At 39.1% G+C, this 72,089-nt stretch overlaps 2 protein-coding genes across 2 annotated transcripts in view; both read right to left on the reverse strand.

Annotated features, from left to right (window-relative positions):
• Positions 1-10,263: 10,263 nt before the first annotated feature.
• Positions 10,264-15,161, reverse strand: LOC116522703 (goannatyrotoxin-Vere1-like). Its single transcript, XM_032237719.1, has 3 exons — positions 14,743-15,161; positions 12,045-12,119; positions 10,264-10,689 (listed from the first exon to the last, which is right to left on the reverse strand). The coding sequence occupies exons 1-3, from the start codon at positions 14,928-14,930 to the stop codon at positions 10,665-10,667; spliced, it is 288 nt and encodes a 95-aa protein (XP_032093610.1). The 5' UTR covers positions 14,931-15,161; the 3' UTR covers positions 10,264-10,664.
• Positions 15,162-71,205: 56,044 nt separating this feature from the next.
• Positions 71,206-72,089, reverse strand: part of TMEM101 (transmembrane protein 101) — an 8,966-nt gene continuing 8,082 nt past the window's right edge. The window contains exon 4 of the mRNA XM_032237771.1: positions 71,206-72,089. This exon is cut by the window's right edge and continues 744 nt beyond it. The gene's annotated coding sequence lies outside the window, so the exon portion shown is untranslated.

The raw sequence follows: 72,089 nt of genomic DNA on the forward strand, positions 1-72,089 counted from the left end.
CCTAAGGGAATTGTAAGAAAGATTTTCTTTCTTTCTGACTGTAGAGGGGAATGATAGAATATTTGTATAATTACTATATTATTATTATAATCAGGTATAGAGATGTACAAATTTAAAAATAGGGAGGGCATCATTTATATTTCCCCTAACTAACCTAGGGAAAATGCAACTAATTTTCATTTCCCTCCAGTATGACCACATAATAGCAACAATACACATTATAATAGTAAACAACACCACTGGTTTTTATCCCAAGATAGGATTCATTCCATAAAATGAAACTGAGGGCAAGTTACTGCCCATAAAATTACAGTGCCAAGCATGTAACTCCTTTAAGGTCAAGAAATTTAGGCTTTTCAAATGTCCTTCATGGTTGAAAGTAAATATCCACCTTTGGAGGGAAGGGATCTTTTACTTGATCTAGAATGGTTGGGGTTTTTTCCACCTTATGTTAGAAAATCTTGATTCCAAGAAAGTTTTGAAAAAGTGTGATGGGGATGAACAGGACAAATTGAAGACCCAAACACTTCTGAATCCCTCAGCCTTTCCTTGAGGCCATTCCTAGAAGGAACTAGACAGGCTGCTTAGCAGGCCATCTGGTTGCCATTTTGTCTGTCTGTCTGTCTGTCTGTCTGTCTGTCTGTCTGTCTGTCTACCTACCCATCCATCTATCATCTATACATACATACATACATACATACATACATACATACATACATACATACATACATACATACATCATACATCATACATCCATCATCTATCTATCTATCTATCTATCTATCTATCTATCTATCTATCTATCTATCTATCTCTATCTCTATCTCTATCTCTATCTCTATCTCTATCTCTATCTATCTATCTATCTATCTATATATATATATATATATATATATAGATAGATAGATAGATAGATAGATAGATAGATAGATAGATATCTTTCTATCATCCATCTTTCTATCATCTCAACACTTACCATCTTATCTAAACAATATATAATAAAAGCATAAGAAATATTAAAACATAGTTAAAAGTCAGATAAAACAGAATTAAGAACAAGGTTAAAATAAAAAAGTTGAAAGTCAAAAGAGGCGGAAGGAGCACCCTCAACCCACCAACCACTCTTAGGGTTGCATATCATTCTTAAGCCACCATGCTCATTAGGAGGGGGTGTAATTCCTGGTGTGGACACTAACAGACAATTGTTTCCCAGTTGTTTGAGGAAAGGGAGGTGAAAAAAGTTGTCTGCTGAACAAGGGAAACGAAACATAAATGCATGGCACAACATAGGAGAACAGACACATCAGGACTAGATTCAGCAGTCCATCTGCATTTAAAAGACATAGGCCCCTCTTTTGAAGACAACAAAGTCCATATTTTGGATAGAGAGGACTCCTAGTTTGAAAGAGGGGTCAAAGAGGCCATCTATGTCAAAATTGAACAGCAGTCTCTCAACAAAGGGGGAAGAATATGACCTAGTCCATCTCCAGTCTGCAATACAGTACTTTCAGCAGTTCCAAAAAGGCTCCACATCAATTTGCACCACTCAGGTGACCCTGATGACATAGATAAATCTCCAGGTGGCCTTAATGACCTGCTAAAAGCATGCAAATGACCAGTTGTCTGCAAGGAGTATAAATCCTTCCATTCCCCACCATACAGTCAGAGTGAAGAAGCTTCTTGGAGGAGAAGAAAAACAACAAAGTCAGGTTGCCTCTTGAAAAAGCACCTTTGGGACAACCATGACCTGGATGACTGAGAATCTCCATAGACAAAAATATTTGTATTTCTATTCCTTTATTCTGCCTGTATATTTGAGGTTGACATGCCAAAGTTTCTTTCAAAGAGAAAATAAAGCCTGTAAAAACTTGAAGGTGGTAAAAAGAACAAAATAATTTCAGCTGGAGCAAAAAAAAAAATTAAAATAAATATTACATACTGATATTTCATAAATAAATTCTCATATGAGGTAAGCAGAGTTTCTGTGACTTCATGGACTTCCTGATTTATAGAATGCAATTTTTAAAAAGATGCATACATGTATAAAATGCAGGCATATTTAGCATATGGACATAATTTACATGTTTGCTAAAATATTGTACAAAAGAAATCTTACATTAAAAGAAAACCCATGTGGAAATCTATCAGGATAATTAGGTATTTTTGCAATATTCATATATAACTTCAACTTGAAATTTATTGAACTATAAAAGTCTGCAAAAATTTCTTTATACATGAAATTTGTTTTAGCAACAACATGAAAAAACAGAGAAAAGAGAGATGAGCCAGGGAAGAAGATTTTAGATGTTCTCCATGTTACAAGGGATACATTTTAAGCTTTTGTGTAATCATAGTCTGTAGTTAGTTCATACTAATTAGAGCATGAACGAGGGAAGGCTGATCAAGAAAAGAATGGATTGGTTGAATTTGATCGATGGAGTTGAGATATTGCTGGAATTCAGTGTAAAACTTTATCATTTCATCTCTGAGGAATCTTTGCCATAGAACAGAGGTGCAAAAGGTGCCTCAGTTTCAAGATGATTGAGAAACACAGCCAGGCATAAAGTCAAGGTAATTGCAGTAAACCATCTTGAATGAACACCTGAATCCAAAAGAAGGAAGACAGAAAACAACATAGGCACTATTCCTCAGAAATCAAGTTCAGAGAGGTTTCTGTGGAATTTACTACTAGATAAGTGTGAAGCCATGCCATGCCTTTATAGATCTATTAACAGGGGAACAAAAGTTATGTTCAGTTTGCTTGTGTACACACATACCAGTGGTGGGTTTCAAAAAAATTTGGAACCTCTTCTGTAGGTGTGGCCTGCTTTCTGGGTCCACTGGTGGAACCTCTTCTAACCTGTTCGGTAGATTTGACGAACCGGTTCTACCGAATAGATGCGAATTGGTAGGAACCCACCTCTGACACATACACACACAAACACAATGTCACCAACTTTCAACTAAATTTTAAAGATTTTCAATGACAAGTCTTGTTCTTATTATAAGTTTAGTAGAAATTCCTATAGTCAAAATTTAGTTTTAACTGTTGACTATCATCAACAACAATAACAACAGCAAAATATTTCTTTAATGCTATGTTTAGGATGTGATGATTAGATGGAAATATCCACGTAGGTTTCTTGGCTGCAGTACAGAAATGATTTTGCACTGACTTGTGAGATGCTTTTCAATTGCTCATACTATCTTATAGACCAGTGATGGCTAACCTTTTTCCAATCATGTGCCAAAAGCGGGGGGAGAGCGGGCATGGCCACACCCATATTGTTATGCATGCAACCATGCACGCACGCGTGCATGATCCCCACCCTCCCCCCTGCTTTTGATGTGTGATGGGCCTGTTTTTCTCCCTCCCCAGGCTCCAGAAGCTTTCTAGGAGCCTGGGGAGGGTGAAAATTGCCCTCAATCCTCCCCAGAGGTCCTCCAGAGGCTTCAGGAGGCTTTCACCTCCAGAGGGTGAAAAATGGCCCTACGGGCAACCCAGAAGTTGGGGAATGGATTTCCGGTTTGCCCATAGGGTCGTTTTTCACCCTCCGGAGCCTTCAGGAGGCTTCTCTGAAGCCTCTGGAGGGCCAAAAAAACAGCACAGCATGCAAACCGGAAATCCGTTCCCAAACTTCCGGTTTGTGTATTGGTTTTTTTTAATGAAAAACAGCCGAAAAAGAAGGCTGAAGTCAGCTGGCCAGTGCGCGCATGTGCACTGGAGCTGACAGGGCAATGCCTTGCATGCCCTAACAAATGGCTCCACGTGCTACCTGTTGCATGCATGCCATAGGTTCGCCATCACAGTTATAGACCTTGCATTTTCTATCAATTACCCATACAATTACTAACCAGATTCTCTTTATTTTCCTTTCCACCCCTAGATGAAATCAACTTTAACCCTACTGCAGTTACTAGGCAATGATGTACACACACAACTGGTTTCAAACTTTCTGCAAATATTTGTCATAGTATAGTCCACCTGAATTTTTCTGCAACAAACTCAAATTATATCTATATATCTTTATTCAAATGCAGTTCATGTCTATCTATTATATAAGAATAGTGGGTTGGAGGAATGTAGTTTTTAAATCAATCCCAAGCCTCCTTAAAATACCAAAAGCAACATAGTCAAGTATTGTGCCTATCAGCTCCCAAATTTAGTAGGAACAAATGCCTGGTAAGATGCATTGTTAATGCCATTAATTGGTATCTGCTTTTGTTCTTCTTACAGCAATCTTCTCCAGAACTAGTCAGCATAATAGTTTTTATTCAATCAGAACAAAGTGGACTACATCTCTATCTATATACTCATCCATGAAAGGTTGCATTGTAAAGAGCTGCTGGTGATAATATCAGAGTTATTCTTCAGAAAATTCACTGTTCTAGAAAGCCAAGGATCTTTCTCCCAATGTTTACATTGAGCTTCTGGCAAATTTCATGCAGCAAATGAGGCTCAAGCCTTCCATCCTTCCGAAGTCAGTAAAATGAGGACCCAGATTGTTGGGGGCAATATGCTGACTCTGTAAACCGTTGAGAGAGAGCTGTAGAAAGCACTGTGAAGCGGGAAACACTACATAAGTCTAAGTACTATTGCTAAATGCTGGTCAGGATGGCTTATTTCTGGGCCCAACTCTGAGGCATCTTTATATTCCTAGTCTCCCCCTTGCTGCCCTCTTTCCAATCTCTGTATAGGTCATGGAAAACCCTATGCAGTTGATGTTCTCCTCCCATTTCCTTGAAACCACTACACAAATAAGAGTAAATTTAAAATAAGTAAAAGTGGATTTTAAGAGAGTGAAAAAAGCAAAAAAAAGAGTGATTCAGACAACCTGCACTTAAAGGGGCATTATCTTCCCAACATGTTAATGAGAACATATTTGTAAAAGCAAAGAATACAGAATCACTCCCTTCAAATATTGTGAACTACAATTCTCAGCAGCACTAGGTAGGATGATCAGCCATGAAGAATGTGAATTCTTCACAAAATCATGCATATAAGTAGCAGGATTTTGTTGCAGGTCTATCTTTGAATTTGAAATGGTAAGTACTTAAATCACAAAAGGACCACATGTTGAATACACCACAATTGCTGGAATTGTAGCAAAAAAGGTTTAAAACAGTGGAATGTCTGACTATCATCAAGAGGACAGACAAACAGTAACAGCATTTATCAGACATTGTGATGAAAATGGTAGGGAGGCATATGACTTCAAAGCATAATAAATTAAATTTGATTCTCCTCAATTTCAGATTGTTAAGATAAGTAAAAGCAGAAGTCCCTACTTTCTCTTTCCTATAGGTACAGAAGAGACCAAGTTCTTTCTCCCTTTTTCTTTTCCAGTTCTTGACATGAATTAATTTGTACCTATAATTTGAATATGACCTAACTAACTGCGAGCGTAGCCTTTTGATATAACGATAGGCTGCTAAAATACATGAGATATTCTCTGTCAAATTATCAGACTTTCCAAGGGAGATATAATGGTTCAGATTAGAGATTCCAATTACCCCAGTCAAATAATGCTGTCAATCTAATTCTGTCAAGAATCAGAGATGCAAAAAATCTTTGTTGCTGTCCTCTTTCTGATTATACCATATCCCTTTCACACTTCTCTCATTTATCCAACAACTCTGACCCACTCTGCTTCAGACCATGCCTTTGTATCTGTTTTCATACACTACACAATAGACTAACTCACTTACTTGACATTTTATGGCTAAATATCCTATGTGTCAGGATAGTGTTTGCAGGATAGTGTCTGGAATGTTGTATCGAAAAGCTTTCCCAAATACATTAACTCTTGTCCGGACCACCAAGCATGTGAAAAGAATGAGCAAGTTTTTGGACTCATCAAAATAAAATATTTCTAGGTAAAAACAGTTTTGCACTGCAAGTAGTACTGTATATTTCCTGTGTGCTAAAAACAGATAAGAGTTGTTGGTTTTTTAAAAAATTTTAGTGGATCTTGATGCAAACTGAATAAAATCACAACTATTTGGTACATAAACATCTTTATTATTGGGCAGCCTAAAGATTATAATTTGGGATTTGTATGATGCCAATTAATATTTGTTTATTTGGGTTCTTTTGCAAATTTGCAAGTTGTGTCCACGATCAAGTGAAGCTTCAGCAGACAAATTTAGAGAATATGAACAGATAGCATCATATTCACCTCACGTTTGTGACGTGGAAAAGGGAGACCAAAGAGTTTTCCAGTTTCTTCTCTCACAAAATATGAAAATAATTATACTAAGATAAGCTTAGGGACAAAGGACTACCCTATCGCAAGTGAGTATATAAGGTGGAACCTTGTTCTCTCAGTTCCTACCCACTGATTTTTCTGGATGATTCATCTTTTGCAATGAGAGGTCAAAGCTCTCCACTGTGCCAAAATATCATCTCTGCTCCTTCTCTTGACAACTCATGAATGTCAGCAGAGGTGAAAACAGAAGGCGGGGAAATCGATCTTTGAGATACTAGTTCTCCCAGCACTAAAAAGACCCCCTTACAAAGTTATGGCTGAAAAACTAGTTTCTTTGTTTATACCTAAATGGGAAAGGAAGTGCTCTTCACCTCTCCCAACTTCTTTGACAAAACCATGGGTAGTTTTATGGAAGAGCTGCTCCTTTTCATGGTACACCTCTATCCCTTCCCCTAGTGCTTAGCTGATGCAGCACATATTCTGGGAGAGAACAATGTTTATATAAATGTCCAGCAGTCTTCAGAAGTGATCTTTGTTTGCAACTTGGAGCTGTGTTTTTATTTCTATATGGCTGCATTAAACTGCCTTGTTGCAGCTACCACTAGGTGGAACTCCAATATGCATGAGGTCTCAAAAGTATTCCAAGCTTAATTTGCCTGGAACAAGTGTTTTTATTTGATCAGGGTTGTTGCCCTTTAAACCAGCTATTTGGCATCTAAGCTTTGAGACATGAATTGTGTGGATTTAGGAAAATCTCACTGAGAAAGAAATAAAGGAAAGTAACAAGATGTCAATAGTTCTCTTTGCCTTTGTAATATAGTATTTTTTCTATCCCCTCATCAGGACTCTTTAGAAATTCTTTTAGTGCTATTTTTAAGTTTTATATTGTTGTGAGTTTGCAGAATGTATTGCTTTTTCTGCTTTAATCTACACCATGGGCATTTTTACAAGAATTCATGGCATACCCCCCAAATCAGCTTGACTTCTACAATTGCTGCCACCATCTGTGTTTACCAGCTGAGCTGTTTCATTTCTGACTTAATTATACAGTATCCAAAACTGCAGGAAAAATAGGTGGAAAATGCTTTGCAAAACCTGCAGGCAGAGTATCATCCTCTTGATGGTACTTGTGTTACTCTGCCTCTCACTTCATCACGAAGCAAAGAGAAGGAGGCCCTCAAACAGCCAGAACATAAAACCTTGGGCTATGTCGTATATAATAGATCCAGAAGTCAATGGATAATCTTCAGGGGGATATAGAAACTCTTGGTCTGTTAACCATATGTGATCAGTATCATGATGGAATCAGAGCATGAATCACACATCCAGCCTATACTTGATACCCATTGATTTAGCTGTCCCGTATCCTGGGACAGACTCCAACACAATAGCAACCATCCCCTTTGCCACTAAGTGATCCATGCTGAAAATACCGGAGTGTGGCAATGGCACAAGACAAAATATTAAATGGAAGAGCCATGCTAGCCATATATGCGGCAATACCACATCAAGATGTGTGTCCACGTGTATGTGTGTGGTTGTGTGTAAATAAATGTTACCTTATGTGTTATTGACACATAGATGGCTAGCAAGGTTCATCCCATGTATGGTCTATCTCATAAAAAACCTGATTCTGTGTGGCATACAATAAAGGTGTAAAAGTAAGCATATAAAAAAGAATCATTCTTTTTAAAAAAAATCCCAAGGCTAAGAGAGAATACCAACAATAAAGACAATAATGGGGCCACTACAATATCTCCCCAGTCTCCTGTGATCCCCAGCTCTGATAACCCAGAAAACCTACTGGGGTGGAGCAAACCTTATTTCACCATAGCTCCCTCGTTCTGGCATGCCCTGTATATGGAAGGAAAGTGGGGCCATTGATAGTACACAAGCTTGTAGCAGATGTGAAATCGGGAATCAAGTAAGAATTCAATCACAGAAATTATTTTTTTTTAAAATGGGAACACATAGACAGCCAGCACATTATGGCATTCTTACAAAAAGAAAAGGGGGGGGGGAAGTACAAGGATGTGGGTTCCTAATCCTTGTGCAGTCAACTGGTAAATTGAGTGTTCCAAAATACCCAGGGGAAAATGTAATGTGGGGAGACAAAACACCAGAGAGAGAGATGCCATTGCAGACTTCATGAGTGACCGGGGCAGAGGAATGCCTGAGAGAAGGAGATGGCCCTGGAGTGGCAGAATCAAAATGAAGTAGCAGAAGTTACAGGGTAAATTGTGTCCAGGTTCCTCCCCTTGAGCATCAATGCTCCACACACCGACTACATACTATGAAATAAGGTGAGATCAAAGGGGGAAACCAGAGTTCTTAAACTGTTCTTGAGGTGCCCCAGCAGTACAGGTGTAAGTAGGGCATACAGATGCATCACCCAGGAACGTTTGTGGGGGCACCCTTGTATTAAAGAAATGAAGTTATTTGACTATAGCCTCAAAGAAGTGGCAGGCTTCCTTTTGCAGGATTTGTAGAAAGACTAGTCAGCCATTTGTGATTATTAGGGGGCTCGAGAATAAAACATATAAAGAATGGTTGCTGGAACTGGTAACTTCTAATGATTGTAAGCCGCCCTGAGTCCCCTCAGGGAAAAGGGCGGCCTATAAATCCAAATAAACTAAACTAAACTAATGTCTAAACTTATGAAAAGAAGGACTAGGGGAGACATGATAGCAGTGTTCCAATATCTCAGAGACTGCCCCAAAGAAGAGGGAGTCAAACTATTCTCCAAGGCACCTGAGGGCAGAACAAGAAACAATGGGTGGAAACTAATCAAGGAGAGATGCAATTTAGAACCGAGGAGAAATTTCCTGACAGTTTGAACAATGAATCAGTGGAACAGCTTGCCTCCAGAAGTTGTGAATGCCCCAACACTGGAAGTCTTTAAAAAGAGATTGGATAACCATTTGTCTGAAGTTGTGTAGGGTTTCTTGCCTAAGCAGGGGGTTAGACTAGAAAACCTCCAAGGTCCCTTCCAACTTGTTAAATTATTATTATCTGTTGAGATTATTTTAATCTGAATTCGTGCATTGAGCAGCGGGTGGCACTCAGTGGCCACTGTTTTTCATGGCTCTTTCTGTAAATTTCTCCTGCTTCTATTGCTGTCTTTCAAATCACAGCAACCACCTGACTTCCTTCTAAGGTAACAAGTAAGGAAGCTATGCAGAATTTACATAGCTTAGAGCTATCCTTAGACAATAACAGAATAGAGGGAAATTCTATTTTAATCACAAAACAATTAAAAATGCAGGCACCAGCAATGAAGAGATCTTACAGTCCCCTGGATTTATAATTTATAAATTAAGATATAGGTAGTCCTCAACTTATTACTAATCTTTTAATGATAGCACGGCAGTGTCAGAAAAAATGATTTATGACATGTCCTCACACTTATGGCCATTGCACCATCATCCTACAGTGCAGTCACATGCTCACAATCAGGGCAGTTGGCAACCAGCTTATATGCATCATGGGTTGCAAAATTCTGCCATCACATAATCATAATTTGCAATCTTCCCAGCTATTTTCTGATAAAAAAATGTAAATTGAGGAAGCTGGATTTGCTTAACAATCAAGTTAAGCAAATCCAGTGATTCACTTAATGGCTGTGATTTTTTTTAAAAAAAAACATACAATCTGGTCCAGTCATGTGATGATTTACTTTATGACTATTCTAATTTACAAAGGAAATTCTGGTCCCAATTGTGATCATAAGTCAAAGACTTCCATAAGACTACTGTTGGATGGTACCAAAATAAGAGGGAAACCCCTACTAAGATGGTGTAAATCTCTCTCAGGTATGAACTGAGGCAAGTTGAAAAATATCCTGAGGGGATTGGTAGAAAAAAATGGGCAAATTTTGTGCTGTGTTTAATTTGTTGCAAAGACTCCAAATATGCCATTTGAAATGATGAAAAGAAGGAACACCTAGCAAAATTCTTCTCCAATACATTTGCTTTTTTATTGTTGATGAAGAAAAGTCATTGAATATGCATACATTTATATATACACACACACACACACATACACACTACACATACACACAAACATTCATACATCATTATATATACACACATCTATGGTTGTAAAAAATAAAGAATGGACATAGTGTGATTTTTCATGGATGAATCAATGCAGACATTGTTTCAAAAAAAAGCCGAGGCCACTACTGAACACAAGTATACACCAGACCTGTCCCCAGCACAATAGATTTCTTGCAGAGTCCCCTTAATGCTTGCAAGAACCATTTTCATTTTTTTTTATTTTGGGGGGGAGGGGCAGAAGGAATCCCCAAAAGAATGATTTTCCAAGATTCAACATTTGATAGAAAACAGAAATGGGGAAAGAACAGGCTTTTTAAAAATGTTAAATGACACAACAGGAGTGGAATATTTAAAAAGACGCAGCTGATCTTCCATTTACTGAAAAGTGGGTAAGTCTTCACCACATATACGAATCATCAAACCTATGAAAAAGAAAGACAAAACTAAAGTAAACCTTTTCTTTAAACCTTACTTCAAAGGAAGACTATCTCTACACTACACTATTGAATTTATGGTTTGCTAGTGATGTAATTATAAATTGATTCTTGACCTTGTAGAGGTTTGGAGGGATTCTAAATCTGAATAAACATTCATCCATGCAGATGAAACAAACAAATGGGTATAAATGCCATTTTTGCTGGGATTAGTTTGCATGGATCAATAGCAGCCTTATCTTATCTTATCTTATCTTATCTTATCTTATCTTATCTTATCTTATCTTATCTTATCTTATCTTATTTATTTATTTATTTATTTATTTATTTATTTATTTATTTATTTATTATTTATTTATTTATTTATTATTTATTTATTTATTTATTTATTTATGTCAGAAGCATCACAATTAAAATAAGGCATATGACATAACGTTTAAAATATAAAATAAAAATAAAAATATGTACAAATTAAACAGATCTTGCCCAGAAACTAGTAACTGTGTTATTCAATGCAATGCTAACATAGAAGTCATAAATTGTGATCCCCATAACACTAAAAGAGGACCAGATTGAGAAAGGCTGCAGTACAGAATAGCTTTCGCCTTTCATTAAAGAGTGGCTGATGCATAACATTTGACATATATACTGGTGGTTAGTAGTATGTATGTGTGTGGCACAGTGGTTACAGTGCAGGTTAACTGCAATTTGGCAGTTCAAATCTCACCAAGGTCAAGGTTGACTCAGCCTTCCATCCTTCTGAGGTGGATAAAATGAGGACCTAGACTGTTGGGGGCAATATAATGACTCTCTAAATGGCTTAGGGAGAGCTGTAAAGCATTGTAAAGCGGCATATAAGTCCACTATTGCTATTTAAGCCATGTTTGATAAATGAGATGCAATTTCTATTCAGATATCATATATTTGAAACTGTAGAAGTGGTTTTTTGAAACCCATTGAAAGCCTGCGACTCTACAAAATTTGTAAGATAGTTTCTAGATAATCCATTTCTCCAGGAATTCTGTGGTTAACTGCAGCCAAAACTTGATGGATTTGCAACTTCCCAAACTAGGTATTGTTTTGCTTTTACATGCAACCAGAGAAATGCACAGCCTATGAAATAGGTGGTAGTAGTAGAAATTTAGTATATTTTCATCTTGTGGGAGATTTAGGAGACTTTTATTATACTACTAGGAGTTCCACCAGTTCAGAAACAACAGTGATTTTTTTCTTACTATTCCAAAGTCAACAGAAGTAAAAATAATTACATATTATTTTTAATAAGTATAAATGGGAATTGAATGGACTGTAGCATCTTTATAACATAAACTGCCTAGACTCACCTTGATCTGGCATTGCTATTGTCTCCAAAAACAAGCTCTGACATCAAGGTCTCTGGGATAGATCTCTTGCCATACCTGATTATAAAAAGGTAAAGACTGTTAAAGCTCCACAATTGTTTCCTTGGAGAGAAAAAGCTTTCCAAATGTAATTCACTTTTTCCTTATACCCAGATCCCTGCAATTACAAAAAAATAAAATGAAATCCTACCAGCTAGGACTGATTATCTGGAATAGGCCTTGAAAATATAACATGATATTACTTTTTAAGTATTTAATTTTTGATTGTCTTCCTTTTATTGTATTTCTTATTTATATATATCATGTTTGGTTAATTCCCTAATCATCTGGATGGATGAAAAGGCAAGATATAAATAAAATAAATCATGAACAAAATGGGTAAATAACTAAATAAATCTTAGTTACTGATCATCTGCAAATTGTTAATAGCCAGGGAACCCACCATCAATTTCTGCACAACCAAGCTTAAGGCAAGAAATTTTAAACATTAATCAAGCCTTAGCTCTATATTTTCTCATTTAGCAGATTAAATTCTGTTTTGGATTTAGAGAAAATGAAATAAAGCTTGCTTCCTTTTCTCACTATGCAATTTCTTGGCAACAATATGCCAGTACTTGAGCACTGTCGTCTTCTGGGATTTTTAAAAACTTCCCAATTTAGCTTATAACTATGGAATTCCCTCAAATTATCACCCAAACTAAACCCCTTAGCTTCCAGTTCCAGAAAAAGTTTTACCACTTGTTGAGATTTAGAATGTACAGCTGATTAAAAAATCTGAGTGCTCAGTTTATACAGATGTCCTCCACCTATAATTTTTTGTTTATTGATTATTCAAAGTTACAAAAATACTGAAAAAAGTAACTTACAACCAGTGCTCACACACAACCATTGCAGTATCTCCATGGTCACCTGGTCCCAATTTAGATGCTTGGCAACCAGGATTTATTTACAATGGTTGTAGTACCCCAGATCATGTGATCCCCATGTGATTTGTAACCTTCCCAGCTGGCTTCCAACAAGCAATGAGAGAAGCCAAATTTGCTTAATAAGATGCATTTAACATGATTCATTTAACAACTACAGTGATTCACTTATCTAACAAAAAAGATCATAAGATTGAGTGCAATTTTATGCAATGACAGTCACATTGCTTAGCAATTGAAATTCTGGTCCTAATTGTGATGGTAAGTCAATAACTATCTGTAGGAGGTTCATCAACTAAGTCTATACAAAAATCAGGGGACATATATTTCAGATTTTTTTTCTCCACTCTTTTTAATGATCCTGAATGATAATAGGCCCAGAGTTTCATAGGAAGTTGATGAAACATTATTAGTTAATAGGTAGCTAGCAAAAAGCAGTTGTTCAGCTGTACTGAAGATGTGCTCCTTTGCTGGAAGGTGTCAAGAAAAGATTGGAGAAGCATTTGCCTCGGATGTTATAAGGATCCCTGCCTTGGGCAGAGGGTTGGACTAGAAGATGTAAAGTTACAGCCCTATGATTCAATGATTTCATAACTAAACTGACTACATTTTTCCCACTTACTCTAAAATTCAAGAATATTTATACAGAAGAAAATCTGTAAGTTGACTTCTGGCTGCTAACAAGAAAAAGTTCTTTGATTGGCTTCTGCAGGAAGAAATTCACTGGTCTTCCATGACTCAGCAAAAAAAAAAAAACCAACAACAGTTTTTCAACTTTACAACTAGACTATGGACACTGAGAAACTCAAAGTATTAGTAGTACTAATACTCAAAAGTATTAACAATAGTATTAAACACCAACAACTGAGAGAGAGAAGTGCTCCCTGATGGTCTCCTGGATCTGGTTTCCAATTAAGTTTCTAAGTAATAAGAGCTAATAGGATGGTGTAGGCTTTCATGACTGGTTTCTGTTGGGCAATGCTGGGCTTCAGGATTTAGTGACCATTCACTAGACTAGACTAGACTACGATCAATAAATCCTGGAGCCCAACACTGTCCAGCTAATGACCTGTTCCAAACAGCCAACACTAATAGGAAAAAAAGCTAACTGGGCATTTTAGAGCCGAGTTCCTCATTCCCTCCTAAAAAACTGCAAAGCACAGCAATCCCTGGAGAGCATCATTATGTATGCACACACTTGCACCAGGAAGAGCCACTAAAGTAACTGTAAAGTGCATGCACCACAGTGATATACAGGCTTATTAAGTGACTGAAAAACGTTAAATTTATCAGAATCTGTAAATTCTACCAGGATAGAATTTTGAATTATATTACTTTTTGAAGTACTTGGCTGAAGATAGATGCAACATGAAAAGAATCCATAGCTTCTAGACAGATCTGATATAAAAATCCGATGCACTGAATAATTATGACTTAAGATGGTGCTTGTTCATGTAAACCCTATAGTTTCTCAATCAACAGTCTTGCATTCCCCTTTTACACATAGTCACCTATTTGCTATTGCAAATTTTCCACTTAGAAAAAAACATTAACAAAATGTGCTTGGAGGTGGAAGCTTGAGTGAAATGAGGCTGCATTAATTCCTCCTATTCTTTGGAGCCACACAACAAATTCTTACCCATTGTACATTAAGAAGAAATGAAATAAATCAAAGTAGCATTCACAGGTGGACAAATGGCATAAAATATAACCCATGAAACATGCCCATGAAAAACTACATTCATCCTTTTGCACACCTTTGCCTTGTCACCAAGTTAATGTAATGCCGAAGGTCAGCAATATATTTTGCCATTTCTTCCGGCGAAGCATTTTCTCCAGGACTCTCAGGCTTGGGTGGATAGGCTTCCACAAAAGTTCCCAGACAGAACATGATGCACAGAGCCATGGCAATCACAAGAGGCCAAGACTTCAGAGAGGCAACCATCTAGGAGGAAACAAATAATACTGATAAATTCATAAAAATCTAATCCATGCTAGCCTAGATGTAACACTGCCACAAGTCTGATATTCTCAAGTTCTGCATGAAGTCTACTTTTATATTAACTGTCATACCTATAATAAGCTTAGTAAGATATATTGCTGGAGTAACTTACAATTTGCATATTGTATTCTCTCTCTCCCTCTCTCCCTCCCTCTCTCTGTATTTCTGTCTGTGTGTTTCTGTCTCTCTCTCTCCCTCCCCCCTCTCTGTCTCACTGTGTTTCTGTCTCTCCCTCCTTCCCCCCTCTCTGTGTGTTTCTGTCTCTCCCTCCCTCTCTGTCTCTCTGTGTGTTTCTGTCTCTCTCCCTCCCTCCCTGTGTTTCTGTCTCTCCCTCCCTCTCTGTCTTTCTCTGTGTGTTTCTGTCTCTCTCCCTCCCTCCTTCTCTCTCTGTGTCTTTGTCTCTCCCTCCCTCCCTCTGTCTCTCTGTGTGTTTCTGTCTCTCTCTCCCTTCCCCCTGTCTCTGTGTTTCTGTCTCTCTCCCTCCCTCTTTGTGAGTTTTTCTGTCTCTCCCTCTCTCCCTGTCTCTCTCTGTGTTTTTGTCTCTCCCTCCCTCCCTCTCTCTGTCTCTCTCTCTCTGTGTTTCTGTCTCTCTCTCTCTCTCCCTTCCCCCTCTCTCTCTCTCTCTCTGTGTTTCTGTCTCTCTCACTCTCTCTGTCTCTCTCTCTCTGTGGTTCTGTCTCTCCCTCCCTCCCTGTCTCTCTGTGTTTCTCTCTGTCTCTGTCTCTCTCTCTTTCGCTCTCTCTCTCTTTGTGTGTGTGTGTGTAAAATCATTTGATATTTCATACACTTATCATCTGAATGTTAACAATTGCTCAAAAGCACCATCTCACCATACTAAACATTAGGTTCACTGATATCTTTAGCCTAGTTTGTCAAACTCTGCTTAAGAGTTGATCCTGTGGACCATTTGCCGATAATGCTTTTCTAAAACCAGTCTAATCCTGACTGCACGGGAACAGAAACATCTGCTTTTAAGAAAGCACACATATAAAAAGTAAGGTGGGATGTGAGCTATCAATAATCTTGTCCATTTATTCCATAAAATACACAGTGGCACAACTTTTTCATCCAGGAATTTCCTCCACCCTGTCCCAGCTACTCACTGTGGAAAGGAGATTCAAAGGCAAAGCTGGATATGAAGAGATGCTGAAGCTCTGTGATCTTCAAGTTGAATCTTGCAATTGGCTCTGTTAACAGCTCTCACAATCAGGGTTTATATACTTGGTAAGTGAGTAAATGAAGGAGGGGGAAGGCTCCTCCCCCTCCCTCATTTTCTCTCCCCCCCCCCACATGTTCATTCAATCATTCACCCATAATTTGTTGATCGATGCAATTCTGTATCAGCTACCTTGATTATCTTTCCAAGGAAACCACATATGCATGCCAAGGGAGGTAGGAATTAATTAGAAAACTAGATGAACCCAAAGGGAATTGCTACAACTTTTGATGACCATCAGTAGGATGGCAATGATGGAGAAGTCTATCCCCTAAGAGAATATAATGCTGAGTGAAGATACATTCTTTTAAAAGCATAAAAAATATCCCATTGGAATGGACAAGTTCATATTTAAGACAAACTAGAGCGCAAAAGAAACTTCATTCACAGTAGACCAGATCCTTTTGCTTACAACTATTCTTTCAGACAGAACCAATATCAAGGGCTTAGAAATAACATATGGGATTAAAGAAAGCATTGTATTTTCAAGTAAAACAGAAGGCAACATTTAATTTTCCAATAATATATGTAGATTGTTATGACAGTTCATGATTACATATGGTTGTAAAAAGTAAAAGGAACATAAGTCCAGAGAATTGTTTTCTTACCCAAAATTATTAGTTGAAAGAGAAATATTATGCTTGTTTTAACTTTTACATCTTCTTTATTGTGTGTTTCTCATAAAAATACGGGAAACCAGCTGCCATTTTCTGCAATTATTAATCACGCTTCAGTCATTTCAACACAACTGAAACTGTGCACTGTTGATAGCTCACCAGAAAATCCAAGTATTGTTATTAAGCAATATTTTTTGTCCTCATCTTTTAACAGATCACTGGATTTCCTCTTTTCAGCAACTTGTCTCTATTTTTTTTTATTTCTTCCAATCATCAGATTTTTTTAAAATAATCTTTTTTTTTATTATTTGATTTTCCTCATTCTTATGACTGGATGGAGCATCATCAGCCATAAAAAGAGTTTCAGGGGCCACAGATGAACCCAAAGTCTTAGATCATTACTCCTATGCTCCAAATAAATAGATGCCTGGGTTTCATGAGGGGCTACTAAGCATTCCTCTGAGAAATTGAAGGTATTCAAATCTCTGGAACAGAAAAGAAGAACACAATGTACTCATGTTGTTCAGGTAGTCCTTGATTTACAACCACAATTGAGCCCAAAATTTATGTTGCTAAGTGAGACAGTTGTTAAATGAGTTTTGCCCCATTTTACCATCTTTCTTGCCACAGTTGTTAAGTATATCATTGCAGACCCTTGTTGAATGAATTTGGCTTCCCATTGATCTTGCTTGTCAGTTTATAAATGGGGACCACATGACCTGGGACACTGCAATAAATTTGTGTCAGTTGCCAAGTGCCTGAATTTTGATCATGTGACCATGGGGATGCTGCAAAGGTGGTGTGAAAAAGAGTCACTTTTTTCAATGCTGTTGTAACTTCGAATGGTCACTAAATGAACAGTTATTTGGTATTTGGTATTTATTAGGATTTATAGGCCGCCCTTTTCCCTAAGGGGACTCAGGGCGGCTTACAATCATTAGGAAGGGGGTGAAATTCAAAAATAAACAATATGTGAACAAAGTAAAATAGTAAAAACACAACTTGCATTCAACACTCAACACTCGGGTGGGGCAAATTAGAAGCTTATCCCCAGGCCTGTTGGGATAGCCAGGTCTTGAGGGCTGTGCGGAAGGCCTGGACGGTGGTGAGGGTGCATATCTCGACGGGGAGGTCGTTCCACAGGGTCGGAGCTGCAACAGAAAAGGCTCTCCTCCGTGTAGTCGCCAGTCGACATTGGCTGGCGGATGGGATTCGGAGGAGGCCCAGTCTGTGCGATCTTATCAGTCGGAGGGAGGTAATCGGCAGAAGGCGGTCTCTCAAGTACCCAGATCCACTACCATGGAGGGCTTTAAAGATGGTCAACAACACCCTGAAGCGCACCCGGAGATCAACAGGTAGCCAGTGCAGCTCGCGGAGGATGGGTGTTATGTGGGCGAACCGCGGTGCGCCCACTATCACTCGCGCGGCCGCATTCTGAACTAACTGCAGTCGCCGGATGCACTTCAAGGGTAGCCCCATGTAGAGCACATTGCAGTATTCCAGCCTAGAGATCACAAGGGCTCGAGTGACTGTTGCGAGAGCCTCCCGGTTCAGGTAGGGTCGTAACTGGCGGACCAGGCGAACCTGGGCAAATGCCCCCCTGGTCACAGCCGACAAATGATGGTCGAAAGTCAGCTGTGGATCCAGGAGGACTCCTAAGTTACGAACCCTATCTGAGGGGTATAAAATTTGACCCCCCAGCCTGATAGATGGAACATTGGCCAAATTGTTGGGAGGGAAACACAACAGCCACTCGGTCTTGTCCGGGTTGAGTACCAGTTTGTTAGCACTCATCCAGTTCTTAACGGCCTCAAGACCCCGGTTCATCACGTCCACCGCTTCATTGAGTTGGCACGGGGCGGACAGATACAATTGCGTATCATCCGCATATTGATGGTATTTTAAGTTAAGTTATAAGTTGAAGACTAGCTGTACACCTTTTCTTGGTGATTCTACATACTCTGAATACATCAGCAAGCAGTCACCCCTCCTCCCCCAACTCATGTTAATTAGAAGTACAAATGATTTGTTAATTAATCATTGCTTTGCTGTCCAATCTCCCATTAAGAGTTGATTGCATCACAAAGATTTTTTCCAACCTAATCAATAGTCATCCAAATTCCCACTTTATAGACAGATTAGTTGCCCTTGTGGTTTCAATTCATTAAAACAGTAACTCGAGTGGAAAATATTTCAACTTTTAAGCATTGACAAGTCATGGGCTAAACTACCGTATGTATCCCACAACCCTGGAGTGATATGGAAGCTTGTCTTCCATTCTTTCCAAACTTAACATGTTATTGACTATTTCATCTACTTTACCTTTGAATTTTATATTCTAACTGTTTTTTAAATAGTCACACAGTGACTGATAACAATAGATAATTTCTTATTTTACACTAAAATTAACCGTGAGTGAGCTCTTGTAACATATTGGGCGTTCATCCCTGTGATTTTAGAGTGCTTAGCTGAAATTCTGAAATCTGAGGTTTCAGTTGAGAATGCTAAAGTCACAAGGACAAGCTCTCCAAAATCTTACCACTTATGAATTGATCTTCCTTTTTTTAAGATTTGGTTTGTGTGTAATCATGTAATTTAGAAATAATTTAGGAATCCATATATGTAGGGATAATTTGGAAGATGGATTTATGGAACAATCTGAGATTTTCAAACATAGTCCTCCCTCGACATTTAAGCTATGGTTATAGGGTGATTGGATCTTTTCTAACATATCTTTAACCAAAATAACAAGCTATCCTTTTTGCAGGTAACTTGGTGCTGAAATGTTTACGGTAGAGCAAATGAAAACAACAGACGAGGAACATTAGCAAAAAATTCCTTTTATAGCAGTGAAAGAAAAATTCATTTGGTCAAAAGTATTTATGCACTTGAAGTAAAAACTTCCCTGAGACAATTTGATTGATTGTGACTGATTATCAGAAGTGGTATTCAGCCAGTATGGGCCGGTTCGCCCAAACCAGTAGCGGAAATCGAGGGTGGCCAGCTCTATGCCATCCAATTTAGACATGTTTTCAAGCCAAAGTGCATGTGCAGAAGGCCAAGCACATGCATGGATATGCGCACTCACATTTATGAACTGGTAGGGAAAGTAAGTGAATACTACCCCTGCTGATTATGTAGCCATCATTTCAGTTTCTGGACAACACAGTAGATGGAATTTGCCACTGCCTTCTTCTGGGACAGTTATCAATTTCCCAATCTTGCATATAACACTTAACTTAATTCTTATTTCTTGAACCCATATACAAGCAGTAAGTTTGCATGTATTCACATTTTATAACTGTTGGAAGGAAGCTCACAATTCAACAAATGCTCCAAGATATACAGTATACATGCAAATTACCTGCAAAATGCAGATAAGAAAAAAGCATGAACATTTGCTTCTACATATTTTGGAGAAAGTATGGATTCAGAGAGATCAGCATACAAAATACACATATTAAAATAAATTTATACACAATCCAGATGCTATGTCTATGAAGACTCTTTTAACGATACAGGTGAGAAAAAATCTTAGTTAAAAAACTGGAAATCTCTACCAGAATTTTTTTTTAAATATTCTATACAAAGTGAAGAGGACAACCCTGTTAATTCTGCAGGTTTTTGCAAAGCCTAACGTGGACCTGGCCTCATTGAGAACAATATAGAAAGAACATCCTAATGATTGTAGAGGCATCAACTTTAAAGACACCTTTAAAGTTGCCAACACTGAAAGATAGTGAAACAGAACAAGCCCATCACAATTTAAGCAAAATATACTAATTAGCAAATATTAATAACTAGCTGATAACTCGGTGTTGCCCAAGTATTTATTTATAGAGGAAAAATGTAAGGAACGAACATAATTTCTAATGTTGGATTTTCCCGTTACCAGAGGGAGTCCCTTTGTGGAGTACTGTGAAGCCATTACTATCACAATTCCACTGCGCTGTACAGTTGAAGCCATTTTACGGCAGTACAGTAGAAGCCGTTTGAAGGCACGACAGGCTGTATCATAACAGAACACATACTCCGAGGGGTGTCAGAGGCATCTTACCCTCCACAGTATTTGTTTCCAGAGATTAAGTCATCTGTGTACCAAGTTTGGTTGAAATTGCTTGAGGCGTTCCAGAGTTATGCTGGAACACACACACACACAGGTTTTGGGGTGTTCGGGTATTTTCCTGTGTAAGATTGAGAGTATCTTGGCGACGTTTCGATGAGGTCCCACTCGTTATCCTCAAGCTGGTGTCTTCGGCCTCGTGCCTATGCTCGCAGCCTGAGGATGATGAGCCTGAGGATGATGAGTGGGACCTCGTCAAAACATCACCAAGATACTCTCAATCTTACACGGGAAAAGACCCGAATACACCAAAACCTGCATACCTGTACCCATGAAAATCTACAAACACACACACACACACAAATATATATTTAACTATTCATAAATAAATGAAAAATGAAAATATACACTTAATGTCCTCCAGAGAAAGTAAAGATGAATTAAAACACAAAAGGAAGATGATACATAATTTTAAAGTGGTATAAAAGAATATATTTTCTGATTTTCCCAAAGTGAGTGGACCTCTGTAAAAAGACAACAATCATAAACCTATTTCCTGGAAGATTTGCACCCATTTCTGGATAAGGAGGATTTACTGCTCTCAGTCATTCTTACCTTAGTCATCTCCCAGATAGACTACTATAATGCTGTTTAGATGAGGCTACCCTTGAAGAATATCTGGAAGGTTCCCAAATGCAGTGTTGTGTGTTCCAAGATCTGCACATGCTATCAACTCTGCCATTAGAGGTGCATTAGTAGCCAGTTTGCTTCTGGATCCAATTCAAGACTTTTGTTACTACCTTTAAAACCTTACATTGCATAGGATTGAGATATTTGAGGAATTCCATCAGGTCTGGCAGGATATGCATACACTGTGGGTCCCATTGACAGGATTTGTTGGTTTACTGGAAGATGCTTAAAACAGATTTTCAGCGAGCTTGGAACTCTCATGATGCTAGATGGCTGTATGGAAGTTACTGGAAGGGACTCCCTATGCTTCTTTTGCTATTTTGTTTTTATCTTGTTTCTATTTTAACCCAAACTGGTTGTTTCAATGCTTTTATATACTTTATTACCAAGGTATGTTGCCCAGAATAACTATGTAAGATGGGTGGCTATACAAATGTGAATGAATAAAATTAAAAGTCCAAATAGATTTACAATACAATAGTGAATGCCGTGCATAGCCTGACTCTGAATGGAATTAAATTTAAATTGGGCCAAAACAATATGTTAAAAATATTCCAATATGTGGATCAGTTAGAGGCCTGGCTGTGCATCCCCACCTTTAGATTCTCTTCATGAGAAAACCAGATAGAGTGAAGCTGTTTACACAGCAAAACCATCTGCATCCTTCTATTAATACTTGATAATTTCCCATGAACTCTCATACTGGAGGTGTGAGGCCAAGACTTCATGCTACAACTAGCTTATACCTTTGGCCAGAGCAGTAGAGCTGGGTTTGGGTTTAGTGCTGCAGCCAGTCACCACTAGGGACTTGTATTCTGGGGCTCCCAAAATTCTACTGAAGAGTTCTGTAATGAAAAATTAGGTTTGTTCCACTTCTTAATGTTATAGTGTGGCCAAAAGAGACTGAGTAAGGCCAGCTTAATTCAAAAGGCAGAACTCTTGAGGCTTAACATTCATTCTCTCCCTCTCCATGAATGACTATGTTACGCTCAATCTGAAATTATTGAGAATAGTATGGAAATCCAACCAATCATGTTGCAGGGATTTAATCCTGACATCATCAAAATATCAGTAACCACTATGAAGTTAGATCAACTCAAGAATGGCTATAGTTGATGCGTAGCCATGAAGCTATTCAGAAACAACTGTTGCTATCAGGAACAGTGCAGACAACATTAAGCAATTATTTTGATTACTTTAGGGAAACTATAAACCCTTCCAGAACAAGCTGAGCCCTAATCTTGTTCTATTGGCCGATTTTTCTACAAAAGAGGATATGTGACCACCTTATATGAGTCGTGGTGGCGCAGTGGCTGGAGTGCAGTATACTGCAGGCTACTTCTGCTGAATCCTGATTGGCAGCAGTTTGGCAGTTCAAGTGCCACCGACTCAAAGTTTGCTCAGCCTTCCATCCTTCCAAGGTCTGTAAAATGAGGATACAGATTGTTGGGGGCAATATGATTACCCTGGAAATCGCTTAGAGAGGGCTGTACAGCTCTGTGAAGCGGTATATAAGTCTAAGTGCTTTTGCTATTATGAACAAGAGTTACAGCTCACCCAGTCTAACATCTTTTTTAATGGCTGAAGTATGTCGCATAGATTGTTTTCCAACTTCAACTGTTCTGAGCAACACCTCTTTTTATTTCTGCAGGCTAAACAATTCCAGTCCCTTCAGGCTGTCCCAGCAGATTTGCTATTAAGGATTTTCAGGGTTCACTTAGTTATCTCTGCCACAAAGTGGCCTACGTGTGTCAACTTTCTCAAAAGGAAGGACCAGTGCAATAGTAAACAACAAACAGTGTTCTCCTCATACTGTCTCCACTATGATTTTAAAGAGATAAGCTTTAGTATTGATCTTCTTTTATGAAGTTCCCAAGAGTCTTTTCAGAAGACTGCTGTGGTTCAAGCTATACTAATAGCAGCACTAATTGACTCGAAATCGGCCTTTTAGGTATGACTCATGATCAAGAGATATGATAAGAACCCATCTGATAATTCTATTATAACTATCCTTTAATGCTTCAACCATCCATAAAGATTCTCAGTGGACTCTCACAAAAATAAATAGTTATAAATGTAGTTATAGACACAACGGAACGTCCTTCCATCTGGTCTATTATAGAAGTAAAATGGGAGGCTGTTAATCATCTCAGTCTTCAATATTATTCCAAAAACCTACTTTAATGAGTGGAGCTGAGTTGAATTGCAAAAAAAAAAAAGAAGAAGAAGAAAACACCTGATTGAGGCAGGTACAGCTGAAAATACTAGGGCTACCTTAGTAAAACAGCCATCAAGTCAATGAAAGTCTATGCAATAAGAAATAATAACATCCGTAGTTATCTCTCTCTTCTTGAGGAAGAAAGTTGTGCACCCTCAAAAGAGTTTCAGAAAACAAGAAGCTTAATGAAATTCAATTAAATATATTTTAACAAGCGATATGTGTGTGTCTGTGTTTGTGTGTGTGTGTGTATGTATGTATATATGTATGTGTATGTGTATATGTATGTGTATGTGTATTTATATATATAAAATTTGTGTTTAATTTGTGCTGATAAATAAAGGCAACATAACAAATATAACAAAGGCAACAGTAAAAATATTGGGTTTCTGTCGTGATGGACTCTTGTGACGAGCCGATTGACAGAGAATGGAAGCAGTTAGCTTCCTCCCATAATTGGGGCATACCAGGGGTTGTGATTTTAAATATATACCTTTCTCCCTGGCTCAGCTGATAACGGATCAGAGCCTTTGGCTTAATGGCTAAGACGTCTGCCTAACATGTAATATAGCCCAGGTTCGAATCCCAGTGAGGGTATTGCTAGCTGATGAGAGCTAAATAGCTTGAAATAGATCTATACTAGTCTCCCTTTATTTATTTATCAGCACAAATAAAACACAAATATAACAAAGGCAACAGTAAAAATATTGGGTTTCTGTCGTGATGGACTCTTGTGACGAGCCGATTGACAGAGAATGGAAGCAGTTAGCTTCCTCCCATAATTGGGGCATACCAGGGGTTGTGATTTTAAATATATACCTTTCTCCCTGGCTCAGCTGATAACGGATCAGAGCCTTTGGCTTAATGGCTAAGACGTCTGCCTAACATGTAATATAGCCCAGGTTCGAATCCCAGTAAGGGTATGGCTAGCTGATGAGAGCTAAATAGCTTGAAATAGATCTATACTAGTCCCCCTTTATTTATTTATCAGCACAAATAAACACACACACACACACACACACACACACACACACACACACACACATATATTTGAAGTCCCCATATAGATTTTGAAATGGGACTGACCACGGAAAAGCTCTTGTAGAAGTTCAAATAATTATTTGGAAGACCCCTCTCTTTTCAATCTCAGCAACTTTTAGATTTGGACTTCAATACTCCACCCATATTCCCCCTTCACTATTCAATGCTCTGGTGCCAGTGCCACAGAATAAAGAATGGCTATTGTGCTCTGATTAGGAAGGCGAGCTACTCTTCTTGCCATTTTTTATGTTAAATCAGAGCTGCAAACAACGCAACCCCTCAAGTTTGGAGTGAAGCCAAGAATGCCATCTCTCATTTCTCTCTTTCTATTGCCCTCTTTCTGTAATTCTGTGCCATCTTGCTACCCTATTCTTTTTATCTCTTTTATATGTCTGTATCTAGACATCCTTTTCATCCCAACCCTTCCTTTTTGCTGTCTTTATTTCCCAGTATTTTCCTGTAATGAATCCAGGAAATTCAGTCTAGGATCCAGGATCCTGCCTTCTTTCCTGCTGTTGTTAGATTATTAGTGCCCAGGCATGATTTGCTTGCCCATGTTTTAATCTGTTTAATTTATCATTCTCATGTTTAATTATTGTGAGCTATCCAAAAACATTCATGGGTAGGTAATCATAGGATGGGTGGATGGATGGGTGGATGGATGGATGGATTGCAAGAGACCCTGATATAAGACATATTGAGTTTTCAGAGAAAATATGTACTACATTGCTAAACAAACCTGTGCATGTATGTTTATGTAAGTTGTGCACATATATTTCTAGGTATAAACATAGACAAGATCAGCAGACCATAAAAAGCAAATCATAAAAAGATGAGATGTATCCTTTTTTTCCCCCAGCTCTCTAGACTTGTAACATCCACTCAACCCCACAAAAGGCCTATTGAATGGTACTTTGGCTTTTTCCAAGCATTTCTGTAGGTAGGAAAAAAAGGAGAAATAGTATTTATTTTCTTTCCAACAGTTTCTGTGTCACTGGAAATTTTCCAGAATGGAAAAATTAGCAAGGGAAAAGATCTGGTCCTCCGCACAATTGTATTTTTGTCTATTCTGATAGCAAGGTGCCCTGCTTTGTCTGTCTCCTTTCCGATTCATTTGGATTAATCTAAGTGGGTGATGGCAAAAGATTCTGGCCGCAATGTACTCATCTTTATTTATGGATTTTTCCTTTAAGAAACAGAAAATGTACAAAGGAGGTGGATGAGTGGGGAGAATCATATAAGTAATATGTACATACTGTATATATTTAAACTGATTGGAGAAGCAAAGGCTGACATTAACCCATAACTCAAAGTTCATTATTCTCAGATTACTTTGCTGCACATGCTTATCCCCACCCAACATTAGCAAACTAATTATTTGTTGCTCATTTAAGAATTCAAAATCAATTGCTGTGTGCGTATCATGGTAGCCCCGAATCTTGTGTAAACTCCAGCTTCCGATCAATCCAGCCAGAATAAAAAGAGAACCTCTTGTAATGAATTTGGCCACAGATCCCAAGATCACTCTGGAATCTCTAGCCAGAAGCTTCTCCACTCCCCCACACACACTCCCCTCGTGCATTTTACCAAGAAATTACACCCTATTTTTCCTCTTTGTTATAAGTGAATATTAAACAAATGGAAAATTTGAATTGAAGCAAAAAAAGACTCCAGACATCAGGTAGTTGGGGAAAACATGAACCAAAAGGAGATACAGAGCTGAAAACAGAAGAAAAAACTAGCCCAAATAGGGTTTCTATTCTTCAAGGCGAATTGACTGGATGCCCAGAAGTTGAATCTATAGTAAAAACAAAGGAGCTTCTGAGCATAACTTCTACTGGCCTTGCTCTAAGCAATGGTGGAGAACTTAGAATGCTCCAGATAGGGCTTAAGGAGAACTACCATACAGGGGTTCCAAAAGTCACATAACCTAGTGTTAATTTTCCTCATCATTTTGCTGCTATCGGGTGATCATCCAGAGCTTTGAAAGGATTACTTGTAGCTCTAACTACAGGTAGTCCTTACTTAATGATCATTTACTCAGAAATGGCTGCGTACATACGATTGATCATACTATTGCATTTTGAGAGCTTAGCAATTGGGTCTTTACAGATGTTTGCAGAATTCTGCAGTGACATGACAGATATGCATATATATTGTTTTTGGCAATTTCCAGCCTTTTCAGCCTGTTTGTGACAAAAAATCACCAATAGATTCACTTAACAACTGCAATGTTCGCTTATCAGTTGTGGCATTTGCTTAACAACTATTATTTTAAAAAGTTATAAAATGTGGTGCCTCGATCTACAATTATTATGACTTTTGTCAGAAATTCCAGACTCCATTATGGTCATAGGTCAAGGACTACCTATACAAGACAGTTCCCAGCATTTTAAAAATAAGTACATTGAATTGCAAAAGATGTTGGAAGTTTAGCAATATATGGAACTCTAGATTTTTCCTATCCCTGATGTAAGACTTGAGCCAAAGGATTCAATACTTGATAAGCTATGTAAAAAACTTTTATATGTAAAAAACCTCCAGAATGCAAGCAACTATACGGTAAATGCTTCCTATAAAGTGACTGTTCAAGAACATTTTTGCTCTCCGGTAGACAAAATGTTCATGTCTTCTGAACTGCAAAACCTGAACAATAGGCAAAAAAGCAGGGGGGCCTATTACTCACTCAAGTGTCAGTAATAGCAGGCATTTAACTGAAGGCAAACAACTAATAACAATACAATTTGTTCTCCAAAGGCTGGAATACAAGCCAAGTATTGTAGGATAATAAAGATAATCACAGTATTGCTTGGCTCCCTTTCTAACCAATTTCTTGTTCCCTCTCACCCAGTTTTGCATTTCTCCCCCAAATCTACCAATAAAAGACAAAAACTCAGTTCAGTTGACTAGGTCTTTTATGATTTGATTTCATACCAGGAAGCTTGGAAGCCAGGTCAGGTTAGCATAACCAGCCTCTAAAAAGGAAATGGGAAAAGGGGCAGGATATTATCCAGTTTTAATAGCACTATGGAAAAGTGGTTGAACTGCAATTTGTCTACTGCAAAATCCTCCCCCCACTTTTTGTATAACTGGGAATGGTATAATATTTAAATGCCTGTCTGCTGTCTTCCTTTGGCATCTAATCATACTGAATGCTATTTCCTAGTGAGCAATGGACGCTTTGGTTGTGTTCAAGGATACATTGTTCTCAACGTCTTCTCTGTTTTGAAGATGCCTGCAGTTTTCTTGACAAGCTTTCAGAAGTGGTCAAGTATGCCATTGCCTGCTTCCCAGGGCTGAGAGAGAGTGACTGTTCACCCAAGATCACCCAGGTGGCTTCATGATAGTGGTGGGTTACGGATTCTGTTCCAACCGGTATGGTTGGAACAGCCCCAGCGTCACCCACATGTACGTGTGCGGTGCACACGCAAGCAACTCGCGCAAGCTGGAAATGACGCTTCCGCAAGCCTCCGCAATGGTCCAGCTGCTCGGCGGAGGGTTGTGCCATGCACATGCGCGGAAGCACCGACAGCTTTAAAACACAGTAAGGAGCTCAGGCGGGTGCGCCCTCCGTACCAGAATGGTACCCTGTGCTCCGGGCAGGCTCCGGTACGCCCGTACTGGGATGTACTGCCTGCAACTCACCACTACTTCATGACTAAGGTTAGACAAGGACCCATGGTCCCAAGTTTCTAGCTGGTACCTTAACCAATGCACCAACCTGGATGGCAGTCTTAAATATTTGTAATAAAAGTTTATATACTGTGATTGTGACTTGACACCCAAAACTTCCTTTGGGCAGCATTTCTTGCTCTGAAAGGTTACAGTAGAGAGAATTCATGAAAGTTTTCTACTGGGAGCCATCATAATCTACTATTTTCATTTTTTTTAAAGTTCAATATGATGGTTGCAACCATATGATGAAAGCCCCATCCTTTTAATGTGTGTTGCAAGGTGCATTAGAAGGGGAAGGAGCTTCAATTGCATAGATGTGACTGCCATCTTGACCCTCTATCCTCCCACCCTGTGGGACTCCTGGCTATAGAGATGCTTAATTTAATTTGTGTTGGTTGTTTCTTCATTTTTCCTGGTCCACTAAACCAGGGAATCACTGGTTCATTTGTTTCTTGTTTGCATGAAAAGGAAAGAAATATATGGAACATATCAATGGTGATCTTGATTCTGGCTTTCATGTGAAGACTCTTCTCACAATGCATACTGGGCTCCTGATCCCCTTTCTCCAAGTGCTTCCAAGCCTTTTTCACTTTAACTTTTCCCTACCCTAGTTTGCTCTGCCTAGCTTGCTTGTTCCAAGCTTCTCATTTGTACATCTGAAGATATAGCATCCTTTCACCATTGCAAACAAAGAAAGAAGAAATCAAAGGAAATCCAGGGCTGCTGCTCTGATTCTGGTTTGTAACTTTTCTGTATCTCCATTGGCATTCCCTTGGCCATTTTTCAACTCTATTTCTGGGCAAAGATTTTGCTTCTTTTTTGTTCCATTCACCTGCTTGCATGTGCTGTTTGAATCCCCAGTGATTGATCATGAGTTTTGATGCAAAAGAAGCCAAAGCTCAAGAGAGAATAAACTTGTCTGCTAGACTCCGGTGAAAGACTGGAGTGCTCCCTCTCCTCCCCAACCCCATTTTATCAATGGAACAATTGATGCAGTGTTGAAAACTTCTCTCTTCTTTTTTTAACCAGGTAAAAATCAACAAGATTTATGCTAGTTTCCTAGATTGGGGACAGAAAAAATTGTAAAACGGTAGGTTTTTTTTTTTATTGGCTGATTGTTGTATTGGTTCACCGGTGAACACATCAAATAGGATGCTGGAAAGTAACAAGGATGATCAAGGGGATATGCTTATACAAAAGGTCTCTCAATGAAACCACATATTCTCCAAGTCCCACTGTGGGAAGGAAAACAATTGGTGCTTCCTTTCCCAACAAAAGCAAAGAAACAATGGAATCCACCATTTAGGGACTATAGTAAAAGTGATCTGGACAAAATACCAGGCAGGCCTGACACAACATGGGGAAACTTCTATTTCAAGTAGAAGTTCTCCAGAAATTCAGATTAAAACTACACAAATTAGATAAAAATGGGTATATTATTAATACAAACATTCATAATTCTTTCTATGGATTAAAAAGAAACATTGGATAACACCGCTTGGCTGATAGAAAAGTAAAAGAGCTTGGAGATATCTGATTAGTGCTAATGCAATGAAAACTTCCAAGGTTCAGTTTAATATGCAGCTTAAAAATTGTATATAGGTAAAGAAAAAATATTTGATAATATTTGGTAATCAACCAAATATTTGGTATATCATATTTCGTAATCAAAAATATCCTCCCTTGCACATTGTTTTGATATGATGATTATGTCCCTGGATGCTGGAACACTTTTTGTAATATCCTCCTAGGCTGCACTGTAAAAGGCCTGCTGAAAAGTACAAGTGTAAAAATAAGAAACTTCAAAGAAGACCCAATTTACAGTAAATGGAGCTTTCCCTCCTCCCAAAGAGAATTGTATGATATGGTGCAGTAAAATGTTTTTCTTGATAACCATAAAGTTATGACCACAAGTGGGACCATTGCTAAAAAGTTGTTAAGTGAGTTGTATCCAATTGTGGTCATAGGTCATTAAGTGAGTTACACCCAATTTTAAAATTTGCTATGGTTTTAAGCATATCAGCAGAATTGTTAAGTGAATTATGGAATCATTAAGCGAATCCAGCTTTCTCCATTGACTTTACTTGTCAGAAGTTGCAAATCACATTACCACGGGGATGCTACAATGGTTATAAGTGCAACAACTAGTTTTAAGTCATTTTTAGTGCTGTGGTAACTTTGGATAGTCACTAAACAACTAGGTGTTATTTCAAGAATTATCTGGATGTGTCCTTTTTTTTATAAATCCCTGAAAGTCATTTTGATGAATGGGATCATTATTTTGCAGTGGATGCAAATAAGTACAGTATTCCACCCAAATTTCCTCTGAGTCCGTTCAGCGATGTCTATTACTACAGCAAAACTATTTTGCAAATAACTCTCTTCCTAAGTGCTCTTGATCAGAGGCAACATTAAAATCTTCCATATATGGTTTCCCCTTCCAGGCCTTAAATATTTCAAGTTGGCTAGCTCAATTGGCTTAGATAATCTAGCAGGCACTTTCTTAGATCTATGTCTTAGATCTGTCATTTCTAAACAACAACAAAAACTTCCTATTGTAATACCTGTCCTTGTTATAGGTGGGATCACTTTTAGAAAACTAAAGTTTTGTTTATATATGTTTTTTGTGCAAACACTACCCATCATTCACTATTCTTTTCTACAGCACTGCCATTATCTGAAAAGCATACGGCAAAGTTTTAAGGCCAAAAAACTAGACAGGTTTATTTGTCTCCTCGCTTTTAGCCAAGGGCTGTGCGCTAGCATCAGAGCATTGTTAATTGCATGCAAAGATGTAAAGACAGGATGATCTCATGTAGGACCTGGCCAGGGAAAATTTTAAAGTGAGGATTTCTTGTACTCCGAGCTTGGAGTTTCTTGCAGACATCTCGTTACCCATATTAGGGCTAGTAAGGAGTGTGGTTAACTCTCAATTTATATTCTAGTGGCTTGTCACACAATTTCATCAAAATGTGCCTTATCTCGTACCCCTTAACAGAACAATCAACACAAGCTATAAAAAGGATAACACTCCCATACATCAAAACATCTCAGAACATATGGAATGAGCATAGCACACAAACCAGTTAAAGCGCTCCAAGACATCCTAAGTTAATCAAAAGACCTAGCAGCCCCAGAAGAAAAGAAACAAGAGTCCTCTACAACATCAGTGTAGATGCTGCAATGAAGGAAATAGGGAATACCAGGGAAGATTCTGGAAAAGATAATCAAGCAACAAAATAGCGAACACCTAGAAGCAAACAAAGTAATAGCCAAAAGCCAACATGGGTTTGTCAAAAACAGATCATGCCAGACTAATCTTATTGCATTCTTTGACAAAGTAACAAAATTAGTAGACCAGAGGAATGCCGTCGATATAGTTTACTTGGACTTCAGTAAGGCATTTGATAAGGTAGACCATAACTTACTATTAGATAAAGTAGAAGAATGTGGATTAGACAGCATCACCACCAGATGGAGTCGTAACTGGCTGACCAACCGCACTCAACGTGAAGTTCACAATGGAACTGCATCTTCATGGAGGGAAGTATGCAGTGAAGTACCGTTTTAGGCTCAGTACTCTTCAACATCTTCATCAATGATATGGAAGAAAGGAATAAATGGGGAACTCATCAAATTTGCAGATGACACCAAGCTGGCAGGAGTAATCAACACTCCAGAAGATAGGCTTAAGATACAGGAGGATCTTGACAGACTTGAACATTGGGCACTATCTAATAAAATGAAATTCAATGGTGAAAAGAGTAAGGTTCTAATTTAGGCAAGAAAAACGAAATGCACAGGTACAGTATAGGTGGTACCTTCCTCAATAGTAGTAACTGTGAGAGGGATCTTGGAGTCCTAGTGGACAACCATTAAATATGAGCCACAGTGTGCAGTAGCTGCCAAAAATGCCAACACAGTTCTAGGCTGCATAAACAGAGGGATAGAATCAAGATCACATGAAGTGTTAATACCACTTTATAATGCCTTGGTAAGGCCACACTTGGAATACTGCATCCAGTTTTGGTCACCACAATATTAAAAAAGATGTGGAGACTCTAGAAAGAGTGCAGAGAAGAGCAACAAAGATGATTAGGGGACTGGAGGCTAAAACATACGAGGAACGGTTGCAGGAACTGGGTATGTCTAGTTTAATAGAAAGAAGGACTAGGGGAGACATGATAGCAGTGTTTCAATATCTCAGGGGTTGCCACAAAGAAGTCAAACTATTCTCCAAGGCACCTGAGGGTAGGACAAGAAGCAATGGGTGGAAACTAATCAAGGAGAAGTAACTTAGAACTGAGGAGAAATATTCTGACAGTTAGAACAATTAATCAGTGGAACAGCTTGCCTCCAGAGGTTGTGAATGCCCTAACAATGGAAGTCTTTAAGAAGATGTTGGATAGCCATTTGTCTAAAACAGCATAGGGTTTCCTGTCTAGGCAGGGGGTTGGACTAGGAGACCTCCAAGATCCCTTCCAACTCTGCTATTGTATTCTTGTAAAGACAAACAGGCACAAAACTAGCAGAATGCATCCATGAAAACCAACTAGCAGGCATGAGACATCATGAAAACTCACTAATGGACAGACTTATAACCATAATTTCAACTGGAAAACTATGACTATCCTAGACCAAGCCAAGTCCAAAAATTCTAGAGAAGTCTGGGAAGCCTTGCACTCTGATAAATGGCCATCAATAGACACATAGATATAAACAACACCTACATGCTGTGTAAAAGAGACAATCAACAAGCCAAAGAGGAAACAAAATGATCAAAACACCTCCCCAACAGCAATCAACACCCAGATGAGCATAGATTAACATCAGACCAAGATTAACATCAGACCAATAATTGAGAATATGCATCACACCCCCATCAAGGAACTTCCAAACAAGCCAACAGTAAACAGCCCAACCAAAGAATCCCCAAGACCACTCCCACCAACACTAACATGGCAAGCCACTAGAATATAAATTGAGAGCAAACCCCACTCCCTTCTAGCACTGATGAGGCTGCCTAGTTTCGCTAATGAAATATTTGCAAAAGTATCTGCAACAACCAAACTCGGAGAGCACCAAAGACTCCCCATTTCAACCTTGAACTATACATTTTCTTCTTTATCAGAGGTTTTAAAAATATTACAGATGGAAAGCACTATAAAAACAGGAGGGAAGTTCAAATATCAAATTGAATAATATAGTGTTTCTTTTAGAAATGATTATCTTGTAGATTACATACATACCCATGTATGATACTTTCTAATGAACTAAATGAACTGGGTTTTTCAAACGTGGCAATCTTAAGATGTATGGATTTTGAGAAACTTTGAATACTTCATTGCTAAGTCATTCAAGATGAAGAAATAAAATCCAATTAGGGTTTGTCATTCTTTAGGAAGGGGACTCTATGTGGCTTTTCTTTTCTAAAATGCAGGAAGTGGTTGACAGGTCTCTTTTATATTTTGAGTTTTCCAAAAACCAAAACACTTTTTAGCGCTATTGAACTGAATGGTTCCCCTCCACCCCCCAGAAGATGCTATGAAAGAAAGCCATGCTCTTTAAAGAGCACTGTAAATGTTAAAGTTAAGAAAGATGGAAATCATCCTTTTGCAACCTTGCATGATTCCTAACGTAAAGACAATTCCCTCTATGTCTCTGGATTGTGAAATTTGCCATAAACTGATCAGATAACTGCAGTGGACCTAGCAAAGTCATCTAAGTTTTAAAGAAAACATTTCCCTAGGTAAGAATTGTGTAGAATGTTAGAATGTCATGCATTTAGTTTGTAAATAAAGCTTTTGGAACAGGAGTGACAGGAGCAGTGGATATATATCTGTGTGTGTCTGTGTGTGTGTCTGTGTGTGTATTTATCCACAATCTAAAATTCAGACAAAAGAATAGAAGACAGAAGAGGGAACACAGAAAAGGGAGATAAAAGTTTACTTGTTGCCACAAAATCAATGCTATTTTCTAATTTCTTCTAAAAAAAATCATTAAGTAGTAACTCAAACAGAAGTTTTCAATCAATAAAGACAGGGGGAAATAGTTTTAAAGTAATTAATTGCCACAGACTGCTCGGGGATTGATGGTGAGGTAATGAGTCCAATAACAAGAGAAACAAAAACATCTTGTGATCCTTTGTTGATCTGAGCAGTAATTTAGCCAGGGGTGAGGCCCAAAATGGGAAGCTGTGGTGCGTGCAAGAAGAGAATCACTAAAACCATGATGAAGACTAAATTATACCATCCAAACCCTGGTCCCTTTTTTAAGTGGCCTCCACCTCCCAAAGTAGGATTGTATGATTGTGGATGATGCTATCTTGATTTTTTTGACACACACACACACACACACACACACACACACACACACACACACACTTAAGCCCAGGACTATAATCCTTATCTGTGGTGCGGCTGGATATAGAAGCACTGCCGTTTTGGTTCCCTCATGAAACAAAGCTGAACATTAGGGCTTTACAATGGCTCAATTACCTGATCCTCATGCTACATGTAGCCTTGGGGTGCATGATGGAACTATGCTCAAAAAAGTAACAGGTGGCAGAAAAACCAAGAACATACATGGAGGATTGAAAAGGTCAAGATGTATGCCATAATCATAACTTTGAAGTCCCACTTCAAAGAATCATCTTAAAAAGGGGCTGGGGCTCCAATTATGGAGTAGAGCTGCCATCTTGACATTTTAATTTTCCTCCTGTGGATGCCCTTAGACAATATTAATATCGGATTTCTCACTTTTATCTGTGATTAAAGTAAAATGTAGTTGAATAATTACTATTGTGTCATGTAATTAATAATTTATTCTTTCTGTCATCTAAGCTATTATAATTTGATTAGTAACAACCATTATGTTTTCCATGGCATACAACACAGAAAATGAATTAATTTATCTCAGATGCTATTTATTTAATCAGAAATCACTTCTTCATCTTAACAGATGCATTTAATTTTAGAAAAGGCTGATCCAGGAGATACTGATTAAGGCAAAATATCAATCAAGAAGAAAATAAAAATGATTACTACAAATTAATGATAAATTGTTGGTTTGAGAGGCAGATAATAGATTTCCAAATACCTTATCCAACAGATTAATATGGAATCTCAAAAGTGCATTGAATAGGTAGCACAAAAAGTTATTATAGATAGATGGTAGGTAGGTAGGTAGGTAGGTAGGTAGGTAGGTAGGTAGGTAGGTAGGTAGGTAGGTAGGTAGATAGATAGATAGATAGATAGATAGATAGATAGATAGATAGATAGATAGATAGATAGATAGATAGATAGATAGATAGATAGATAGATAGCTGGATAGATAGATAGATAGATAGATAGATAGATAGATAGATAGATAGATAGATACCGTATATACTCGAGTATAGGCCGACCCGAATATAAGCCGAGGCACCTAATTTTACCACAAAAAACTGGAAAAGTTATTGACTCGAGTATAAGCCTAGGGTGGGAAATGCAGCAGCTACCGGTAAATTTCAAAAATAAAAATAGATACCAATAATGTTTTTGAATATTTATTTCAAAGAAAAACAGTAAACTAGCGGTGTATTCAATGAAATACTTCACTCACCTCATGATGCTGATGTCCCGCTGTGATGATGATGTCCCGTGCAGCCGCGGGAGCGATGTCCCGCCTCCTATGACACACGGCACACTGATTCCTATCATTGGATCACTGTACCAGAGGAGGTGGGACATCGCTATGTGGCTGCTTGCCATAACAAGGAGGAGGTGGGACATCGTTGCAGAGCGGCAGGAGGGGGAGGAAGGGGAATCGTAAGACAGCCCTGCATTACATTAGAACGTGAGGAGGGGGGATGGTGCGGTGCGCGCTGCGCGGCAAACTGACACAGAGGGAGGGGAAACTCACAGGGGCACTGGGCCATTCACGAGTGTCACCCAGCGGCATGGCCCCGCCCCTTTTTCTCCTCCATTTCGGGCAAATTTTTCACTGACTCGAGTATAAGCCGAGGCGGCTTTTTTCAGCCCAAAAAGTGGGCTGAAAAACTAGGCTTATACTCGAGTATATACAGTAGATAGATAGATAGATAGATAGATAGATAGATAGATAGATAGATAGATAGATAGATAGATAGATAGATAGATAGATAGATAGCTGGATAGATAGATAGATAGATAGATAGATAGATAGATAGATAGATAGATAGATAGATAGATAGATAGATAGATAGATAGCCAAATGAACCAGCTCCAACTTGAAGAGATACTTATAACTTATACAGCATTATACATAAAGGATTGGGCATAACAAGTTTATTTCTCCAATTAGTCTGAGGAAGTGGGGTGGGAAATGATCTTTTGCCATGGACTTAACCTGTCAGCTTCTAAGACTCTGATATCTAAACTGATATTATAGCCTACAGTTGACAGGACACAAAGAAGAAAGCCTGTTTTAAGTCCAACCATACCACCATCATGAGAACATTGGCTGCCATTCATACAGGAAATGGCAATCCTACTTTCCAAACTCCTCCAATCTGCAAAACAGATTTGTATGTTTGCCTGAATGCTCATAAAAGTTTTCCAACTTTTAAAAAGAAGAATTGAAAATAAAATGCATATAAAAGATTACACTGGGATTTACACTCACAAAGGAAATGTAGATAAATGGGGAGATCTCCCCAAAAAAGACACCTCAAAATAGAAAGGAAGAGAGAACAGGGGAAACCCTGGGAAAGTTGCTAGAATAATAAAAGTAAATACGCTGAGGAAAAGATATAATAACTACATAAACAGGTGAAAGAAAAAGAAGATGTATGGGAAAAGGGGGAGAAGAAGGAAAAGAATTAAAACTGGAATTTTTGGGAGCCCAAAATAAAATGGTTAAGAGGAAGAAAGGGAAAAAGAGTTATATTAGTAGACTACAGAGAATAGTAGTAAGATTGTTATTGTTATGCAATTAAGAAATAAAGAAGTGATAGTAGTAAATTGTTAATGGTAGAAAAAATGTGAAAGAAATGCTCTCTATGTTTAAATTGAATTAGAAATGTATGCTGTTTATAACAAAATATTCCAATGGAGAAAATTTTAAAAATGAAAATTTGGTGTAACTTTGAAGGGGCAATTGAAGATATTGTTTATGTGTTAAGAAAAAAATTACTATAAAGATGGAAAATAATGGAAAGGAATAATTTGACTGAAAGTGAAAACAAAACTATGATGGAAAAAGGACTATATAATTGAGAGGATGTAAAAGAAAAGACCCAGACAATTCTTTGTTCCTATATGTATAATTTGTATTAAAAAAAAATAAAAAATCTTGAATGGGAAAAAAAGTTTTCCAACTTTTATGTGGAAATTACTAAGAATCTATTATACTGTCATTTAAAATAGATTTGGAATGAGGGTTTTCTTTCTTCTCTAGCTTTTTTATTCCTCTGTTCCTTTTCCTGGGAAAATTAAAAGGAGAGGGGAACCGGGATGTTCAATGGCTTCTCCCAAATCTGGTTACCTCTAGAACAAAACTTGCTGTTCTCTTCTTGCTGGAGGGAAAGTTTGTTTAGGCCTGAGAGGGGCATCAATTCTCAAACAATGCAAGGAACCAGGAGAAGTTTTAGAAACATTTGCTTTCAGTTATCAGCAGGTATGGGGGAGTCAAACATTCAGGAGAAAGCAAACCAGTGTTAAAAGAAAATACAAAAATCAGTCCATGTAGAAAAGAGCAGTTGCTTTCTTTGACATTCAGAGACCAATTAGTTAGCAGAGTAATTGTCATATAAAAAAAGACTATGGTCTGTTTGCCCTGGGACCTCCTCCACTGATTGATTGAACAGCAAGCGTGTTTAAACAAGATAAAATTGAGTGGAGCAAGTCAATTAAGACACACTCCCTGCCTCCACCCAATTTTCTGTGTACACAATTGTACCAGCCTTGCCAGTGGTTTTCCATGAATGCATTAGACAAGAAGGAGAGGAAATAGACACCTGGTCTCCACTGAATCATGTCCATCCTTACTCAAATTGCAGGCAATGATCAACAAATTGCAGGCTCAACCTTTTTATTAGCTAGCAGATTGGAACAGAGAAGCAATGAAGCATTTTCCAGCTTCAATCTGAGCTGGTTATATTTTCAGGCAATTGGGAAATGTAAAAGACCCTGTGTAATGGATCCCTTCCTTCAAAAGGCAGGTCAGGTGTTAATACCTGAGTCCAAAATGAGTACAGTAAAGGAAAAACTATCAGGAAAGCAAAAAGCAATGGGTTCAAGAAAGAAATCAAGTTGAGCTGCTTCATGCTCTTACTCCCCAGTGAAAATCAGCCTTTAGTAAAATTGTATCCAACGTGGTGTGCTCCAGGTATGTAGGGAATTATATTTTCATTCTGGACATGAACTCTAGGAGCTTAGAAACCTTCACAAAAAGATATACTATAGATAGAATAACACTCTGCAGCTTTGTCGTAACCTTCTTTTAAAAACAAAAACATATAGGAAATGACATTTCCATCTATTCCAATGCATAGGGATTGTGGGATAATTCAGAAGATGCAAAGCATAGGCACAAGTAAGAAAAAAATATGTGATCACTAGCTGTGATACTGTGCCTGCAACTAATGATTAAATTCTGAGAAAATGGTTGGAGAAATTCTCTGGTAGGAAAAAAAGGGGGGGGGGATTTGCAATTTCATTTGCTTAAAGCTTTAGTCTTAAATCTTCCCTTTGTCTGTGGTTATCCCTGGCTAATGATATCCGGTCATGTTTTTTTTTGTTTTTTTTAATCAAAGATTCTTTTGTTGCATTTTCATTTTCCTTTATACAATCACTTAAATACTGTGCAGTTAAAAAAAAAAGAAGCAATAAACAACTCATAACACTTCTATCCTACATACACCCTTCCTTCTACCCCTCCAACTTTCATTTCTCCCTTCCAACAATCCCCTCTTCTACTTCCCCTCCCCCTCAGCCATTCCTTTCTCCCCTTCCCACCATCTCACCCTCCTTACATTCCCTTCTCACTCCCTCTTAATTCCCCCCTCTTCTTTCCCTCTACACCTCGCTTCGGTGTATTTCTAGTATTCATTGGTCTATTTGTTTTGTACTAAAACAAAAGAAAAATAAAAGGAAAAGAAAGAAGAAAAGAAAAAAAGAAAAAAAAAGCAACAGTATCCAAGTGCATTCATTGTTCTGAAAATTGAGTCTATACTTCCACCCTCCCCCCCACCCACCCCCTGAACCCCCCTCCCTGACCCCCTTCCGACTTCCCAGGTCCCATTCCCGGCATCATTCTTTATCAAGCAAAGTCTGGAGTATATTGATACCAAATAGATTAGAAGTTACAAAATAATAAAAAATAATAAAAAATAAAGAACAAAAAAGAAAAGAATAATAAAAAGAAAAAAAAACCCAAGAAAGAGAAGTCAATATACTCTCTAACATTAAACTCAGCTTCTCATTATTTTTAAAATCTTAAACAATGTCTTTACCTGCTTCCGCATATAAATTCTATACCTCCCATCCTGCCTTTACCCGTGTCCGCATATATATTTTATCCTCATCCATTGCTCCTCTCATATTTACTCCACCCTCGTGTAGACTCTCCAGATAATCTTTCTTAACCTTGTATTCAAATAACAATTTATACAAAAATCAGCTTACATTCTGGATCAAGATAATCTAATTGAACTTTCACTACCCTTCCATCTACCCCACGCACACGACTCCATTCATCCCAAACCACAATCCAAGAAAACTATGATCTCCGCTCTCCTCGCCCCAAAGAATAGATCATGTGCAGTTTAAATTAAGATTCAAACAAGTCTTATATAAGTCCCATACAATATATGTCCAAAATCAGCACCGCTTCTTTCAGTCTCAATATCTCTTCATCGGTATACAGCTTTGTCATTTTATACCAGACAGGAGTCCTGAAATTTTATTCAGATTAAAAATTTAAGAAGTATTTTAAAGGCATAGCTGGATCTTTATTCTTTACTCTTCTGCCCTTCCGGAAAGGGAAAGCAACACCCTCCGCCTTGTAGCCACGTGTCCCGCTGCTTATCTTCTCCTTCTCCTTGTCTTTCTCCAAGTCCAGGTGAATCAGGAAGTCCCGCCTTCAGAGTTTTGTAGTAAAAATCTCGGGCTTCGCAAACAGAATTGAGACGATATTTTTCGTTCTCAAATGTGACTGTGATACCAGATGGCACTTCCCATTTATATTGTATCTGAGAATCTCTGAGTTTTTCAGTTAAGAAAGTGTAGTCTCTCCTTGCTCTTAATATTTGAGATGGTATTTCTTTAAAAACAATCAAGTCCTGTCCATCGATTCGCAGCCTGTTATTGTAGAACTTCTGTATTATCGCATTTCTGGATTCTCTTGTGGTGAAATATATAATTATGTCCCTCGGAAGCTGTCGTTGTTTTGCTACACACGAGTTCTGGCGATAAATTTTTTGAATCTGCCAATCAAAGTTAAATCCCGGACTTCCCACCGAACGTCTGAAAGCTTCAAAAAAGGTCTGTTTCAAATTCTCCTGTTCCTTTTCACGCAATCCTCTGACTCTTATTGCAAACGCAGTCTTATTGTAATTTATCATAACGAGTTGTTTTTGAGCATTTTCAACTTCCTGTTGTAACGTTTGAATTTTATATGTCAAATTAAAATTAGTTTTTTCCAAAAGTTCCAATTTGTCCTCCATTTCAGAAACATAGCCTGTCATAACAGTCATAACTCTGATCGTATCTTCCCTTGTTTGAGCAATCTTGGCATCCAGTTTATCATATAAGTCCGATAAAAGTTGTTTAATTTCCTGTCTGAACTCTTTAAGGGTTTCAAAAAGAAATTCTTGCGTTAAGAGATCTCCAGTAAAGGGCGTGGGAGGCAAGGGCAGCGATTTTGTAACAATGTCTTGAGATGTATTATTAAGGAAACGCTTAGACTGCTTCGATTTGGGAGCCATTATAAAAAAACGCACAAACAAACAAAGTCTCTGCTCCCCTCGGTTTTAAATGGGATACTATTTATAGACTTTTAACAGTTAATAAGGAGAAGTCTTCAGGAGAATAGAACTGATTGAGTGTGTCATATATCAAACGCAGAAGCTATAAAATCGCCATCTTGTAACGCAGCTGGATAAGAAAGCCTTTTACAAAATTGAAGCTGGTATTTTGAATAGTAATAAGAAAAAAATTTACAACTTCAAGTTAATATTTGGTTTTGAAGCCATTTCAAAATTTATCTGCCTGCAGTTAATAAAACTCTATTGCCTGAATATGCAGCTTTAAGTAAAGAGGCTGAATTCCCCTTTTATTTTGAAGTTAAGGCTTGGCAAAACTTTCAGTGAGTAAACATTGTAACAAGACCGTTCAGCAGATTCATCACCATTTAACTTCCAGATAAGCAAAGTTAATGAAGGAGTAACATTCTTGTAGAAATAAAGCTAATTAAAAAGCTTCTGCTGGCCTATTGTGAAACCAAAACATATGATAAGCAATCTCTTTTGTTTTGAATTCTTGTGAGGATTAACAAAAAGTGTTCATTATTACCGGGGAAACCAGCCTGCTCGGCGCCATTTTAAAAGCCTCTAAGTAAATAATTTTTCGGAGGAGAAAAAGAAAAGAAGCTAAAATGTTGATAAACAATTATTGTGCACGGAAATGGATTCAGCTCGTGATAAAATTAAATCAAACAAAACTTTGAACTGAGTGGGGGAGACCTACTTTGTCCTGCACAAGGCAGTTTGAAGTTCCCAGCACAGACAGCCGTTCTGCCTTGGGCTAGCCCCCCTTTCCCTGCAAGCACAAAAGCTGCAAAAATCGAAGAGCATTTGCCAGCAAAACAGTTTCTTCTTTCCTTCTTGCCTGAAGGATAAGAAAACCTGATAAGACGTCAGATGGAAGATCCTCTAAACAGGTACGTAGCCAGGAATTCGGAGGCAGCTGATTTTTTGCTGCCACCACCAGCAGGCTCCTCCCAGGAAGCCTCCGGTCATGTTTTTTGATCCAGCATCATACCAGGCAATGGGGAAATTTAAGTAGCAGCCCCTAGTGGAGATAGTAAGCATGCTGGGCGTGGCTAGTTTGCTTTCTAACAAATTAGTGTTTTAGGGTCCAAGAGAAGCAAGTGATGTAAGGTGCAGCATGGCATTATTATACAGATGTCACAGATTTCTCACTTGAATTTTGATGCAATTAAGGCAAATGGTATGATTTGCATCTACCACTTGCTTTCAAAATTCAAAATATGCCCTCAATTGCCAATCCAACCTTGCAACACTTGAAATTACCATTTATTAGGGAAACAAATTTCCATACTATGAAAAATGAATGTAGGAGATATTTGGGATACATACACTGAGGATCAGGCTGAAAGACCCTTTTGCTTGTAGTTTCCTTTCTTATTCAACATCTAAAGGGATTTGTTAAAAGGGAGGGGGGGAAATCAACAGGGAATTCCCATTCTGAGCAATTCAGTGCCACACACTTCCCAAAAGGAGAGCAAAGTGCTTCCCTTTCTCCTGCACTTCAATGATGGCTCTAAAGGAATCTCCTTTAATTGGAAATGATGGACTTCATCTGCAATAGAAAACCTGCTGGCTTCATTCTCTTGGATTTTCTTCCCATGAGTCAGTAGATCCTTCTTGGTAGGCTTTGAGAGAAGGACACTGAAAGCAGGGGTGGGCTTCAAAAATTTCAGCAATGGGTTCTCTGCCCAGTTCCTGGGTGGGCGTGGCCATGGTGGGCATACCTAGTCAGCCTCCTGCACCATGGAGGATGTGTGTGGGTTTTTTTTCACCTTCCCTAGGCTCCAGAGGCTTTCCTCAAGCCTCTGAGAGGGCAAAAATGGTCTCCTCCGGGCTCTGGAGGTCCTCCAATAATGGGCCCATTTCTGGCCTTCTGGAACTTCCAGGAGGCCCATTTCCCCCCCTCCCTGAGCCTCCGTGTGGGTCCTGCACTTACCTTGCATCCAAAATAGGCTGCATGGAGACTCCTGGGTGGGATGGGTGGGGCCAGCCAGGGTTGGGATTTGAAGGTTCTCCAAACTCTCCATAACATTAGCTATGGGTTCTCCCGAACCCAGGCAAACCTGTAGCAGCCCACCCCTGATTGAAAGCCTTGTCCCCTCAGAGTTGGGAGGAGCAGTTGGGAGATGAAAATAGGCAGTTGGCGCTTTGGACATTGCATAGATCACTTGGGCTGCTGTGTTTAATTGCCTCTATCATGGGAAATCAGGGGTATCTGCAGGAAAGGTATCAAGGAGGAAGCCACACCATGCAATTGAAGCCCCACCCCAATTATAAGGCATGTAGAAGAAAGGCAGAACCTCAGTTGTACAGTTATGGCTGTTCTCTTGGCTTTTTTGACACCTGTCCTCCTAAGTTCTATCCTTCTCAACGTGCTTATTTTTCCCTCAAACATGTTAGTTACATGAAATATCCAAAATTCTGAAAACAAATCCAATAAGTAATTCCAAAACAAAAGTATTTATCTATTTCCTTCTAACTCCCTGTTATCTCATTGCTTTTCTGGCACAAAGTAAAAAAATAAGTTGTTTTTTTTCTAACTTTTAAATTTACTGTCTTTTCTAACTTGTAAATTTAATCTTAGTGCTATTATAGCAGGGCTGATCATCAGCATTATGCCTGCTGTTTACTGTATCGTTTTATTGTGCTTTCTGAAGTGCAATTTTCAAATGCTGCTTTATTGTACTTTTTTTCTCTGAGAATCCATTTTTCAGGTAACAGCAGGAAACTGGAGGAGGAGGAGGATCTGTTTGCAGTAACCTTTCTTCAGATGGTTCTGCATTTCCTTGTGTAAACAGAAAAACCTGGGGGAGGATCCATTTAGCTGCCGCCTCTGGCGTCATGCACTCAAAACCCCATCACTTACAATGGGCAAATGTTAAAATGCTGCTAACTACCATGCTCTGAACAGTTTATGGAATAGGTTAGCTGTCTTCCTCACCTGCCCTGAGTTAAGCAAAAGGCAGTTTTCCATTCCATTTGCCAGGAACACAATCAACAGCCATTTTCCAAAGGTCACAAGATGGATCCCTGGTGGGAACAGGAACACTCCTTGGCTGTGATCCAAACAGGGGATAAAAGGGTAGAGGGACACCCTTTGAGCCCGAAGAGTTCAAGCTGGCTGCCAGGGTTCCAGCTCAGAAGAAGTGTTATTCCAATGCTACATTCTATGCATTGATTCTATGATTCTATGCTAATGATTCTAATAACAAAAGAAAATGTGGAATGAATGAACCATGATAGACTTCAACCTAATATAAATGTGTATCAATAATAATAATAATAATAATAATAATAATAATAAAGTCAAGAACATCTATTAATCGAAGTAAAGAACAAAAATCTACTGAAGGCCCAACAGACGAAACAAGAATACAGAAAAGATGTGATAAAATCAAGAATGGAGAGTTGGCAGAACAAAGCACTGCATGGCCAATTTCTGGAAAAAATAAAAGATAAAGTGGACAGTGAACAAACTTGGTTATGGTTAACAACAGGTACATTAAAGAAAGAAACAGAGTCACTAATCCTGGCTGCGCAAGAACAAGCTATCTGCACAAATGCCATTAAGGCCAAAATTGAAAAATCCTCTGATGATGCCAAATGCAGACTTTGCAAAGAAGCTGATGAAACTGTTGATCACATACTCAGCTGCTGTAAAAAAATTACGCAGATTGATTATAAATTGCGGCACAATTCAGTAGCACAAATGATCCATTGGAATTTGTGCAAAAATTATAATATTAAAACAGCAACAAACTGGTGGGAACATCAGCCTGAAAAAGTCACCAAAAATCAGATGGTCAAGATCTTGTGGGATTTCCGTATACAAACCGACAAAATACTGGCGCATAATACACCAGACATCACACTGGTTGAGAAAAATAAGGTCACAATCATAGACATCGCAATACCAGGTGATAGCAGGGTCACCGAGAAGGAACATGAAAAAATCGCAAGCTATCAGGACTTAAAAATTGAAATTCAACGACTATGGCACAAACCAGCAGTGATAATTCCAGTGGTAATTGGCACACTGGGTGCTATTCCAAAAGCACTGGAATTACATTTAAAACAGTTAAAAATTGACAAAATCACCATTAGTCAAATGCAAAAAGCCGCACTGCTTGGATCTGCACGCATATTACGAAAATACGTTACGACGTCCTAGGCCCCTGGGTGGGGCCCGACTAGTAACCAATGCCAAATCTGGCGAAACAACTGGCCGCTGTGATACAATTGTATAATAATAATAATACATGAGTTGATTGAATGTAATAATTATCATTAACTTTACTAGTTTTATTTGTATTAGAATACAACAGTGCCAGACTGTTCATGTATTGATTTGTGATATTTATTAAAAAATTTAAAAAGAAAAGAAAACAATTATTGGCTTAGCAAGCAAGCACAGGATACACTATAGTTTCAAAAAGCCAAATAAATATGGCTTTCCTCAATGGAAATCAGGTTGGAAGTAATTGTCTTTTCTGCAGTTCTTGGCTTTCTATTTGGCTTTCTATGCTGAAAGCTGTAGGAACCATTTGCATCTCAAACATTTGTGTCAGGGGTGTCAAACTTGTGGCCCCGCAGGCCAGATGTGTCACGTGCTGGCCATGCCCACTCCCATTTTAGCGAAGGGGGAAAAAGTTGTGATACATCATGTGATGCCGTGAGTTTGACACCCCCGATCTAGATCACTAAGGCTGCATTACTATTACAATTAGTCTTCTCATCGTTCATATCACCCATCTCCTCCCACTTATGGCTGCATGACTGTAACTTTGTTGCTTGTATCCTTATGATTTATATTGATATTGATTGTTTCCTGATTGCTTATTTGTATCCTATGACTACCATTAAGTGTTGTACCTTATGATTTCTGACGAATGTATCTTTTCTTTTTTATGTTCACTGAGAGCATATGCACCAAAGACAAATTCCTTGTGTGTCCAATCACACTTGGCCAATAAAGAATTCTATGCTATTCTATTCTATTTATTCTATATCATCTGCAATATTTTTGCAATTTTGAAATTACAATTCTTTTGGGGTGGGGGTGGGGAATCCAAATAGTATCTCATCATGTGTATTGGTTAATGCAAACCTTAAGCCAGTGTTGTCCAAATTCAGAGATACTCCCTAATTTATCCAAAATGTTGCATTGTTGTTTGAAGTCACTATAGAACAAAATATCCCGAATTTACAAAACAAAAGTCATTAGAAGATGCCTCCTGTTAGATCTGGCCTGGCGAGGCGTTGCACTATGTCAGCTCCAGTTTTCATGTGTGTGCTGGCCAGCTGATGTTTTGCCTTCCTGAGGGCCTGGTAAGTGTGGTGGGGTTTTTTTTTTTGCCCTCCCCAGACTTCAGAAGGTTTCCTGAAGCCTGGGGAGGGCGAAAACGGCCTCCCCATGCACTTGGGAAGGCCAAACATCAACTGGTCAGCACACACATGTGAGCTGGAGCTGACATAGGGGAACACCTCACGTGCCCTCAGATATGGCTTCACGTGCCACCTGTTGCACACATGCCATGAATTCGCCATCACAGCCCTAGGAGGTCCCCCACTGGAATTTCCTTCAAACTGGAGGTTTGTAATGATAATTACAAAGAAGGGGGGAAGAAGAGGGAAACACGGATAGTCGTCAACTTACTATCATTCATTTAATGGCTGTTCAAAGTGGCATGACCAGTTTTCACATATACAACTGTTAGAGCATCCCTATAGTCATGTGATCAAAATCCTGATGCTTGGCCACTCTGGCATGCATTTATGACAGTTGCAGTGTCCCAGGGTCATGCAACCTTCCCAGCTGCTTGCTGCCCAAGAAGCAAAGTCAATAGGGGAAGCCGGATTTGCTTAATGACCACATGACTCACTTAACAATTGCAGGGATTTGCTTAACAACTGTAGCATAAAAGGTTATAAAATGGGGCAAAACTCACTTAACAGTTGTCTTGCTCAGCAATGGAAGTGTTGGGCTCTGTTTTGATAATAAATTGAGATCTATCTATATGGTTAAATCAAGCAGTTAAAGATGAGACCTTTTTTAATTTCACGTCCAAATTTCCCCAGCTAATATCTCTTTGTCTTATTTCAAAGCACAAAGGCAAAGAAGATAACCTTCCATTTATGCACTTGTGAGTCACTTAAACATTTGCATCTGGCCTACATGCAAGAAATTAGGCATTTGCTAACTTTAACATTAAGCCCTGCCCTAACACATAAAAAGAACGAGCAGAACAGGTCATTAATTTGTCCTGATCATTTGGAACAGCTGTTGTGCCATTATCATTAGGAACCATATCTTGCCTCTGTTTGGTAGCCTTCCTAAGTCAAGAGAAGTGTCAGTAATAAACTATTTATTCAACACCTCCCAAACTACTGCAAACAATCTAGAGAATCCCCTTTTTATAAAAAGTATTATATATCAGTATTCCATTTTCAATAATGATTCATGGAAGACATTGTCTCATTCCACCTTCAACAGTTTTTAAGAAAGGATGGATTATCAATAAAGGAGAATATTTGTAGCTCAGGGCTGAAATGACGGGTCCTTGATGCTCTCTGATTGTAGTTTCTTGATTGTTTTCTCTCAGATGTTTCATTATATAAACTAAATAACATGACTAGCACTGATGATGTTACCTAGTTTGGTTAACAAAAGGTTTGCAAAAAAACAACAAAGTTCAGAGAGCAGTAAGGACTCCTCAAGAATGGATTAATTTACCTCCCATTTATCTTGAACATGTTATTTTTTTCATATTGCAATAAATATGTTATTGGGTAAAATAAAAGACTCTTACATACTATAGAAATATGGTTTGAGACTTTAATTCTACTCTGGCAAAGATTGAGTTTGTTTTTTTTTAAGGATGAAAAGATTTGTTCCATGTTCCAGCCTCTTTTATTGATTAATAAACACATGTTCCTATTGCCCGGGCTTTAAAAAATCACTTTAGAGCAAAAATAGGCTAGCCAACTTGTATATCATAGACTCATAAAATGGCTTCCATGAATTGATTACTCAAAAATGGGTGTCAAGCCAGTCATAAAACACTAGGCAAACTTGCAAAGAAGCTGCATGCTTTCCTTAGTGTTCTTATATTTGGGTTTTTTTTAAAAAAAAAAAACAGCTGACATATTTCCAAACAAAGTAGTTAACTATCACTTTTTTTTAACAATGCCTACAAAATTCATTTAGAATTAACAAGCTCTGTTACCAAGATATATGTTTTTCAGAAGTTATCCTGTGAATTCTAAAATTGGTAGGTATAATAACTGAAGAAAACAGATGCAGCTGGTTCATGCAATACACGGAATCATAAGTTATAATTCAGAAGCCAAATTCAGTCTGAGCAAGTTATGTCCTGTCTATTATGTGACGCCAGCTAGTGACTGTTCGACAGTGTGGCTGGATATGGATTTAAATAGTGGTCACTCAGTTTTCATTTTTCAAATGAATGATTATGTCCTACTTGTCCCAGCTTGATCATTTAGGAAAGAGCAGCCTCCAACTGCATTTGTAGTGAAAGATATATTTTTATTAAAGCCAAGTTGTTACAAACACAGATCTAGAAAAAGCCAGATCTGAAGTTAGCACGCAAAAACTGCCTACTTGCTTCGCCCTTTCCCAAATCCTTCCCCCACAACCCATTTCTCCCTGGTGTCCAGTTGGATTCAAATAATTTTTTTTCGTAACAGTTCTGATACTTGGCAGGCTGGGTGATGGTCCACATTCCATTCCCATGCTTGTGACCTTGGGGGTCTCCTGCTGATGTTTCTACCAGGAACTCAGTGTGATTTTGGTTTCTTGTTTTCCCTTTCCCACCCGCTGGTTCCCTCCTCTCACAGAATGAGAAATGTCCCACAGAAAGGAACTGACAACAAATATTCTAAAAGATATTGATTACATATTAAATCCCATTTGTATAAATACCATCGTAACCATAATGAAAATATAACTGAGAAGTCAATTATTTCAAGTATTTTTTTTCCTGTGTCCATGTTATGAGGAATTCAGTCTTTCTCAATTTGGACAGTAGCGATTTATCTACATTTGATCGAGTAATGAAAAAACAACAACACTCCACCCGAACCATCCAACAACTCTTGAATCTCGCAAAGATTATGCTGCAGCTCAAAGAAGACACAGAACTGGAAATGCAAATAGATAGATAGATAAATAGATAGAGTGAGAGAGACAGACAGACGGAGAATGCAGTTACAATATATGTAAATTTTAAAATATAAAAATTTATATCTCACTCACTACCAATAATTTTTATATAAAATGGTTGATTCTTCTGTGAACCTGAGAGAATGAGACAAGAAGTTTGCAACAGAAAGATTGGTGGTAGTTTGAACTTTAAGGAAAGAAATTCAGCTCTTCATTGCAGTTTTGGACAAAATCACATGATCAAGTCACATCATGTACATTAGTTTAGAATAGAAGGTTCTAGAATATAATAGTTTCCCCGAAAATAAGACCTCCTGGATAATAAGCCCAATCGGGCTTTTGAACGCATGTGTTAAAATAAGCCCTCCCCAGAAAATATTGCAACACAGCAGCAGCCATGAGATAATCATGCTCCCTGCCTCCGGCACTTCAAAAATAATAAGACCTCCCCAAAAATAAGGCCAAGTGCTTATTTCGGGGGTCAAAAGAAAATAAGACTCGGTCTTATTTTCGGGAAAACATGGTAGGAAAGCAAATCTGCAACCTAATGAGCTATGCAGAACAAATGGCCACAAGTAAACTCAGGAATGAAGCTGCAATGGAAGGTAGAAAAAGGAAATAGACCAAAGGTACCAGAGGATAGAAAATTTCTGATTAAGACAATCAACATGAGATGAATAAGATTCAATGCATTATTAAAAAAATAGAAATCTTATTTAGAGAGAATGTCCTACTATTTCAGCATCCCATGGATTCTTTTCCTCTTTGTTATGACTTTTCAGTCCTTTTGTCTGCCTCAATGGACCACCAGCAATACAAAGTCTCATTTGGGTCAACTTAAACTTCAAGCAACTTCATGAATATTTCCATGTAGTTTCCTATCAAACCTGTTTGCCGTTCTATCTATTTTGTTCTAAGATAATGTTTGCGTGTCCATAATTCAATAATTCAAAATTTCTTTTAGTAAGCAGTAAAAATATTAAAATGGGATAGAAAAAATCCAGATTCAAGTCTCCATTCACCCCTGAAGCTTACCAGGAGATTTAGAGCAACCTTTTTTTTTTCCTCAATGCCCAACCAATCTCACAGGATTACTGTTTTGGGAATAAAATGAAACTGGATCTCTCTTTCTTTCCTTCTCCTCCTTTCTTTCTCTCTCACACACAGTTTCTAGAGGAAAAGAGAAATATAAATGCAATGCTATACACATGTGCACATTAATGAGGTGAAAAACATCTATGTTCCACAAAAAAGCATAGCAAATTATGGCCTTAAAGGAAATTTTTTGATTCAAACAATGCCAGTGTTGACAAGAAGCTACTAGTTTTTGAGTTCTCCAAGATTCTTAAACCAGATACAACAGAGATATCGATTGGCTCATGCCATATGTTCTCGATTCAAGCTCCATAAACCTTGCAACATATTCAGTAATTATGAGAGTTGTAATCCCAGGATTTTGAGGGCATATCATGACTGCACTGGCTAAATCTGATGGACCAAATTAATCATTATACAACTGTGTTCAGGATCAAGGTGTCTTGGGTAAAGTAATATTAGCCTCTTCCTCCCACCCAAAAGAGAAATCAAAACAAGTTAAGTGGAGGTAAGAAAAAATGAAATTTGATTTAATTGGAGTACAATTACAAATAAATTAAATCATTATCAGCTTAAGATATGGATTAAATATTACAATACATCCTTTGTTATAGGATGTATAATTATATTGCCATAGATTAAACAGAACCAAAATCAAAATCAGATTTTCCTAGTTAATGTGCTCAATATTGCCTTGAACCCACATCTGCTATAAGGATTTAATTTCCCATCATCTGCTACATTTCTAGGCTTCCAGGCCTGTGAGTTGTAGAGGCACCTGGATCCATCATAATGAAGAAATAATTGAGCCTTCAGTAAAAACATCTATTATGTTTAATGAATGTTCCATAATGACTTGACAGGTGGTATGGTACAGACCAGTGAAGGTGAGCCCCTCCCAGGGACAAAGCTGGAAATGACCCTTCCTGCCTTCCTGGGCCAGCAGTAATTAGTTCTCGATTGTCACAGGTGAAGTTGAGTTCCCATTTACGTCTAGGAGCCAGCTGTTTGATGATGGAGGATAACTGAACACATCATCATATTGCTCTTCAACTGGATTCACTTCACAATTATTCCTCTACCAATCACTAATTGCCAAGCTACTCAGCATTAAGGAGGACAAAATAGTGGGGAAAATTTGGAACACATGACTTTAGTAACAAGCAGATTTTTTAAAAAGCTCCTCCAGCCTTGTCTCTGAAATAAATAGTAGATATGACCACTACTACTTAGTGGTTTTGGAATTGGAGCCAGATTGGAAGAGCTTGCTGAGGGGGGAAGGGAAGACCTTGATGGATAGAATAGCAATGTTCTAAGCAGGTGCAACTATTCATCCATTTTGGCTTCCCAGAACAAAGTGACATCAGACTGGGAGACATATGAATGAAGACTGAAGTCAAATGCCTGGCCAAGATAAGTGTGCAAGCAAGTAAAGAAAATGAATTGAGCCCAAGATACTCGGTGTGGACGCAAACTGCAACATTACCTCTTAATATACAGCCTCTCTTGGTTCTTTTTTTAATTGCTGCTAAATCTGACCTGAGACAGCATTTCTCTAATAAATACATTTCAACCAAACAAATTCACAACAAACCAATATGCTAAAGATTGCACCAGATTGACTTTTGACCTTTTAGGGAACCATAATAGCAAGGAAGAAAATCTCATTACTGAGATTAATACATAAGGGCCTCTGCTTCAAAGGCATTTTACCAAATTTCTTACCAAGTGATCAATTTTTCTTGGGGAAAAAAACTTTGCTATTTTTAGCCCAAAAGGGGGTGGAATGGGAGTGGATAGCTAAAGCAATTAGAAGACAAATGGCTCTCCTTCTCTCTGCTTAATTACCATTGTATAAATAAAAAATGTTGAAAATACTTAGTTTCATAATTCATACGTAATCTAACCGTATCAACTGTCCTTATTGGCCCAAATAATTGTTAAGTGCTATAAAAAGCTTGGCTAATTCTGTAAGAGATGCACAAAATGTTTGCAATACAGGTAGTCCTCAACCTATGACACCCAACTGAGCCCCAAAATTTTGCTGCTAAGCTAAAAGTGAATTTTGCCCCACTTTATAGAACTTTCCTGTTATGGTTGTTAAGTGAATTTGGCTTCCCCATTGACTTTGCTTGACAAGTGAACCCAGGGCGCTTCAACCATCATAAATATGAACCAATTGCCAAGCATGTGAATTTTGACCACATGACTATGGGTTATGAGAATGCTGCAACACTAATGTGTTAAAAAAATAATCATGTCACTTTTTTAGTGCTGTTGTAACTCTGAATGGCCACTAAACAAATAGTTTAGGATTACCTGCATTGAAATATTGAAGATGAGTTTTTATCCTCTAAAAGGCATGTAGAAACATTTTGTAGGAGTTACTGTTCCCAAGCTGTCTTCAGAGGTACTCTGTTTTCCCCAAAACAAGACCTCCCCAGATAATAAACCCAATTGGGCTTTTGAGCACATGTGCTAAAATAAGCCCTTACCCAAAAATAAGCCCTCCCCAAAAATATTTAAATGCATGCGCAGCTAGTCCCCACCATTTCCTCTGGTTGCTTGCCATGCAAATAACATGAGGCGAGGAGGCAAGGCCGGAAGGAGAAAAAGGAGGGGGAACATGCCTCATGCCCCACACCCCCTTACTTAATGGCCGCTCCCACAACCCTAGCCTCCGCACCCCTTCTGTCATGCTAATGGCCACTGCAAAAAGAGTGGCAGGCCCAGCGATGCTCAACACAGCAGCAGTCAAGAGGTGACCATGCACCTCAAAAATAATTTGACCTCCCCAAAAATAAGGCCAAGCAATTATTTCAGGGATCAAAAGAAAATAAGATCCTCTCTTATTTTCGGGGAAACACGGTTGTCCCTTCTTCAATACATTGCAACAATCAATCCCAGAGATGACAAAATTGTGCACTAGGAATGTTAGGACTTCCTCCACAACTGGCGTACCACCTAAACTCAGAAAAAGACCTTCATTCACGTGGTCACCTGTTATAGCTGTGAGTTTTGGATAACTGCAAGACATCAATCTGCTCCTTCAAGAATGATCTTCTAGAGCCATGGTTGAAATAGATATCAATAGATATTTTCTGGACAAATGGCACTCATGTCTTGCTGGGATTCAGTTTCAGTTTGTTTGTCCACATCCATACATCCAACAGGTCAAGATGGATGCACCTCAGCTCCCAGAATTCCCAAACCAACATGCTATATTGGGAATTCTAGGAGTTGAAGTCTACCCATCTTAATTTTGCTGAGTTTGAAAAATATTACACTACATTGCAACCTGAAATGGAAATTTATCTGAATATCATCAACATCTAGTTGTCCTTATGTTTGAAATGTAATTTTATATATTGTTGTACTGCCCATTTTACAAAAGCATATGGTTACGTTTTAAATTCCCCTTATTACAGTAATTACATTTCTGGGTCATTTAGATTCATTTTGTATAGAGTTGTTACCTGATCAATATCACTTAACTACTTTGCAGGTGGCCCAATTTTGTTTTATTGTTTGTAAAATCTGCTGTATTCATAATGATTGTTTAGTTAATGTTTATTCTTATCTTTGTCCATTTTGTAAGTTTTAATTTCTGTCTTGTCTAAGCGGAATTCAAGTCATTGGCTGTAATGAAGGATGGATTGACTGGATTTAAATATTTCATTTCTTCTCACTCTGCAATTGTAGCCCCACAGTTTTCTCCACAGTCTTTTCCCAAACAGATAGATTGGAGATTGTTCAATTATGGATGGAATCAGGGTGGCCTTTTTAATGGGGGATATTCCATCACCTATAAAGAATAATATTTGTAGCTCAGGATTGAAATGAGGGTGCCCTCTGTGCTTGCTTGCAGAAATTTTATTATCCAAACCAGGTAACATCATCAGTGCTAGTCACTAGCACTGATGCAAGAAAACATCAGTGATACAAGAACCGTCTGCAAGAAAACAGCCAAGCTCAGACAGCACCAAGGATCCCTTGTACATATCATCATCTCTTTCAAGGTTGCTAGGACCAACCCAAAAGCATCACTCATTCCTCTACCAGTTTCCTATAGGAATTAGTGGAGCTTAAATCCATGTTCCAGAGCTCACCCTATCAAGATAAAACATAAAACATTGCCCGAATCGTCTTCTTGGATCCTGCTGGTGTTGAATCAAGGCCTGAGCAAATTTGAGCAATTCTCTCTCCAAAATGTTTCCCAAATTTCTCATAGCAACACATAAGAATCCTTTGTTGCCCAGCACTTCAAAAAACAGACTACGTCACTCTGAAGAGGGTTTGTTCAATTTAATCCACCATCACAATAAGGGTGGGGAAGTTAACAGAATTGCCCATTTCAGGGGTGAAATTCAGCCGGTTTGGACCAGTTCGGGCAAACCGGTTGTTATGTTTTTGTGCAGTTCAGAGAACCAGTAAAATCAACCCACGGCCTAGCCCCACCCGCCCCACCCTGCCCTATATATTATCTTCCCTTCACCACGCGGTCCAGACCATCCAGATAATCTCTGTGCCTCGCCAGCTCTGCTCACCAAAGGTGAGCATGCTGCCCACTTGCCCTTCGCCTCAGGTTGGGACCCAGGGACATGCCATTCCCTGGCTCCGGCCTTGCTCCAGAGCCATTGCCCACTCACCGCCCACCTCAGCTGGGTTGGGGAATGTGCCATTCCCTGGCTCCAGCCTTGCCCCAGGCCTCTGCCCATATGCTGTTGCCTCCCTCAAACTACCAGACAGTTCTTACCTAAAAAGCTGCAGCGGAGATCTTGCAACCATCCCTTGCTGAGGCTCAGTTGCTCGCGGAGATGCTCCATGTGGTCTCCGGGTCAACAGTTGCTTCTCTCCGCTGCTGCTCTTGCTGGGCGGGAGAGCATCTCTTGTGCAATTTAGCAGCTGTGAGCTGCCACTTTCCTCTAAGTCCCATTCGGAAAGTGCGCAGTACAAAGAAGCAGCATTCAACATGGCTGCTGCTTCTCTGTGCTGCACACTTTCCCAAAAGACTGCTCAGTGAACCCTCGCTGCCTGGCGGAAGCCGCATATGCACGGAAGGCATGTACACATGCATGTGTGCCCACTCACATTTTCTGCAAACCGGTTGTTAAGTGGGTTGAATCTCACCACTGCCCAGTCTGCACACTTTAGGTGCAGTCTGACAGGTCACCTTGTCTATAATCATTTTTCCCCATAATATCTATTACTTTGGAAGTAGTAGACTTCATCAAGATCATATGAAGTGTTAGTACTGCTTTGGTAAGGCCACACTTGGAATATTAAATCCAGTTTTGGTCACCATGATACAAAAAGTGTTGAGACCTAAGAAAGGATGCAGAGAAGAGCAACGAAGATTATTATGGTCACCATGATACAAAAAGTGTTGAGACCTAAGAAAGGATGCAGAGAAGAGCAACAAAGATTATTAGGAGACCAGAGGTGAAAAAATATGATAAATTGTTTCAGGAACTGGGTATGTCAGCTGCTTCATTATCTTTATTTATTTATTTTTTATATTATTATATTTATATTGAAATATAAAACAGTATAAATCATAATTAGAACTTAGAGTTAATTTTTTTTAATTTCATTGCCATGATTTAGGCTCAAACACCATTTCAGAACTATGTCCAATCAAGCTGCTACCTGTCACAATATTAATTCAAATAAATGTTTTAATTGCACAGTTTCCCTCCTAAGCCACTATTCCAAATTCAGTATAAGCAAATAAAGCTAAGCCTGATCATTTGAATATCCAAAAGTTCTCTATTGTAGGAAACTACATAGCAATAGCAGTTAGATTTATATACCGCTTCATAGGGCTTTCAGCCCTCTCTAAGCGGTTTACAGAGGCAGCATATTGCCCCCACAGTCTGGGTCCTCATTTCACCCACCTCGGAAGGATGGAAGGCTGAGTCAACCTTGAGCCGGTGAGATTTGAACCACTGAACTTCAGATAGCAGTCAGCTGAAGTGGCCTGCAGTACAGCACCATAATCACTGCGCCACCTCGGCTCCTGATAGATCCATGATGGTGAACCTATGGCATGCGTGCCACAGGTGGCATGTGGAGCCATTTCTGAGGGCACGCAAGACGTTGCTTTGTCAGCTCCAGCACGCACACATGTGCTGGCCAGCTGATTTTCGGCCTTGATTTTCAGCTTCCCTGAAGGCTCTGGAGGGTGAAAAACTGCCCAACTCGCAAACTAGAAGTTCGGGAACGGACTTCCGGTTTGGACATTGTGCTGTTTTTTGCCCCCTGGAGGCACCTCCGCAAAATAGCCCAATGGGCAACCCAGAAGTCCATTCCCAAATTTCTGGTTTACATGTTGGGCCATTTTTTTGCCCTTCCCAGGCTCCAAGAAAGCCATGTGCAGGGCACCGTGGGGGACGTGTCATTTGGGCATGCGCAGGGGGCACGATGCGGGGGACATTAAATTATGGGGTAGGCACATGAGTGTACGCAACAGCACTCAAGGTGAAAAAGGTTCGCCATCACTGTTATAGATTCTCAGTGTCAAACCAGTTCTATTTACATGTACCTGAACTGAAGTTTTTCAGGTAAACTCAGCATTTCTCAATGTGGGCAGCTTTCAGTTGGGTGGACTCCAACTCCCAGAATTCCCCAGCCCACTTTTTATATTGGGAATTCTGGAGTTGCTGTCCCTCTGAAAGCTCCCAGGACTGAGAAACGCTCAACAAACAGAAGTGTGGCCACATTTTCCCTTTCGTGGCTCAGCTTTCTCCAAGCAGTTTTTCTTCAGACATCCAATACAGGGGTGGGGTTTTTCCGGCACTACTGCCGGTTCGGTGTGGGCATGATTTTATATGTGCATGTGCACAGTTGCCTATAAATAGGTCTGCGCATGTGCAGAATATTTTAAAAGATGAAAAAAAGATGACGCGGCCACCAGGGAACCAGTTCGGAGGTGTGGCGAGCATGCCGTCTCTACTGGTTCAGAGACCCAGTTGCCATTTCCATTACCAGTTCCACTGAACCGGTGTAAACCGGTAGGAACCCACCACTGATCCAATACATCTGGAAGGGAAAATTATGAAGAAAACTGTTGCTCTAGTCCAGTGGTAGTCAATCTGGTCCCTACCGCCCACTAGTGGGCGTTCCAGCTTTCATGGTGGGCGGTAGTGGTTTGCTGTAACTCTGCTTTATAAATTTTATAAAGTAAAGTTACTTCCCTACTTTATAAATCACCATTACTGTAGAACTGGTGGGAGGTTAGAAAATTTTACTACTAACAGAGATACAAAAGTGGGCGGTAGGTATAAAAAGGTTGACTACCCCTGCTCTAGTCCTAGAAGAAAGGATGGTAATAGCACAGGAGGTTAAGTTTACTGGTAAGCAAATAATAAGAGAGGTGGAGGAGAAAGGGAATGAATGTTGTTTTCCTAGATTCAAAGCTACCTCTTGGGGAACTTGTTTTTTTTTTTTAATTCACTTGAAAATAAGCAAATAGATTTTATTTGCAGAAGCAATTAATATTTCCAACAAGATAAAAACAAAGAGCATCTGGACAACAAGTGTCACCTTCCATTTCCAGCATGTAGAGAAAGGATGCAGCAGCCGCTTCAAAGAGTTTATAATATTATGTCTCTCAGCTGATTGATTAGCAGTGTCCCTGCTGTCCTGTTATCATTAAACTTGGGATTGATGAGGTTCTTAAAAGCAAAATCAGTGAGCGGAAGGTGCCTATTTATGAGTGCTTCAAAAAGTATGATATGCATTTCAAATCCCAGTGAAATGCTCTGTCTCTTGTCCTAGCAGGAAACACTAGGACACAGTGAACTGAGACTTCAAATTAGAATAAATTGAGGTCTGCATAGAAAAGTGGAGCCAATTTTTTTTTTTTCCGTCTGATGTGAACTAGGCTAATGTGTGATGCAGTGTGATGTTGATTTCTACGATAACAACTCAATTCATAATTCTTGACATAAAAGTTCCTTTGCCCATATTTATACTAACTCTACTTCACAGATCTCTGATAATTAGGCATGCTTTAGACCTAAGCTACATATTAGATTATAGTAAAAAAAAATTTTTTGAATTAACATCTTTTATTACATTTTCCTTTTCCTTTATACAATCACTTAAATACTGTGCAGTTAAAAAAAAAGAAGCAATAAACAACTCATAACACTTCTATCCTACATACACCCTTCCTTCTACCCCTCCAACTTTCATTTCTCCCTTCCAACAATCCCCTCTTCTACTTCCCCTCCCCCTCAACCATTCCTTTCTCCCCTTCCCACCATCTCACCCTCCTTACATTCCCTTCTCACTCCCTCTTAATTCCCCCCTCTTCTTTCCCTCTACACCTCACTTCAGTGTATTTCTAGTATTCATTGGTCTATTTGTTTTGTACTAAAACAAAAGAAAAATAAAAGGAAAAGAAATAAGAAAAGAAAAAAAAAGAAAAAAAAAGCAACAGTATCCAAGTGCATTCATTGTTCTGAAAATTGAGTCTATATTTCCACCCTCCCCCTGAACCCCCCTCCCTGACCCCCTTCCGACTTCCCAGATCCCATACCCGGCATCGTTCTTTGTCAAGCAAAGTCTGGAGTATATTGAAACCAAATAGATTAAAAATTACAAAAAAATAAAAAATAAAAATAAAGAACAAAAAAGAAAAAAATAATAAAAAGAAAAAAGGGGGGAAACCCCCCCCCAAGAAAGAGAAGTCAATAAACTCTCTAACATTAAACTCAGCTTCTCATTATTTTTAAAATCTTAAACAATGTCTTTACCCGCTTCCGCATATAAATTTTATACCTCCCATCCTGCCTTTACCTGTGTCCACATATATATTTTATCATCATCCATTGCTCCTCTCATATTTACTCCACCCTCGTGTAGACTCTCCAGATAATCTTTCTTAACCTTGTATTCAAATAACAATTTATACAAAAATCAGCTTACATTCTAGATCAAGGTAATCTAATTGAACTTTCACTACCCTTCCATCTACCCCATGCCACCCGACTCCATTCATCCCAAACCACAATCCAGGAAAACTACGATCTCCGCTCTCCTCGCCCCAAAGAATAGATCATGCGCAGTTTAAATTAAGATTCAAACAAGTCTTATATAAGTCCCATACAATATATGTCCAAAATCAGCACCGCTTCTTTCAGTCTCAATATCTCTTCATCGGTATACAGCTTTGTCATTTTATACCAGACAGGAGTCCTGAAATTTTATTCAGATTAAAAATTTAAGAAGTATTTTAAAGGCATAGCTGGATCTTTATTCTTTACTCTTCTGCCCTTCCGGAAGGGGAAAGCAACACCCTCCGCCTTGTAGCCACGTGTCCCGCTGCTTATCTTCTCCTTCTCCTTGTCTTTCTCCAAGTCCGGGTGAATCAGGAAGTCCCGCCTTCAGAGTTTTGTAGTAAAAATCTCGGGCTTCGCAAACAGAATTGAGACGATATTTTTCGTTCTCAAATGTGACTGTGATACCAGATGGCACTTCCCATTTATATTGTATCTGAGAATCTCTGAGTTTTTCAGTTAAGAAAGTGTAGTCTCTCCTTGCTCTGAATATTTGAGATGGTATTTCTTTAAAAACAATCAAGTCCTGTCCATCGATTCGCAGCCTGTTATTGTAGAACTTCTGTATAATTGCATTTCTGGATTCTCTTGTGGTGAAATATATAATTATGTCCCTCGGAAGCTGTCGTTGTTTTGCTACACACGAGTTCTGGCGATAAATTTTTTGAATCTGCCAATCAAAGTTAAATCCCGGACTTCCCACCGAACGTCTGAAAGCCTCAAAAAAGGTCTGTTTCAAATTCTCCTGTTCCTTTTCACGCAATCCTCTGACTCTTATTGCAAACGCAGTCTTATTGTAATTTATCATAACGAGTTGTTTTTGAGCATTTTCAACTTCCTGTTGTAACGTTTGAATTTTAGATGTCAAATTAGAATTAGCTTTCTCCAAAAGTTCCAATTTGTCCTCCATTTCAACAACATAGTCTGTCATAACAGTCATAACTCCGATCATATCTTCCCTTGTTTGAGCAATCTTGGCATCCAGTTTATCATATAAGTCCGATAAAAGTTGTTTAATTTCCTGTCTGAACTCTTTAAGGGTTTCAAAAAGAAATTCTTGCATTAAGAAATCTCCAGTAGAGGGCATGGGAGGCAAGGGCAGCGATTTTGTAACAATTTCTTGAGATATATTATTAAGGAAACGCTTAGACTGCTTCGATTTGGGAGCCATTATATAAAAAAATGCACAAACAAACAAGCAAGCAAACAAAGTCTCTGCTCCCCTCTGTTTTAAATGGGATACTATTTATAGACTTTTAACAGTTAATAAGGAGAAGTCTTCAGGAGAATAGAGCTGATTGAGTGCGTCATATATCAAACGCAGTAGCTATAAAATCGCCATCTTGTAACGCAGCTGGATAAGAAAGCCTTTTACAAAATTGAAGCTGGTATTTTGAATAGTAATTAAAAAAAAATTCTCAGGAATGGTCCCTTCTTGAATTGATCTTAAATAGCTTAACCTTGTCCTGAGTGGGGGGCAACCTGCCTAGGGCTGAAAAGAAACAGCCGAGAAGAACTGGCTGGAGTAAAAAAAAAAAGCTCAGCTATTGTTGAACCTCTTCTCCGTTCACAGCGAAAAAAAAGGGCTGTGAATTACAAAGAGATCCTAACGACTGAGCTACTCCCTGCCCCTTTCTGCCAGAAAGGGGAGATATCTATAGATCTTTTTAGATATACAGACCAGAACTCTGAGGGGAGCTCCGTTGAGCTCCCGACGGCGACAGGCTCCTCCCCCCTAGATTATAGTAAATTGTATGCAAGCAAATATTTTAGGGGCTGCCACAGAGAGGAGGGGGTCAAGCTATTTTCCAAAGGACCTGAAGGCCAGACAAGGAATAATGGATGGAAACACCAAGGAGAGATTCAACCTAGAAATGACAGTTAAGACAATCAACCAATGGAACAGCTTGCCTTCAGAAGTTGTGGGAACTTAATCACTTGAGACTTTCAGGAAGAGATTGGACTCCCATTCGTCAGAAATGGTGTAGAGTCTCTTGCTTGGGCATGGGGGTGGGGGGGAGGGTTGGACTAGATGATCCCTTCCAACTCTGTTAATCTGTTAAAAGTAGGTGGTATGAATGCATTAATTCTATGCTCCCTATATTACTTTCTATGTACACAAGATTTTGGTTTAACTTTGGCTCAGCCTATGATAATTATATTATTGAGTATTCAAAGAGGCTCAATGACTCACAGGAAATATATATATATATTATGGAGTTCCCCAACTTTTCCGGTGTTGAGGATCACCAGAGAAGTTCATCCTGCAGGTTATTTTAGTGCCAAGGAATAATAATTCTTTAAGCCAAAACTACCATGTTTCCCCGAAAATAAGACAGGATCTTATTTTCTTTTGACCCACGAAATAAGCACTTGGCCTTATATTTGGGGAGATATTATTATTTTTGAGATGCAGGAGGCGGTGAGCATGGTCATCTCGTGGCTTATGCTGTGTTGCAATATTTTCAGGGAGAGCTTTTTTGGGGGAGGGCTTATTTTAGCGCATGCGCTCAAAAGCCCAATTGGGCTTATTATCTAGGGAGGTCTTATTTTTTGAGGAAACAGGGTAGTATGTTGAATTGCACTTACAAACATTACAGAAGTAACCAGTCTAGGCTTATGATTATGGTCATGAATATCAGTCATCAGCATCAGGTTGCTGAATTTTGGATCATCTGATACCAAGTAGACTTTAAAGGCAGCACCTTGCAGAAAATAGTGCAGAAATGATAAAAAAAAGCATAAGTTGCCAGATATTCCTGCCCAAGGAATGACCACAGTTGGAATATTAATTATGAACTATACAAAGACCACTACCACCACCACCCGGCCATGGGTAGCCATGAGTCCAAGGTGACACAGGTAGTCTTGAGAAATAACAGTCCACTTAACAATGGTTCAAAGTTACAATCAACACACCTAAACTACACAAGACTTGGTCTACAGTCTACTCTAGCTTTTAAGTAGTAACTAGGTTCTACAAATAGTCCCAGCAGTCTCCATTTTGTTGCACTAAGTCAACTAACTTTTGAAGATGAAGCTTTTTTTCCCTTCCAGTTCTAAGGAAAAAGTCATAGAAAGATTTTTCTCTTTTTGTTTGCTCGGTTCCCCTACTCTATGGCCTGGAGTCAAGGTAAGGTTTTAAAAGATTGGAAATCAGAGGGGGAAAGTTTAGTTTTAGCACCTGATTATTGGAGGGGGGGGGAGATCAAAAAGTCTGTCTCTCCCACCTTTTTTAAAAAAAATGTTTATTAAAGAAATGTGCTTTTCCTGGGGAGGAAGAACAGTAAACAAAGGAAGGGCTTTGGAAAGCTCCACCTGAAGCTGTTATTTTTTATGCAGGGGACAGCTTTTACAGGAGAGCTTTGTTGTTGTTGTTAGTTGCAAAGTCGTGTCTGACCCATCACAACCCCATGGACAACATTCCTCCAGGTCTTCCTGTCCTCTGCCATCTTCTGGAGTCCATTTAAGTTCATGCCTACTGCTTCAGTGACTCCATCCAGCCACCGCATTCTCTGTTGTCCTCCTCTTCTTTTGCCCTCAGTCTTTCCCAACATTAGGCTCTCCTCCAGTGAGACCTTCCTTCTCATTAGGTGGCCAAAGTACTTGAGTTTCATCTTCAAAATCTGGCATTCTAAAGAGCAGCCAGGATTGATCTCCTCTAGGACCGACCGGTTTGATCGCCTTGCAGTCCAAGGGACTTGCAGGAGTCTTCTCCAGCACCGGGAGAGCTTTGCTGCTTTTCAATGACAGAGAAAGCTCTGGAAGGCTAGGGAACTGGCCTTTTTTTTTGCCACAGAAAGGCAAGGCACCTTGGTGTCATTGGGGTAATACACAAGTGACATGGATTTCACCACTTGATTAATAGTCTCATAATGCTAATAACCTATGTACATCATATGCTCAGTGATATCATTACCCAACTGATATAAATCCAGCAGAATTTTATTTGTTGTGTGTTATTGAAAGTGGAAAGAAAGAGAAGAAACAGCAATGTGGATGGACTCAGTTACAGTGGCAATGGTGGGATCCTACTGGTTTAACAACCGGTTCATTGATCATTGGAGACAACTTTCCTTCTGCATTACTATTGGGGAGGAAAACAGCTGAGACATGGCAATCCACTCTGCCGCATGACTCAGCTGAGAAGATATAGGTCAATTAAGAACAGAGGTGGATGGTCAGGCCCACTTGATCGTCAAAGCGAACAGAGTGAACCGGTTCGCTCCCAGCTGATCGTTGGAGCTACTGATTTGCACGAACAGGTCCGAACCGTCCTTTCTTGGAAAACCAGAAGGACCAGGTCGGCACTGATTTTCCTGGAGAAAAATCTGTTGGCCACTAAGGTTTAACATCATGTGAAATCAGTGGTGGGATTAAGGCAGTTTGCACCACTTTGGGAGAACCGGTTGTTAACTTCCTGAGCAGTTTGGTGAACTGGTTGTTGGAAGAAATCATTAGGGCAGAGAACCCATTGTTAAATTATTTGAATCCCTGAGTGAAATTCATCAAAAAACAGGCCATTTTGAGGAGGTTTGGAGAGTACAAAACACATGGAGATCCAGAAAATTTAGATTTCGTTATAATGTTCACTAATTGTGATGCATGCAGATTAGATTTGGATTCTGGGAAGTTTAAAAACATAACAGAAGGTAGTGGAGAACCGATTCTGTACCTCTGCCAAGAAAACTAAACAGAGGGCTGAAGAGAAAGAGAGAAAGAAGGAAAAATCTATTTATACAATTAGGTAAGAAGGGCATCTAGTGTCATTGTCTGAAATTGCATGAAATTCCATTTGGCTGCAAAAAGCAGCCAAATTCATACTGATTTAGCTGAAGCACAGCATTTGAAAAGAATTTGTAATGCAATGTATCTCCTAAGGCATTATATTAAAAAAATGAAGACCAGTCAGGTTGGACTATTTTGGTATATTACTTTAAATTGTGATGCATGGAGATATTCTGATGATGCCTCATTTCACTTCTAGGTGGAGATACAAAGCTAAGCTGACATAAAATTATCTGCTACAACGTCCTACCTGTCAATGACTATTTCAGCTTCAACCACAACAATACACGAGCACACAATAGATACAAACTTGAGGTAAACCGCTCCAAACCCGACTGCAGAAAATACGACTTCAGCAACAGAGTGGCCAATGCCTGGAATGCTCTACCTGACTCTGTGGTTTCTTCCCCGAACACCCAAAACTTTAACCTTAGACTGTTGACCTTTCCTACGAGATCTGTAAGAAGCATGCATAAGCACACCAATGTCCCTGTCCTACTGTCCCCATTTATTCGTATCCATTTCATATATTCATAATCATGTTTATACTTACCATGTTTTTCAGAGTATAAGACGCACCTTTTTCCCTCAAAAAAGAGGGTGAAAATCTGGGTGTCTTATACACTGAATACAGCATTTTTTGCCTCCCGAAACTCCACCCCCTTCACCAAAATGGCCGTACAGAGCCTGTAGAAGACTTTCAGAGAGCTCCTGGGGGCTGGGGAGGGCAGAAATGAATGAAAAATGGGCTGTTTTTTGCTCAATTGTGCCCCCTCCAGCCCCCAGGAGTACACTATAAGCCTCCTAAAGGCTATGCATGCACTTTTTTTTGACAAAAAATAGGCTCATTTTTGCGGAAAATGGGCCATTTTTTGCTCATTTGTTTTTTGCTCATTTTTGCTCATCAGGAGCACTCTGCAAGCCTCCTAAAGGCTATTCATGCCTTATTTTGGAAAAAAACCAGGCCATTTTGGGGAGGTTTGGAGACTACAAAACACTTTTCTTTTTTAATTTGTCTCTTCAAAACCTTGGTGCGTCTTATACTCCGGTGCATCTTATATTCTGAAAAATACGGCATATCTGTTATCTAATATATGCTTGATGAAATAAATAAATAAATAAAATGACTCATAAGAAACAAGATGTGTGTTACAGGAACAGACAAAAGTCTTATCAAGTCCAGCATCTTTGTTAGCCTTGAAAAGCCTATGAGGAGAAGCCAAGCAGAGCAATATCCTGTTTTCCAAAAACTAGTATTAAAAGGCATTCAGCCACAATACTGTACAAATATAATAATTACAAATTTACGGAGATAAAACTCTCATTCTATTTTATTTCTGCAAATTCCAATGTTTCCCTGTGCATTATACAACTACGTGTTTTGTCTTTGTCTACTTGTCTTTCACCATTTAGCATCATCATGTAATCCATTTTTTCTACACCATGCATAGCTCACTATCAGAGACACACCTTATGGCCTGACTACTGCAAACTGCTTCTTATGGGCCTGCCCTTGAAGACTACTCAGAAGCTCTAACTCAGTGATCAGCAAACTCATTAGTCAACAGAGCCAAATATCAATAGTATAACGATTGAAATTCCTTTTGAGAGCCAAAAGAAGGTGTGGCCTGTTTTGTGGGAGTGGCTCAGCAGTCGTGATTGGGTGGGCTTGGTCAACTTGGAAAATGTGTTGAAACTCACTTAACAACACTCTTGCTTAACAACCAAAATTTTGGGCTCAATTGTGGTCATTCATTCTCTTTCTTTTTCTTCTCTTTCTTTCTTTCATCTTCCACCCCCCTTTTCTTTCTTTCTCTTTTTCTTTCTGTCTCTGTCTGTGTGTGTGTGTGTGTGTGTCTGTCTGTCTGTCTGTCTGTGTGTGGAGGCTTTGTCCCTCTCTCCCTCCCTCCCTGTCTCTCTCTGTCATTCTCTCTGTCTGTCTGTCTCTGTCTCTGTCTTTCTCTCCTTCCTCCCCCATCTCTGTCACTCATTGTGTATGTGTCTGTTTGTCTTTTTCTGTCTTTCTCTCTCTCTGTCTCTCTCTCCGCCCTTCCTCTCTGTCACTATGTGTTTGCATGTCTCACTCACTCAATCAGTGTGTGTATCTGTGTGTGTGTCTGCCTCTCACTCAATCACGCACTGTGTCTCTGTGTCTCTCCCTCCCTCCCCCCTCTCTGTCTCTGTGTCTGTCAGTCTCTCTGATTCCCTCCCTCCTTCTCTCTCTCTCTCTCTCTGTGCCTCTCTCTGTCTGTCTGTGTTTCTCATCTTCTAGCTGCGGCCCCACTCCATGGAAAAGTGCACGCATGCCCCGCACAATTACAGCCTGGAGCCCCTCTCCCAACTGGCCCTTCCTCCCTCGGAGGGCATCAGTGAGAAGCTTCTGCAGAAGCCCAGGCGAGTGAGAACAAGTTCCTGCCGTTACGAAATCTCCAAGACTGTAATTGTACGGGCTATGTGCGCTCACCTATGTTTTCCACGGCATGGAGCAGCGTCAAGGCTCTGCGCGGCCAGCAATGACTTTGGAAGCCATCTGTGGGGGAGGGTCTCCCTCACATTCATCTTCCCGGACAAGGAATGTGAGGTGGCGCAGTGGTGGCGGAAGAGCCACACTCAAGGAGCCGAAGAGTCGCATGTGGCTCGCAAGCCTCGGTTTGCTGGCCACTGCTCTTAACTGGTCCAGAATACAATGGTGCAGGCTGTGATAGACATGCCTCAATATGCCCATGTAAAGCTTCAGCTTCATGAGCTACACTGGTTGCCAGTTTTCTTTGGTGCGATTCAAGTGCTAAAGGGTCTTATTGCCAGTCTCCTACAGTATCTGCCCAGCCAATTTGATTCTGCAGGGTTGGAGTGTTCCAGGTTCCTTTGGTTAATATCATTTATTGGGATTTCAAAAAGGTGTCTTCCAGTGGTGGGTTCCTACCGGTTTGGACTGGTTCGGCCAAACTAGTAGTGATTTGGCGGCCTGGGTCACTGGAACCGGCAGCAACCCAGGCTTGTGATGCCCCCGAACCAGTTCTCTGGGTGGCACCTACAGCAGCACCATCTTGGTTTTTTCCTTCTGTGCATGCGCAGAGCAATTTTTATTGCAATACACATGTGCACCTTGTGCATCAAGCGTGTGCATGCATCAAGTGTACACGCAGCACAACCACGAGCGAATTGGCAGTAGTGACTGCCAGAACCCACCCGTTGTCTTCTCAGTAGCAGCACCTGCCCTCTGGAATGAGGCTCCCTCAGAGATCCAGGTGGCCTCTACTCTGCCATTGTTTAGAAGAGCCATGAAGATCTGGCTCTTCATCCAATCCTTTGGCGTGGGAGAGTGTGACCCCTTGCTAATGAAGCTTGCCATCTTTTATCCTTTCTATGTTTTACTGATTTTATTGTAATTTCTTTTATTTTTGATCACTGAAAGTTGGGTGGCATATAAATTTAATATATTGCTGCTGTTACTCCCCCTTGTGTCCATTTTTCTGAGGCAAAAGATCCCAAACTTTCCAGAAAGTTTTACAACCTCTTGAGCATTTACGTTTTTATTTCATATTTTTTGTAGGTCAGAAACCCAAAATATATCTCCACTCTACGGTATATCAAAGAAATGAGTACACCCCCTCACATTTTGTAAATATTTAAGTATATCATTTTGTGACAATACTGAAGAAATGACACTTTGCTACAATATAAAGCAGTGAGTATACAACTTGTATAACAGTGTAAATATGTTGTCCCCTCAAAATAATGGAACACACAGCCATTAATGTCTAAACTGCTGGCAACAAAAGTGATAATGTCCAAATGGGGCCCAAGTAGCCCTTTCTCTCCCCACCAAATTTCCCCAAATGCCTTTAATGCACAAAGTCAGATATGCAGTTTCAAAGATGTTTCTTGATAATTGTAATCCACCTTGCCTTAAAAATCTTCAAACAGCTCCCTAATACTTCCATGCAGCCAAAACTCCAGTTGATGTGGAACCAAAATAAAAAGCTTTCCATGTTTTGTTTGTCTTTCACTATTTCCCTTGTTATTAATGTGTTTATCTCCAGTAATTCTTTGTCCAAATTTATTCCCATAAAACACTAATATATCTTCTTTGACCAGTAGATGGCACCCCCGCTCTAAAATCCAACTGTAAATACAGTAAAACAGTGATGGTTAACAAAAGCGTGGTTTTGTGTGCACGTGTTAGTACGTGTGTGCACAGCACAGCACCAAAACCTGGAAGAGAGCAGCTGAACAGCTGCACTTCTGGGTTCTACTGCACACATGCGCATGTCGCCAGCTGCTCTCTTCTGGGTTCCAACATATGTATGCGCGAAGACCAGCTGGCTGGTGCATATGTGTGTGATGGAATCCGGAAGTGCAACTGGCAACAGTACATGTGCCCATAGAGGGCTCTGTGGGGGGTAGGAAAAACAAAAAGCAAAATTCCCTTCTTTAGACAAATTCTTCCAATAATCAAACAATATTATCCACAAATTAAATCCTTTTTTACACTAACAGTCCCAGTCGAGTGTTTCTTTATTTTAAAGCTTCACAATCTTCCCTTAATAGTTTGTTTCACTTTTAGATCTGTGTTCTTTCTCCATGTAATAAATCGTCGCTTTCTTGACGTTTTGAAGAATCTTTTTTTTTTTTAGCATGCTTTTATTTGGTTTTAAGTCTCTAATATAGAAGTTGAAACTCATCTCACCCAGTTTCAATCCACTGACCACAACTTGCTCCAGCACATATTCTTCTTATCCCAGTTTTCACAGCTTCGGCCTTGCCAAAGTTAGGAGAGTTTTCTTTGGATCAAAGAAGGAAATTGCTGTTTCCTCGTGATCTGCAAAGCATCCCTTTCTTCACCACCACTCCAGGGTGGCTTTGGCCCTGTAGGGTCTCCTGGCAAGGAGGTATCGGCTGGATTTCATGAAGCCCCCATGAAGCTCCATTATCCCATATCCTTCTTACTGTGATGCCAACTGGTCAATTGCCCACTACAGTTATAAACATGATGGTTGTAAAGTGGATCTATTGTGTGTTCAGATCTGATTTTATGATATTTACTGCAATTGTAAAATGAATACAAAGGTCATTAAGTGAATTCCATTGCTGCTTAAATGAACCAATTGTTCACAGTGGACTGTTTTGCCAAAAACTGGAAGTAAACACCAATTTTCAACAAAATGTTGTAAACTGTGGTCAAACGACCATGGAACATTGCAAATGGCCGCAAATGTGGACCAGTTGTTGAATAGCTAAAGCATGCTCACATAACTGTGCGGGAGCGGGGAGATGGCCATTGGAACTGGCTTGTAAGTTGTAAATAACCCATTTGGGGGCTCCATCAGAACTTTGAATGGTTGCTAAGCAAACTATCATAAGTCAAGAATCATTTGAATAATAAAGGATTTCTGAACATATAAATGATCATGGGAACACGAATTGTTGGCTCTCTTATCTTTCTTATTGAAGTTGTCCAGAAGAATTTTACATCATACATTTGTTGGTGGATTGCTAACTGGGCTACTGGGGTTCAGCTAACTGTTAAGAAAGGAAACAAAACAGCCACAGGGAAAGAAAGAGAGTTACACTAATAGAAAAGTGTGTTTATTGTCTTTAAACTTCCAAATGCAGAATACGTATTAGGAAATCTTGAAGATGCAGCAAATCAATGATGCCTGCCAATGAGGAGGAAAAGGCAACATAGTGTATGGCTAAGACAGCTGAAATAGGCTATGATTCCAGAATGGCAGCATTTTCCAAATTCCTGCATCTCTCCTTTAAGAGTGAATACATATAAAAACCCATTATGGGGCTGGATTTTAAACCAATGATTCCTGAGTAGCATATTAAATTCCTTGAGAGCCTCTGAATACAAATATTCCATCCTTATATCTCACTGGATTTTTCCAAATGCAAATTACATTTCAGACAAGGTTATTGTCAAAAATGTGCTCTGGAAAGAAGTAGTCTGAATGTATTCTGGCCTGAAGAATGCAATTACAGAGATAGGAAAAGCTGCATATACATTATTATGAACATGGATGCTACTGTATCTAAATCACATATGGTCAACTGAAAGAAACCTGGATTCATTGCAGAGGTAGCTAAGCGTGTACAATGGCAGCCTACTGCTTTAACTGACTTGAGATTCTAGTGCCTCTAGTAACATAATCTACCAATGAGGGGACGGAAATCAATATATTTGTTAGGCAGCAACCTCCTCTAGAGGTTAACATTTTGAAGAGCTTCAATGTATGAGAAAAGCCCTTCTATTTCTGCAGTCTTCAATATCATAATCTTATTTGATCCAAATTATGTAATCCCCAAACTCCCTGATTCCACCCAGTATCATTCATTTCTCATCTCATTCCCCACAGCTTCACTATTCACAGAAAAATAAATCTGGGCCTGTGATCTGAGGTTCTATGTCTTTCATATGCTCCTGGTAGAAGTGATGGATTCATGGACCTCTCATTCTCACATGCATCCTTAAGACTCATCTCCCATAATGGCCCCAAACTACTTTCTCACAAGCCAATTTTGCCTGGATTTTGGCATAATCCGGGTTTTTAACATATTCCCAGTTTTGATACTTCTGGGAGACAAACTGCTCCCACTTCCTCCCACATTTAAACTCTCCAAAATGCTGCAAGAAATGGCACTTTGAGAGCATTTTCCTTTCATTTCCATTCTTCACTTTTCACCTTCCTCCAAAAGGAAGTATTTAAAATGAGACAAAAGTAGTCTTAAAAGTGGGGGTTTCAACATTTAGGGATAGGGATAGATGAGTTAAGGGCCTTCCAATCCCCCCCTCTCTGCCTAAAAAAGGCATAAAACCACAGACCGCAAATTCACTCCATCATTTTCTATCATAGGACAGACATATAATTTAAAAAATCATGAGGCAGAGATGCAATCATCTATCATTTCAAATATTGTCCATCCCTGATTAGTTCCAGTACCACAAAATCTGAGGCATCTAGATCAAGGAAAATTATTTCCAAATTTCTTTTCTTCCACTTGCAGCTAGTTGGAATCCAACTCTAAATGTTCTGCCTTATAGGAACTTAACACAAAATCTAACTTTCCTTTTACCATCCAGCTTCAGCAGGAAGCGCTCCTAGTTCTTAGCTGATGCACTAAATATATAAATATTCCCTTTAGGAGTCTCTTTACTCCTAAACCTACTATGAATAAAATAATATTTTTACCCAATTGGTCACTGTTTGACTTCATGCTTGTCTGGAAGAGTATAATACAGTTTCACAAATGTGTTCATACAAGCAGAGCAGAGGTTAGCCAATGCAAACAGACTTTAGTATTTATCTTAGCCTCTTTGAGAATTATCAATGGTCAGAAGCCCCACTTGATATAAAAAAACTATACATTCTATAAGAACCACCCCATCATAGTCATACTCTTGAATCCAAAGTAAAATGGTTCCAAATCTCTCTGTCT

The sequence above is a fragment of the Thamnophis elegans genome, chromosome Z (genome assembly GCF_009769535.1).
Source record: "Thamnophis elegans isolate rThaEle1 chromosome Z, rThaEle1.pri, whole genome shotgun sequence".
In the NCBI taxonomy this organism is placed as follows: Eukaryota; Metazoa; Chordata; class Lepidosauria; order Squamata; family Colubridae; genus Thamnophis; species Thamnophis elegans.

Bases quoted from the DNA above. Each gene is read 5' to 3' on its own strand.
- LOC116522703 (XM_032237719.1), bottom strand. From the start codon at position 14,930: ATGGTTGCCTCTCTGAAGTCTTGGCCTCTTGTGATTGCCATGGCTCTG. The intron at 12,120-14,742 runs GTGTGCAAAAGG...TTTTATAATCAG, and splicing joins AACTTGGTGACAAGGCAAAG to GTATGGCAAGAGATCTATCC. The intron at 10,690-12,044 runs GTGAGTCTAGGC...TCTTTTTCATAG, and splicing joins AATAGCAATGCCAGATCAAG to GTTTGATGATTCGTATATGT.